Raw genomic sequence first — 72089 nt, 5'->3', positions numbered from 1 at the left:
AACCCTAATATAGCTACAATATAAATAATAATTATATTGTATCTATCTTAGGATTTATTTTTATTTTACAGGCATCTTTCAATTTATTTTAACTAGGTACAATAGCTATTAAATATTTATTAACTATTTAATAGCTTACCTAGCTAAAATAAAGAGAAATGTACCTGTAAAATAAAACTAACCTAAGTTACAATTACACCTAACACTACAGTATCATTAAATAAATTATTCCTATTTAAAACTAAATACTGACCTGTAAAATAAACCCTAAGATAGCTACATTGTAATTAATAATTACATTGTAGCTATTTTAGGAATTATATTTATTTTACAGGTAACTTTGTATTTATTTTAGCTAGTTAGAATAGTTATTAAATAGTTATTAACTATTTAATAACTACCTAGCTAAAAGAAATACAAAATTACCTGTAAAATAAATCCTAACCTAAGTTACAATTAAACCTAACACTACACTATCATTAAATAAATTAAATAAATTAACTACAAATAACTACAATTAAATACAATTACATAAACTAACTAAAGTACACACAAAAAAAAGCTAAGTTACAAAAAATAAAAAAAATAGGTTACAAACATTTTAAAAATATTACACCAATTTTAAGCTACTTACACCTAATCTAAGCCCCCTAATAAAATAACAAACCCCCCAAAATAAAAAAAAGCCCTACCCTATCCAACACCTTTTTAATCTAATATGTTAATTATGTTAGTAATTCCTTCAAAAATTAATTAAAAAACTTTGAGATGATATAGATGTTCTGTGTAAATGTCTATAATATTGAGTATTTAAATCTTTGTTGTTTTTTTGTTTTTTTAAAAAAGTATATATGTGTATCATACATTGTTATCAATGCAGTATAGGAAGGTTACTCAAACTTCTAACAGCATTGTAAAGGGTTAAATTTGAGAGGTTTAAATAATCACAGGGAGAGCAGCTGTTTTTCCCTGATGAAGTGCTTGTTCTAAAGCAGGAAACGCGTCGGATGCAGCACCTGTGTGATGAGGTTGTATGAATATAACAATGTGTGCCTTCTAAGATTGGAGTTTTAACCAAGTTACAATAAATTAAACCCTAAAAGTATATTTCATTAGTTCTGTAGAACATACAATATTAAAAAACTTTCCAATTTACTTCTATTATCAAATGTGCTTCGTTCTCTTGGTATAATGTGTTGAAGGAGCATCAATACACTGCTGGTTTCTAAATAAATCAGTCCAAAAGAAGAAAAGGAAAGAAATTGCAGGCTGTACCAATATTAGATATAGTAAAATTAGAAAAAATTATTGTAACTTGGTTAAAACTCCAATCTTAGAAGGCACACATTGTTATATTCATACAACCTCATCACACAGGTGCTGCATCCGACGCGTTTCCTGCTTTAGAACAAGCACTTCATCAGGGATAAACAGCTGCTCTCCCTGTGATTATTTAAACCTCTCAAATTTAACCCTTTACAATGCTGTTAGAAGTTTGAGTAACCTTCCTATACTGCATTGATAACAATGTATGATACACATATATACTTTTTTAAAAAAACAAAAAAACAACAAAGATTTAAATACTCAATATTATAGACATTTACACAGAACATCTATATCATCTCAAAGTTTTTTAATTAATTTTTGAAGGAATTACTAACATAATTAACATATTAGATTAAAAAGGTGTTGGATCATAAATGTTTATTTTTCTCACTATTGTGGTTATGTTAGGTATTTATAAGTAGCTGCATGAAGGAAAATTGTATGGGATATTGGATAAACTTCATGGATAAAGTAAGAAGGCTAAGTATGTCACCAATTTATATGACTTCTAGTTATTATAATGGATACATAATTTTATACTGGCTTTTAACCTATTAATTTGATTTATGTTATTTAATTTTTAGTTGTTTAATTATGTTTAATTTTTATTTATTTGTTTGTTATTATTTTTTGTATTCCTTAGTTTCAAACTAGATGTTATGATTCATGTTTAATACTTTACATTATAATTTGGTTTACCCTATGAATAACTTCAAATCCCATATTTTGTTCATACCCTTTGGAAAGCCTGTTTGGAGTTTATGTATCCAAAAGGCTTCCTTTTTATTTAGATATGCTAGTCTATCACCTCCTGTGATTTGTTTTGTGACACAATCATTTGCTTGAAATTCAAATAATGACAGGACATATTTCAATGAGTCTTCATCAAATGTGTGGCCTGGTCTATGTCTTGAGAAATGCTCAGCAACTGGTGTCTTCGGTTCAAAAGACTGTAAAGAAAGCAAATGCTCTCGAATACGGTCTTTTAGGGGTCTGATAGTTCTGCCTGTATATTGACATCCACACAATTTGCAAGAGATAAGATATACTACATACTTCGATGTGCATGTTAAATGCTGAAATATTCTAAATTCATTTTTTAATTGTATTGGAGTGAAAGATGTCTCCCATTTTGACATGGTTACAACTTTTGCAAGGTCTTACACCGCATTTAAAGGTCCCATTCTTTTTAGTTAACCAATTACGTGTAGATTCTTGTTTACTTTTTGAAAAATTTCTTTTTACATAGTTGCCTATGGTCTTGGCTCGTCTTGACACAAATCTTACACCTTCTGCTGTTATGTTGGTAAGTGATGGTTCCTTGCTTAGCATAGGAAGATATCTCTCTACAATTTTACAGATTTTTTGGTACTGGTTACCGTATTTCGTCGAGAAGAGTAGTTGTTTATTATCACCTACTCTTTCCCTTGGTTTATCAGTCAATAATTCAGCCCTGTCCATTGATCTTACTAGTTCAATAGTTTCTGTGAGGGCTTTGTCTTTGTAGCCTCTCTTCATTAGCCTGTTCTTCAGATCCTCTGCATGGGTATTATAATCACTGAGGTTGCTGCAATTTCTGCGCAGCCTCATAAATTGGCCCTTTGGGATAGCTCTTTTTAAATGTGTGGGATGGTGCGAATCTGATCGCAGGATGGTGTTACCTGAAATGTCTTTTCTATATGTTTCTGTGTATAAGACATTGTTAATAGTGTCTATTCTGATCTTTAGATCAAGAAAAGTGATGCTATCTCTATGCCAAGTGTATGTAAATTTCAGGTTCATGCTGTTGTCATTGAGGATTTTGACAAAGTTTTCGAGCTGTTTGATGTCACTTTGCCATACTACAAGGACATCATCGATAAATCTCGTATAAAATACAATATTGTCCCTGTAGTCATTTAGTTCTCCAAATATTTTGAAAATTTCAAAATATCCAAGATATATATTCGCATAGGAGGGGGCAAATTTCGCCCCCATTGCGGTTCCTCTATTTTGCAAGTAAATATTATTTTCAAATACAAAATAATTGTGTGTCAATAAGAATTTAACTGTATCAATCAGATAACTAATAAAGACTACATCATACTCTGTGTACAGCTTAAGGATTTCTTCCAGCGCCAGGAGGCCTTGTTGGTGGGGTATGCAAGAATAGAGGGACACCACATCTATAGTGAGTAATAGATAAGAATCTTTCCAAGAAAAATCCTCTAATTTTCTAAGTAGTTGCTTGGTGTCCCTCAAATATCCAGGCATATTCCTCACAATTGGCTGGAGAAATCCATCAATCCATTCCCCCAAACGCTCTCCCGGTGTACCTATAGTTGAAATTATAGGTCTCCCTGGGGGGTTGAGGGGGTCCTTGTGCATTTTAAGTATGTGTTTAAATGTTGAGACTAATGGGAATCTTGTTAACAAATGTTCTGCTGTCTTATCATTAAGGATTCCCAATTTTTTACCTTCAACCAGTAGTTTTTCCAACTCACTGATAAACTTTAGGGTCGGATTAAATGTCAGTCTTTTATAAGTGTTTTTATCACTGAGCTGTTTATATGCTTCATTGGTATAGGCCGTTCTGTCAACTACTACTATCATACCCCCTTTGTCAGAGTTGGAAATTACTATGTTGTCATTTCTTTGTAATTCTCTCAGAGCTTTCCATTCTTTATTAGTTTAATTGTCTGACCTCCTTAGTTTCTGAGTTTCTATGTTGTTTAATCTAGTTATTTCTTGTTCTACTATACTATGAAAGAGGTCTATAGTATCTCCCCTAGATTGTGAAGGATAAAATGTTTTATCAGTTATATTTAACCTACTCCTAGGGATGATATGACTTTCTTCATTAAATCTCACACTGTCACTATTTAAAGTGGCTAAATTAGTTATATCACATAGTTCTTTAAAACTAAGTCTTTCAAGGTCTGTAGGTACAACATTATTTGCATTTGATATATCAACAACATCATCATCATCAACAACAGCATTTACTTCATTAAAGAAATGTTTTCTTAATGTGATCTTTCTTATAAATTTATTAAGGTCTAGCAGAGTGTCAAAGAGATCAAAGTCATTTGAGGGGGCATAACTGAGTCCTTTAGAAAGTATCCTTTGCTGGTCTTTACTGAGGACTGTGCTAGATAGATTTATTACATTTTGCCCCTCTGACTCCTTCTGTTTTTTGGTCCCCTATTGGCTCTGCTGGGGTATCTTGGTACTTCATCTTTTGAATCCAATCCTGATTTTTTTGTTCTTAGCTCCTGTATTGGTTTTATTGTCTCTTATCACCAGCTCAGATAGGGATTTTCGATTTGGTTTCTCCTTTGGTCTGGTACCTGTTTCTTTACTTGCTGCAGCTCCCCCTTCTGGTTCTCTCTCTGCATGGTCATATTCCTCTATGCTTGCCTCAGTTGTTAATTCAATGTCCGAATTACTTGTTGTATTGTCTGTATCATCAGTTGAATATTCTGTACTGTTCCCACTTTCATTAAATGTGACTTTTTTTCTGCCCTGATTTTTTATTTCTTCTGGGTTTTCTCTTCTTTTTATTAATATTGGCATTCCAATTATATACTATGTTTAATTCATAGTCTTTACAGTCACGATGGTATTTGCTTATTTTTCTTTCCATAATGTCCTTATCCAATTTTTCCAGTGTTTCATTATACTGTTTGACATATGCTTCATATCTAGTGTCTTCCAAATGTACTTCTAATTCCTCTTGAATTTGAGCCAATTCAGCTAATATTATTTCTCTTTCTTTCCTCTTTTTAATCAAAAGTTTGTTCATCAGGATCAAGGAGCATTTAGTTAAGGTGTTATTCCAATCTTCCATAAATTCTATATCTTCTCTGTCATTTGCAGGGTATTTCTTCATCCTGAGGCCTCTTGGCACTTTACTTTCATCAATATACAGTTGTAAAAATTCAATCTCCCACCATAGCCTTAACTCCTTTATGCTACTTTTTTCTTTCTTTGAGAATAGATTTCCTATATCACCCTGTGTGCTGTCTTGGGTTGTAGTGCCTTTTATTAAGCTTTCTAATTTGGTACGCCTTTGCTCAATATTACCATAAGCCATAATGTATTCCTATTTAGGAAGGATTTATTTCCAATGCTGTAAATCCTATTATTATAATAAATGCAGTACTACTTTGAGGAACAAAACGGGAAAGGATAGGATTTTTATCCAAAAATACAACAGACACACATATGTTCCAAAGTAGTGCAATATGGCAAACGGTATTGTTAATATGTACTTCAAAGTCTTGTACAACTGTGATATGTCTTAGTAATTTCAACACAGTGTTACATCTACATGGGTTTCTTTTATGTTAGATTCGTATAAGAGACAATGCCTTTATCTTGTCAAAAGAAACAAACCTCTTCAGTAATCACTTGCGCTGCATATACATTAGTATCCACGGATAACATGCAAGCAATATGTTAAAACTTTTATTGTTGTTGTGAGTTTCCTGTGGCCCTGGTCAAATCTTTCTTCTCTCAATCTCCGGATCAATCAATTTCAGACCCCGGTCCCATATCCAGCGGGAGGGAGCAGTACTGTTATTCGCCCAAGCAAACTCTCCTTGATTGTTTGTAGGTCTGTAGAGATTCAACACTCCCACTCACCGGATCTCAACGCTGACGTTGCCGGTCCCACACACCGCGGGAGGGAGTTATACGTCACTCAATGTCGAGTGACGTTTCTAAATAAACACATGGGTGAGACAATAATAATCTGTAGATACATGCAGCCACCAATCAGCAGATAGAACCTAGGTTCTTTACTGCTCCTGAGCTTTCCTAGATAAACCTTTCAGCAAAGGATAACAAGAAAATGAAGCAAATTAAATAATATGAGTAAACGTGAATGTTGTTTAAAATGTTATGCTCTGTCAAAATCATGAAAGAGAATTTTCTGCTTTCATGCACCTTTTAAATGAAGTAGATTTCCAAAATAAGTAAAACACTTTACGCTCACTTTCCAAAAATACACTTTATTTTACGTATTCAATGTTGTGAACACATCGAGAGGAATATGCTAGGGACGCAGCGTGACCTGTATGCTCATTGCCTAGGAGGGAGTAGGCTCCTTTCTGCATGTGGCGGTGACGTCATCACCGCACGCTTTCTCCCTCAGAAGCCGGTTAGGATCTCCTGTGGCGCGAATCCTGCGCCTATGTAAGTAACTGCAGTCATACCTATCACTGCCCAGGTATAGGTGTTACTTACTGTTCTCCTGGGTTGTGCTTATTTAACCCTTAACTGCTAGATTGATATACTGTTGCTGAACCTTGCCTGTCTGACCACTCTGCCTGTTTAACCCTTAACTGCTAGATTGATATACTGTTGCTGAACCTTGCCTGTCTGACCACTCTGCCTGTTTAACCCTTAACTGCTAGATTGATATACTGTTGCTGAACCTTGCCTGTCTGACCACTCTGCCTGTTTAACCCTTAACTGCTAGATTGATATACTGTTGCTGAACCTTGCCTGTCTGACCACTCTGCCTGTTTAACCCTTAACTGCTGGATTGATATACTGTTGCTGAACCTTGCCTGTCTGACCACTCTGCCTGTTTAACCCTTAACTGCTAGATTGATATACTGTTGCTGAACCTTGCCTGTCTGACCACTCTGCCTGTTTAACCCTTAACTGCTAGATTGATATACTGTTGCTGAACCTTGCCTGTCTGACCACTCTGCCTGTTTAACCCTTAACTGCTAGATTGATATACTGTTGCTGAACCTTGCCTGTCTGACCACTCTGCCTGTTTAACCCTTAACTGCTGGATAGATATACTGTTGCTGAACCTTGCCTGTCTGACCACTCTGCCTGTTTAACCCTTAACTGCTAGATTGATATACTGTTGCTGAACCTTGCCTGTCTGACCACTCTGCCTGTTTAACCCTTAACTGCTGGATTGATATACTGTTGCTGAACCTTGCCTGTCTGACCACTCTGCCTGTTTAACCCTTAACTGCTAGATTGATATACTGTTGCTGAACCTTGCCTGTCTGACCACTCTGCCTGTTTAACCCTTAACTGCTAGATTGATATACTGTTGCTGAACCTTGCCTGTCTGACCACTCTGCCTGTTTAACCCTTAACTGCTAGATTGATATACTGTTGCTGAACCTTGCCTGTCTGACCACTCTGCCTGTTTAACCCTTAACTGCTGGATAGATATACTGTTGCTGAACCTTGCCTGTCTGACCACTCTGCCTGTTTAACCCTTAACTGCTGTATTGATTTTCTGCTGCCAACCCCTGCCTGCCTGACCATCCTAGTGCTTTACCTCTGGACTGCCTTACTGTTGCCGATCCCTGACTGCCTGAATACCCTAGTGGTTTCCTGCCTGTTGCCGCCAAGGACTGTCCTGCCTGTGGTAAGTGCCACTTATCTCATATTACAAACCTTCTCTGCTACTAACGGCTAGATTTAGAGTTTTGTCTGTAAAAACCCACGTAGCTAACGCTGCTTTTTCCCAACGCACCCTTAAGACAACGCTGGTATTTAGAGTTGTCTGAGTGGCTGCGTTAGGCTCCTAAAAGGGTGCGTTGAGCCTAATGTACCGTCACTTCAACCCTCAATACCAGCGTTGCTTACGGTAGCGGTAAGCTGGCAAAATGTGCTCGTGCACGATTCCCCCATAGGAAACAATGGGGCAGTTTGGGATACAAAAAAACTAACACCTGCAAAAAAGCAGCGTTAAGCTCCCAACGCAGCTCCATTGTTTCCTATGGGGAAACAGTTTCTAAGTCTGCACCTAACACCCTAACATGAACCCCGAGTCTAAACACCCCTAACCTTACATTTATTAACCCCTAATCTGCTGCCCCCACTATCGCTGACACCTGCATTATATTATTAACCCCTAATCTGCCGCTCCGTACACCGTCGCAACCTACATTATACCTATGTACCCCTAATCTGCTGCCCCTAACATCGCCGACCCCTATATTATATTTATTAACCCCTAATCTGCCCCCCCCCCAATGTCGCCGCTACCTTACCTACACTTATTAACCCTTAATCTGCCGACCGGACCTCGCCGCCACTCTAATAAAGTTATTAACCCCTAAGCCGCACTCCGCCTCGCAAACCCTATAATAAATAGTATTAACCCCTAATCTGCCCTCCCTAACATCGCCGCCACCTAACTTCAAGTATTAACCCCTAATCTGCCGACCGGACCTCGCCGCTACTATAATAAATGTATTAACCCAAAGCTAAGTCTAAACCTAACACCCCCCTAAATTAAATATAATTTTAATCTAACGAAATAAATTAAATATTATTAACTAAAGTATTCCTATTTAAAACTAAATACTTACCTGTAAAATAAACCCTAATATAGCTACAATATAACAAATAATTACATTGTAGCTATTTTAGGATTTATATTTATTTTACAGGCAACTTAGTATTTATTTTAACCAGGTACAATAGCTATTAAATAGTTAATAACTATGTAATAGCTACCTAGCTAAAATAATTACAAAATTACCTGTAAAATAAATCCTAACCTAAGTTACAATTAAACCTAACACTATACTCCAATTAAAATTTTTTAATAAATTAACTACAAGTACCTACAATTAAATAAACTAAACTAAATTACCAAAAAAACAAACACTAAATTACAAAAATAAAAAAAGATTACAAGAATTTTAAGCTAATTACACCTACTCTAAGCCTCCTAATAAAATAACAAAGCCCCCCAAAATAAAAAAAATTCCCTAACCTAATCTAAATTACAAAAGTTAACAGCTCTATTACCAGCCCTTAAAAGGGCTTTTTGCGGGGCATGCCCCAAAGAAATCAGCTCTTTTGCCTGTAAAAGAAAACACAATACCACCCCCCAACATTACAACCCACCACCCACATACCCCTACTCTAACCCAAACCCCCCTTTTAATAAACCTAACACTACCCCCCTGAAGATCTCCCTACCTTGAGTCATCTTCACCCAACCGGGCACCGATGGACCAAAAGAGGGCATCCGGAGCGGCAGAAGTCTTCATCCTATCGGAGCAGAAGAGGACATCCGCACCAGCAGACATCTTCATCCAAGCGGCATCTTCTATCTTCATCCATCTGACGAGGAGCGGCTCCATCTTCAAGACCTCCGGCGCGGAACATCCTTCTTCAACGAAGACTACCCGACGAATGAAGGTTCCTTTAAGTGACGTCATCCAAGATGGCGTCCCTCGAATTCCGATTGGCTGATAGGATTCTATCAGCCAATCGGAATTAAGGTAGGAAAAATCTGACTGGCTGATTGAATCAGCCAATCAGATTCAAGTTCAATCCGATTGGCTGATCCAATCAGCCAATCAGATTGAGCTCACATTCTATTGGCTGATCCAATCAGCCAATCCGATTGAACTTGAATCTGATTGGCTGATTCAATCAGCCAATCAGATTTTTCCTACCTTAATTCCGCCTTAAATCAGCCAATCGGAATTCGAGGGACGCTATCTTGGATGACGTCACTTAAAGGAACCTTCATTCGTCGTCTAGTCGTCATTGAAGAAGGATGTTCCGTGCCGGAGGTCTTGAAGATGGAGCCGTTCCTCGTCGGATGGATGAAGATAGAAGATGCCGCTTGGATGAAGATGTCTGCTGGTGCGGATGTCCTCTTCTGCCCGGATAGGATGAAGACTTCTGCCGCTCCGGATACCCTCTTTTGGTCCATCGGTGCCCGGTTGGGTGAAGACGACTCAAGGTAGGGAGATCATCAGGGGGGTAGTGTTAGGTTTATTTAAGGGGGGTTTGGGTTAGGGGTATGTGGGTGGTGGGTTGTAATGTTGGGGGGTGGTATTGTGTTTTTTTTTACAGGCAAAAGAGCTGATTTCTTTGGGGCATGCCCCGCAAAAAGCCCTTTTAAGGGCTGGTAATAGAGCTGTTAACTTTTTTAAGTTAGATTAGGGTAGGGAATTTTTTTTATTTTGGGTTCTTTGTTATTTTATTAGGGGGCTTAGAGTAGGTGTAATTAGCTTAAAATTCTTGTAATCTTTTTTTATTTTTTGTAATTTAGTGTTTGTTTTTTTGTAATTTAGTTTAGTTTATTTAATTGTATGTAATTGTAGGTAATTTATTTAATTAATTTATTGATAGTGTAGTGTTAGGTTTAATTGTAACTTAGGTTAGGATTTATTTTACAGGTAATTTTGTAATTATTTTAACTAGGTAGCTATTAAATAGTAAATAACTATTTAATAGCTATTGTACCTAGTTAAAATAAATACAAAGTTGCCTGTAAAATAAATATAAATCCTAAAATAGCTACAATATAATTATTCGTTATATTGTAGCTATATTAGGGTTTATTTTACAGGTAAGTATTTAGTTTTAAATAGGAATACTTTATTTAATAAGAGTTAATTTATTTAGTTAGAATAAAATTATATTTAACTTAGGGGGGTGTTAGGGTTAGGGTTAGACTTAGCTTTAGGGGTTAATACATTTATTATAGTAGCGGCGAGGTCCAGTCGGCAGATTAGTGGTTAATACTTGAAGTTAGGTGGCAGCGACGTTAGGGAGGGCAGATTAGGGGGTTAATACTATTTATTATAAGGTTTGCGAGGCGGGAGTGTGGCGGTTTAGGGGTTAATACATTTATTAGAGTGGCGGTGAGGTCCGGTCGGAAGATTAGGCGTTAATAAGTGTAGGTAAGGTAGCGGCAACATTGGGGGGCCAGATTAGGGGTTAATAAATATTATGTAGGTGTCGGCGATGTTAGGGGCAGCATATTAGGGGTTCATAGGGATAATGTAGGTGGCGGCGATGTGCGGTTGGCAGATTAGGGGTTAAAAAAATTATTATAGTGGCGGCGATGTGGGGGGGCCTCGGTTTAGGGGTACATAGGTAGTTTATGGGTGTTAGTGTACTTTAGAGCACAGTAGTTAAGAGCTTTATAAACCGGTGTTAGCCCAGAAAGCTCTTAACTACTGACTTTTTTCTGCGGCTGGAGTCTTGTCGGTAGAGGATGTACCGCTCACTTCAGCCAAGACTCTAAATTCCGGCGTTAGGAAGATCCCATTGAAAAGATAGGATACACAATTGGCGTAAGGGGATCTGCGGTATGGAAAAGTCGCGGCTTGAAAGTGAGCGTTAGACCTTTTCCTGTCTGACTCTAAATACCAGCGGCCGGCCAAAAGCAGCGTTAGGACCCCTTAACGCTGCTTTTGACGGCTAACGCAGAACTCTAAATCTAGCCGAGAGTGTGCTCCACAAGTGTAAGAATACAACATCATCACATAATTATCCTTTACACATTAACTTTAAATTAAAAGCAATAATATGTAAAAATAATTACTTCTTCCTCCTTTACTTCTTCCCACAACAGTGAGATGTTTGGGGAAGAGGGGGCGAAAGAGTACTGTGAGTGATTGGGGATTGACCAGGCAGAGTAGGAGATGGAGGAGGCACAGGAGCTGATGGTTCAGGCTCTTGTGGTCTTCCCATTTCTGGATATGGTCTGCTTGCCACCTCCCGGAGGACCTGAAATTTGTTATTTAGAACATTTATAATATTTGTTTGTCCTTCTATCAGGGTGTTCACTGCGTTGGTCATAAACTGTGTGTATGCCTGCTGTGCCCTCCGGGAGTCCAGCATTTCCTGTAGGAAGAGCCTCATCAGCTCCACCTCGGGCATTGTGGGGGGATGTTCTTGTCAGGGGGAGCTGCTGCATGGGGGGCTGCTGCATGGGTATCTTCTGCAGGGGTATCATCCTGTTCTCTCCAAGGTGGCCTATCACCTTCTGCACCGGTCATGTCTGGGTGAAGGAGAAGCATGTTCCTGCTGTGTTTCCTCCTCACCGGCCTCAGACTCTGTATATTTTAAAATAAATAAATAAGAGATATTAGCGCAGTTCCAAATAAAGATGTAAATGTTATATTTGAAAGTGTATTAATGAGTCTGCCTTAGTAATTCCATTTTATCCAGAAGAAATCAATATAATTTATTTATTTGAAAACCCGTCTTTCGGATATCTAGATGGTCAATATTAACGTATTTTTGTGTGCGTCTTAAATATGTTTAAATGCACACCTAATCTGGAGACTATATACTAATGTGATAGCTTTTCTTCAAATCCAACTTTCTCATGGTAATTCTGAATGTGTTTTCGCAATAATGTTTAAAAATAGATAGTCATATCCCTAATTTATTTTGAGTGTAAATGAGTTATGAGGTATATGAAAAGAGATTAGTAAATGTGCTTACCAGCAGATGAGAAATTCCATGTATCGATCCCTCCTTCGATCCCGACTAGGGCCACCTCAGATGTTGGGATGCAGCATTTCCTCCCAGCGGCTGTAGACGAATGTCTGCTCCGGCCCACCACCAGTCCCGGTATTGGCTTGTTTCTCCCTCAACATTTTTTTCTTGAGCTCGCTTTTGCAGTCCCGTCAGCAGTGCTGTATAGATTTTATGTCACTCCTAAACGCCCCCACTGCGTTAACAGCATCCCTGATCTCCAGCCACAATGCTTTCTTCACTGAAGGGGTGGCCTTCGGTGCCTGCAGCCTCCTAGCCCTCTCCATATAGGCCATTATAAGGGCCTCCTTCTCCTCCCTGGTATGCCTCTCCTTCCTCTGCCTGGGCTTCCTCTGTGATGTGAGCCTCTGTTCTCTGGACTGTATTGCACCCTCTCTGCGCTCCTGCCTTGTCCCACTGGTCCCAGCCACTTGTTTTTCTTCAACAATGTGGCTGTGCCCATCCACCCTAAACTCTCCCCTTTCCTCCCCCCCCAACTCTCCCCCATCCTCTCTAGTTCCTCTCCCCTCTCCTCTTTCCTCTCCCCTCTTACCTCCTGCCTCATCTCATCCCTAATCTGCTGCCTAATCTCTTCCCTAATCTTGTCACTAATTTCTTCCCTACTCCTCCTTCCTGCCATACCTTTTCAGAAGGTGAAAGCGCACAAATGAAAGGGGGTCAAGTAAAACGTGCTCAAAGTGTAAATTGGTTTTAGAAAATAGGGCAAGTGTTACTGTTATGTGCATGTATGTATTGAATGTGTTTGCATGTAAATGAAAGTAAATATGTTAAACTATCTGTAAGGAATGAAAAACAAAGCAGCACTCGCACACTCACCCAGACAGATTTGTACACAAACTCTCTCACCATCACTCTCTCACCATCTCTCTCCCTCTCTCCCCATCTCTCTCTCACCATCTCTCTCTCTCTCTCACCATCTCTCTCTCTCAACATCTCTCTCTCTCTCACCATCTCTCTCTCTCTCTCTCACCATCTCTCTCTCTCTCTCACCATATCTCTCTCTCTCTCACCATCTCTCACTATCACTATATCTCTCTTACAATCTGTCTTTCTCACTATCTCTCACTATCTCTCTCTATCTCTCTCTCACCATCTCTCTCTCTCTCACCATCTCTCTCTCTCTCACCATCTCTCTCTCTCGCCATCTCTCACTATCACTATATCTCTCTTACAATCTGTCTCTCTCACTATCTCTCACTATCTCTCTCTAGCTCTCTCTCTCTATCTCTCTCTATCTCTAACCTCCAATGCCTAGACCTGTACCTGTTTAGAAAAAGCAATACAGTCAAGGTAGCCATGTTTAGAGTGTGCTTATATACCCTATGTAAATACTTAATTATGTACCGGTTTGCATGGTAAATGAGGTCCAGGTGTGCTTTTGTGAAGATTTGTATGTGTGCAATGTGGAGTAGTTGTTTGAATTTGCGCATGCTCAGATTGAGTTTCTAAATCCGCATATGTTTTTAGGGAATGTGCATAATGTTATGATGTCATAGGGGTCTATTAATCAAGCTCCATAACTTGTCCGGCTGCTCTGAGGCTGGGACATCAATCCACCTGATTCTATACGATTGGGCTGGTTGACACCCCTGCTAGCAGCCAATCTGCCGGGGGAGGCATTGTACAAGCAGTTCACCAGAACTGCTTGTGCAATGATAAATGCCAACAGCATTTATCGATGTGCGGCGGACATGATCCGCTATAGCGGATCATGTTCGCTCGCACATACATAAATCTGCCCCTATGTCCATACTTTTGCCATTATTCTTATTATTATATATAAATATTATTTTATTTTTTTCTTCTTTGATTCTATGTTGATATATAGGGGCATATTTATCAAGCTCCGTATGGAACTTAATTCCCCATTTTTCTGGCGAGCCTACAGGGTCGCCGGAAACACAAGTTATGAAGCAGCGTTCTAAAGATCCATATCCGCCTGCTATGAGGCGGCGGACAGACATCGTCGAAAATCAACCCGATCCAATACGATCGGGTTGATTGACACCCCCTGATGGCAGGCCGATTGGCCACGAATCTACAGGGGGCGGCTTTGCACCAGCAGTTCACAAGAACTGGTGGTGCAATGATAAATGCAATGATAAATGCCGACAGCGTATGTGGTTGGCATTTATCGATGTGCAGCGGACATGATTCGCTACAGCGGATCATGTCCATCCGCACAATGATAAATGTACCCCATAGTGATAGTTTGCATAACATTATCATAATTTAGTATTGCAAAATCCAAATTATGATCGTATTTCTTGACTGTTCTAAATCTTTATTTTTAAAAATCTTTCCTTATCGCCAATGCGAATGTTTGGTTTGTGTATAAGTGTGTAATTAGTTTTTCTTGTTCTTTTGTTCCGTGATGCAGATACAAACTTATTTTTTGAATCCTCGTTTTGTGTAAATGTTATGTAGTATTTGTTGTAAATAATTGTGAATGTTGAATGTGAAACTGCTATGTTGTGTGAGCAATTGTTGTTTGTACATTATTATTATCGGTTATTTGTAGAGCGCCAACAGATTCCGCAGCGCTATAAACAAAGGGGAGTACAACAAAATAATTATAGGGATCAAATGGGTAGAGGGCCCTGCCTAGAGTCGCACTGTTGTAGTCAGCTCTTAAGAAGGTGATCTACAAACAGCTGGACTCTTAGGCTTACATGCTAAGGGGGTTCAGGGGATAGCAATGGAGGAGAGGAACTGGTATAAAGTAAGGTTAGCGTAGGTTGTATGCATCCCTGTACAGTAGAGTCTTTAGGGAGCACTTGAAGCTTTTAAAACTAGAAGAGAGTCTTGTGGAGCGAGGCAGAGAGTTCCACAAGATTTGACATGATTATAATTTGTGTCCATTAAGTTGTATGCAGGGATAGGCAAGGTGTCCGTGACTGGCCCTTGCAGTGTCCACCACCCGTTTTGTGGAGGGGAGGGAGGAGTAGGATAGATAAATGCTGGTCTTCACTCCTCCTTGACCCAAGCGGCGCCATGCTTAGTAGCGGGAAAGTGAAGGAAGAAGCAAGCTGTCTGCAGTCAACTAACCGTGAGTCATGACCCATCCCAATTCCTTGATCTGTGCGGCAGCGTGGTGCTGGTGTCTGCGTGTAGAAGACCGCTGCCTACACTGACAAACCTTATGTAAACAAGTAAGTAACCAACCATGATGATCATGCAATTAACATCAAGGTGGGTGTGTTTGGTCAGGAGTTGCAGACTCTAAATATAACCACAAAAAATAAAAGGTAATACCACAAGCAGTCTTTATATGAATGTTATTTTAAACTTGTTTGATTAGATGACTAATTTGTACTAGACCAGGGGTGTCCAACGTGCAGCACATTTGTCGCTCTCCTTACTTATAGAAACATAGAATATGTCGGCAGATAGGAACCATTCTGCCTATCTAGTCTGCCCAATTTTCTGAATACTTTCATTAGTTCCTGGCCTTATCTTATATCTAGCATAACCTTATGCCTATCCCATGCATGTTTAAACTACTTCACTTTCTCTACCACTTCTGCTGGATGGCTATTCCACCATGTTTCCACTTCCCTCTCTGTAAAGAGAGTGTTTTTTGAGGTTTTTAATTTGAAATGTGCTTTGGTGTCCTTCACTAACGTCTGTACTTTGGAAAATGTCCGCCAAAGCCTTGGTCCGTGCCTATCCCTGGTTGTATGTGTAATGTGACAGAGCATTGTGTAGTTCTTCCGATATCGAGTGTTAGATGAAAAATCTGTTTATTTTTCTGTTTCCATTGATCTCTATGGGGGGGATCCATTACACGGCTGTGATTCTGCAAAGGAAATAAACACGGTATTCATGATAACACGATGCGTAATGACGCTCTTTTCAGACTTGTAATACCTACATTACAAAGAGTGTGCAATAAACATTACTCATGCGCTATTTGCGCACAGCCATTACGCTAATCTAGGTGATAATGAATTGTAATGGTTGACATTTCGGTCCGTACTTGGCTCCATGAGATGATTATATGAAAAATAACAACCGGCTGCTTTCCCCCAAAGGGGCCGGGTACAAGTTGGTGAGTAAAACCTCTTGAGGTTCAGCTGTAGTTTTTTTTTTTGGGGGGGGGGAGTGGTTAGGTTTAGTGTAGGGCTTGCCAAAGAGCTAAATCACGTATGCCCTTTTCAGGGTATTTTTTAAGATGATTTATTTTTTTAGGATAAGGTTTTTAGGTTAGGATTCCTTAAAGATAGTTTTTTTTTTTTTTTGGGGGGGGGGGGTTGGTGGCAAAAATAGCTAAATCACTTCAGAGATCTGCCCAATAAATGCCCTTCTCAGGGCATTTTTTTTGAAGATAGGTTTTTAAGATTAGGTGTTTTTAAAGATAATTTTTTATTTTAGTTTTAGTATGTTTTTTTAGGGGGGCTTTCGTTTAGGGTACTTTAGGGGTCTTGGGGGTAGCTGTTAGGGGGTTATTGCAGTGGGAGTAGTGGCGATTTAGGGGTTAATAGTGAAACGGGGTAGTTTGCAGTAGGGGATGTGGTGGTTTATGGGTTAATAGTGTAGCTAGGTAGTTTGTGGTGGGGATGTGGTGGTCTATGGGTTTATAGTGCAGTAGGTAGTTTGTGGTGGGGATGTGGTGGTCTATGGGTTTATAGTGCAGTGGGTAGTTTGTGATGGGGATGGGGTGGTCTATGGGTTTATAGTGCAGTAGGTAGTTTGTGGTGGGGATGTGGTGGTCTATGGGTTTATAGTGCAGTAGGTAGTTTGTGGTGGGGATGTGGTGGTCTATGGGTTTATAGTGCAGTGGGTAGTTTGTGGTGGGGATGTGGTGGTCTATGGGTTTATAGTGCAGTAGGTAGTTTGTGGTGGGGATGTGGTGGTCTATGGGTTTATAGTGCAGTAGGTAGTTTGTGGTGGGGATGTGGTGATCTATGGGTTTATAGTGCAGTGGGTAGTTTGTGGTGGGGATGTGGTGGTCTATGGGTTTATAGTGCAGTAGGTAGTTTGTGGTGGGGATGTGGTGGTCTATGGGTTTATAGTGCAGTGGGTAGTTTGCGATGGGGTGTGTGGCATTTTAGGGATTAATAGTGTATCAGGGTTAAAAAGTAGGAGGATGTGGAAGTTTAGGCATTTTTATAGTAGGAGGCTTATTGCGATGGGGGCTAATGCACGAGTGACATGTTAGATCTTTTAAACATTACTGCTCCATTGATTTCAGGGAAGTGAGTGTGATGTTGCAAATGCAATATCCTCTGCTTAAGTTTTTGTGTGGGAAAAAGTTACTTTCTAGTAGTTCTATGGCACGACTCTTTCCTATGCTCTGCAAATATTTTATTGGTTCATTTATTACCAAACAATGAGCTCTGGTTGTCTAGTGAGGAGTATTACACCCACTGGTCTCAGATTGTGCGGTGTATGAGTCGGTATTGCGTACCACCACCTGGGTCCTCACATGGAAACAGGGCTGGCTCCAGGGCTGCACTACGGTCGGTGCTGTGGGTTCAGAACACCTAGGCACATCAAGGTGACAGACGCATTAATACAATGCTGATCCTACAGGCAGCAGCGATGAACGAAACCTTCAGCAATAGTCTCACAGGCAAGGGCATTTTACTTGCCAAGCTGCTGCTGTTTTGCCATCACTGAGTTCCAAGAGACCGCCTGACTCCCACAGTGGGATGTCATGTGGGACATCACTAACCATCAATGGAACTGCAGCCTCCGCTCCTCTACCCTACTTCATCCCCATTCACTCAGTGGCGGTTCTAGTAGGGCTAATTGGGGGGAGCTAACAAAGGTGGTGAAAAAGTTGAAATTCACTACACACATAATATATGGAGCCTTTTGCAGCTGAATGAGGGTGCTACAAGTGCCTAAGGAGTTGCGTAGCACCCCCCAGCTCCTCCATAGAACTGCCACTGCATGCTCGGATTCTTGGGAAGAAAATGGACTAATGGTGGCAACTGGCAGGTGTGTGAGGACACTTGGGAGAAACACTGCTGCTGACACCATTTTTTTTAAAACAAAAAAGCACTGGTGAAAAATATATGAGACAAATATGAGATAAAATTGTTGGGGTTGGCACTGGGATTTTTGGGAAACCGTAGACTGTGCCACACTGAATACACCTAACAAACATTGCACTTGGCAGGGGTGCGCTAACTTATGGACCAGTAGTCAGTTGCACGTGGCTAGGTATTTTATCCTCACATGACAACTTTAACAATTCTGTCAGCCACTGAGTTAGTTGGTGACTACAATAATCCCCCTGACAGTCTGATATTTGCCAGCCTGTTCCTGACACAGGAAACTAATAGGGGTCTATTTATGAAGCAGCGGATGTTGCCTCCGACCCACTCCGCTTCAGTTCTATGCAGCTGGGGTTTCATTAGACTGTTCTGATTGCTCTGTAAAGTGTCAAATTAGCCTCTATTGTCTATAAAAATAAATGTTTAATTCAAGTCCAGAAGTAATAATATCTTTTCATATAAACACATCCCTTAAACAACCTGTTTTGTTCTAAGAGACTGACTGGTTAAAGTAACTATCTGCACACATAGCTGTCAGATGCATTTACTCATTTTATGAAAAGGGTTAGCGGACTGACCATAAATATCTCATGGTTGGATCAAAATGAGTCGTTCTCAACCTCCTGCTACTTCGTGTTGGTGATTCTCCTTCAGAAAAGATAACCGCTAACATTGTTTCACATTAATCTGTCTACTACAAAACATTAGATCATAGATTGATTTAATTTTATTTATGATATTAGTGAGTTGATTACGAGCATATCATATATGTCCTTGGCAACAATTTCAGAATACACTGGGTGAACATTTACTATGTGTGTGTGTGCATAAATACCCTTATAAACATAAATACACATGTATACACATCTATATGTACATGCATACACATATTTAGACATGCATATATACGTGTGTGTGTATATGTATATATATATATATATATATATATATATATATATAGCCCTTTTCATTCAAATACCTTGTCATATACCATATACCTATTATAGGGATAGTAAACCCCAACATTTTCTTTTATGATTCAGATAGAACATACAATTTTAAACAACTTTCCAATTTAATTCTATTATCCAATTTTTCTTCATTCTCGTGTTATCCACTGCTGAAGGGACAGCATTGCACTACTGACAGGAAGCTGAAAATATTTAGCCAATCACAAGAGACAAATGTGTGCAGGCACCAATCAGCAGCAGCTCCCACTAGTGTCTGATATGTGCGTGTTCATTTTTTAACAAGGGATACTAAGAGAACGAAGCACATTTGAAAATAGAAGTGAATTTAAAAGTGTCTTAAAATGACCGGCTCTATCTGAATCATGCAAGTTTAATTTTGACTTTCCTATCCCTTTAACCCTCAAAAAATGTAGTTTGTACTCGTATGGTCACGTTTACTTTCAACTTTTGATATGAGCACAAGTTGGCACCAGCATGGCATTTAAAGTTAGCACGCCACTTGTAGCCCACTATCATTTTACCCCTGCCAAACTTTGCCCAAAATGTATGTCTCACAAATGGAGGCGATAAGGCCCAAAGTTGGGGTAATGTGGTATGAAAAGATGTTAGAAACAAGTATTAAAAACAGTGTGGTGTTTAGATTTGTCCCATTGTACAGTGTGTAAGGAAAATAAAAAAAATAACCATCCTTATAGGTGTTAAACAATCTGAATGCCCTTTGTATATGGACGTGATTGCTATACTAGGCATGCACAATTAGTTTACTTTTAATATTTCTCATTCCTCGAGTAAACACAATTTTCCACCATTTTCAAATTTGCAGTCAGGAAGAACAGTAAAGAAATTATTTTCTGTAACAACTAGCGGCCACTTATATCACCTTCTATAAAAGGATTTGAACCATTCTCATACTGAAAATCGCAAAAACTGCTTAGTTACGAGGTTTAAAATATTGCCAAAAGTTCCACCACCTCTGTCTACTGATCACAACAAGGCAATGTCTGATGAAAGTACTGTAAATTACAATCATGAAATGATAGTATGAAATGGGAAAGCCAAGCTCCCATTGTAGACGTTGCGGTCATTATTTCTGGTATCTCGAATTTCATTAGCAGTAGAAGATGTCACTTAAATGGCTATGAAATGCATATACAATACATATGGGCATTTCTCTCTATATAAAACTAGCTATTTTCATAGTTGTAACATGCTACATAAAATGTGAAGCAAAGCAGAGCATTGCCCTCTAGTGTTTAAAACAAAATTTGGAAGCTTAAATTGAATGAAGGTGACAACCAAAATTATTTTGTCCTGTAATTAAAGTATTACAAAAAAAAAGCAAAACATTATGGGCCAAGTGGCAAGCTAATGATTTCGCAGGATGCAATACTTAATATCGCTAAAACATTACCGTGCAACTTAATATTACAAGTCCATGTGTGTATATATATATATATATATATATATAATCTATCTATCTATCTAACTATATATATATATATATATATATATATATATATATATATATATATATATATATTCCTGAAGCAATGGTTATAAAACAAAAAATGGTGTAAATTGAACCCCAGTATATAAAACAATTCAATGTGAAGTTAAGAAATTATGTTCAAGGCTCTCTCAAAATTGACATCATTTACATAATACATTATATTTAAAGCTTTGAAATGAATCCCATTTTGGTATATTTCATGCCACCATTTCACTGCATAATGCGATCATATGAAAAAAATCCTTAACTTTTTCACAAACTTTGAATTTCTCACTGAAATTATTTACATACTGCTTGTGCAATCATAGCACAAATGGTTGTAAAAGCTTCTCCTGGACCCCTTTTTTCAGAAACAGCAATCATGCATGGCTTTGCCATTGCTTTTTGGTAATTAGAATGCCACTAATTGTAGCTGCGCACCACTCTATTATTCCCGGCAGTGTAGGGGTTAATCAGGTAGCTTGTAAAAATAAGTTTAGCTGTAGTGTAGAGATTACGTTCCCACTATAACAATCTGTAGAGGTTTTTTAGGACAAGTACTGGAACTCAAGTGTAGAAAAGCAACAGGAAGCACAGAAAAGTCCAAAAGCAGGGTATCAGAAAAGGGAAAGGCAGAATCAGCGTCAGACAGGCCAAAGGTCAGGGCAGGCGGCAATCAGAGAAGTCAATAATAAGAAAAAGTCACAAGTTCAACAAACAGGATACACAGGAAATAAACGCCAGGAGTTCAGAAGCAGGATGAAAAACAACCAAGCACTGTCTGACAGGCGTTCTCTGCTTATAAAGGGGTTGCTGAATCACATGACCTGGTCTCACTTGTAGGCAGGAGTATATTGAAGTCAATATAAGTGGGTAAAGGACTCAGCGCCATCTTGGTTCCCTCAACTCTTCTTGCCCCTCCCTCCTGCCATGCTCCCGAGCTCCGCCATGGCGACTGGCTTTCCCGCCTGGTGGCTGCCATCTTGGATAGACAAAACTACCGGCAGTGGGTTGAGTTAAAGAGGCTAATGACCAGGGAGCAGGGGCTTCGGGTATCATGATAACCGCAAAATGATTTTGTGAACGCTGCAGAACAGGTGAGTACTGGCATATGTGACACCCACTTAACAACTTCCACGCCTACCATATCCCTCCCAAACAGCTCTTCCCTCCCTCACCCACCAGTGGTCACCTCCATTTAGGTATTGGCAAACAGTCTGCCAATATGAAGTTTTATGGAAAAATTATTTTCTGCAGTGTAGGATTAAACTCCAACCTCCCTGATCCCTCCCAAACAGCTCTCTAACCTTCCTCCCTCTGTCTGTCAGTAACCAGTTTTTATATATTTTGAACTAATTTTATTTTTATTTATAAAAAACTAAAATTGTAAAGTAGCGGCCCCCCTCACCCTTTACACCTCCCCCTTCCAAGTGACCATTTATTAGGGCCCCCCTCTCATAACATATATTTTCTGTGGTGTAACGGATCCCTCCATTAAACCCTTTTCTGCAGTGTAGCTATCTTGCCCACTCTCTCCCATTTCCGCCACCCTCCAGCTATGGACTGTTAAATCGCCTCCCTTCTTACCCTCCCACACCATAAACAGTGATCTACGGCACTACTATTTATGCACTGTTTCACTGTCAGCAAAATGGCAACAGAAAGAGCTTAGGACATCAAAGCCATACAGGGTACTTAAGGGCTAAACGACCAACTCTATATGGCGCAGGTCACATTCCTCATCTCTTATTCTCTTTTCCTCATATTGATCACTCACATTTCTCATCTCTTTTCCTCATATTATTGACTCACATTCCTCACCTCTTTTCCTCATATTAATCACTCACATTCCCCACCTCGTTTCCTCTTATTAATCACTCACATTCCTCATTGTTTTTCCTCATATTATTAATTCACATTCCTCATCTCTTTTCCTCATATTAATCACTCACATTCCTCATCTCTTTTCCTCATATTAATCACTCACATTCCTCACCTCTTTTCCTCATATTGAGCACTCACATTCCTCACCTCTTTTCCTCATATTAATCACTCACATTCCTCATCTCTTTCCTCATATTAATCATTCACATTCCTCACCTGTTTTACTTATATTAATCCCTCATATTTCTCACCTTTATTCCTCATATTAATCACTCACATTCCTCACCTCTTTCCTCATATTAATCACTCACATTCCTCATCTCTTTTCCTCCTATTAATCACTCACATTCCACACCTCTTTTCCTCATATTAATCACTCACATTACTGACCTCTTTTCCTCATATTATTTATTCACATTCCTCTGCTCTTTCCTCATATTAATCACTCACATTCCTCATCTCTTTTGCTCATATTGATCACTCACATTCCTCACCTCTTTTCCTCATATTGATCATTAACATTCCTCATCTATTTTCCTCATATTAATCACTCACATTCCTCACCTCTTTTCCACTTATTGATCATTCACATTCCTCATCTCTTTTCCTCATATTAATCAATCACATTCCTCACCTATTTTCCTCATATTGATCAATCACATTCCTCACCGCTTTTCCTCATATTAATCACTCACTTTCCTCACCTCTTTCCTCATATTGATCTTTCACATTCCTCACCTCTTTTCCTCATATTAATCACTCACATTCCTCACCTCTTTTCCTCATATTAATTACTTACATTCCTCACCTCTTTTACTCATATTATTCATTCACATTTCTCATCTCTTTTCCTCATATTATTCATTCACATTCATCATCTCTTTTCCTCATATTATTCATTCACATTCCTCACCTCTTTTCCTCATATTGATCATTCACATTCCTCACCTCTTTTCCTCATATTAATAACTCACATTTCTCACCTCTTTTCCTCATATTAATCATTCACATTCCTCACCTCTTTCCTCATATTGATCATTCACATTCCTCACCTCTTTTCCTCATATTAATCATTCATATTCCCCACCTTGTTTCCTCTTATTAATCACTCACATTCCTCATCGTTTTTCCTCATATTATTAATTCACATTCCTCATCTCTTTTCCTCATATTAATCATTCACATTCCTCACCGCTTTTCCTCATATTAATCACTCACATTCCTTATCTCTTTTCCTCATATAAATCACTCACAATCCTCACCTCTTTTCCTCATATTGAGCACTCACATTCCTCACTTCTTTTCCTCATATTAATCACTCACATTCCTCATCTCTTTCCTCATATTAATCATTCAAATTCCTCACCTGTTTTACTTATATTAATCCCTCACATTTCTCACCTTTATTCCTCATATTAATCACTCACATTCCTCACCTCTTTCCTCATATTAATCACTCACATTCCATCCTCATCTCTTTTCCTCATATTAATCACTCACATTCCTCACCTCATTTCCTCATATTAATTACTCACATTCCACACCTCTTTTCCTCATATTAATCACTCACATTCCTGACCTCTTTTCCTCATATTATTTATTCACATTCCTCAACTCTTTCCTCATATTAATCACTCACATTCCTCATCTCTTTTCCTCATATTGATCACTCACATTCCTCACCTCTTTTCCTCATATTGATCATTCACATTCCTCATCTATTTTCCTCATATTAATCACTCACATTCCTCACCTCATTTCCTCATATTAATTTCTCACATTCCACACCTCTTTTCCTCATATTAATCACTCACATTCCTGACCTCTTTTCCTCATATTATTTATTCACATTCCTCAACTCTTTCCTCATATTAATCACTCACATTCCTCATCTCTTTTCCTCATATTGATCATTAACATTCCTCACCTCATTTCCTCATATTAATTACTCACATTCCACACCTCTTTTCCTCATATTAATCACTCACATTTCTGACCTCTTTTCCTCATATTATTTATTCACATTCCTCACCTCTTTCCTCATATAAATCACTCACAATCCTCACCTCTTTTCCTCATATTGAGCACTCACATTCCTCACTTCTTTTCCTCATATTAATCACTCACATTCCTCATCTCTTTCCTCATATTAATCATTCAAATTCCTCACCTGTTTTACTTATATTAATCCCTCACATTTCTCACCTTTATTCCTCATATTAATCACTCACATTCCTCACCTCTTTCCTCATATTAATCACTCACATTCCATCCTCATCTCTTTTCCTCATATTAATCACTCACATTCCTCACCTCATTTCCTCATATTAATTACTCACATTCCACACCTCTTTTCCTCATATTAATCACTCACATTCCTGACCTCTTTTCCTCATATTATTTATTCACATTCCTCAACTCTTTCCTCATATTAATCACTCACATTCCTCATCTCTTTTCCTCATATTGATCACTCACATTCCTCACCTCTTTTCCTCATATTGATCATTCACATTCCTCATCTATTTTCCTCATATTAATCACTCACATTCCTCACCTCATTTCCTCATATTAATTTCTCACATTCCACACCTCTTTTCCTCATATTAATCACTCACATTCCTGACCTCTTTTCCTCATATTATTAATTCACATTCCTCAACTCTTTCCTCATATTAATCACTCACATTCCTCATCTCTTTTCCTCATATTGATCATTAACATTCCTCACCTCTTTTCCTCATATTGATCATTCACATTCCTCACCTCTCTTCCTCATATTAATCACTCACATTCCTCACCTCTTTTCCTCATATTGATCATTCACATTCCTCATCTCTTTTCCTCATATTAATCAATCACATTCCTCACCTATTTTCCTCAAATTGAGCCCTCACGTTCCTCACCTCTTTTCCTCATATTAAACACTCACATTCATCACCTCATTTCCTCATATTAATTACTCACATTCCACACCTCTTTTCCTCATATTAATCACTCACATTTCTGACCTCTTTTCCTCATATTATTTATTCACATTCCTCACCTCTTTCCTCATATTAATCACTCACATTCCTCATCTCTTTTCCTCATATTGATCATTCACATTCCTCACCTCTTTTCCTCATATTGATCATTCACATTCCTCATCTATTTTCCTCATATTAATCACTCACATTCCTCACCTCTTTTCCACTTATTGATCATTCACATTCCTCATCTCTTTTCCTCATATTAATCAATCACATTCCTCACCTATTTTCCTCAAATTGAGCCCTCACGTTCCTCACCTCTTTTCCTCATATTAATCACTCACATTCCTTACCTCTATTCCTCATATTGAACACTCACATTCCACATCTCTTTTCCTCATATTAATCACTCACATTCCTCACCTCTTTTCCTCATATTATTCATTCATATTCCTCATCTCTTTTCCTCATATTAATCACTCACATTCCTCATCTCTTTTCCTCATGTTAATCACTGACGTTCATCACCTCTTTTCCTCATATTAATCATTCACATTCCTCACCTCTTTTCCTCATATTGATCACTCACATTCCTCACCGCTTTTCCTCATATTAATCACTCACTTTCCTCACCTCTTTCCTCATATTGATCTTTCACATTCCTCACCTCTTTTCCTCATATTAATCACTCACATTCCTCACCTCTTTTCCTCATATTAATTACTTACATTCCTCACCTCTTTTCCTCATATTATTCATTCACATTCCTCATCTCTTTTCCTCATATTATTAATTTACATTCATCATCTCTTTTCCTCATATTATTCATTCACATTCCTCACCTCTTTTCCTCGTATTAATCATTCACATTCCTCACCGCTTTTCCTCATAATAATCACTCACATTCCTTATCTCTTTTCCTCATATTAATCACTCACAATCCTCACCTCTTTTCCTCATATTGAGCACTCACATTCCTCACTTCTTTTCCTCCAATTAATCACTCACATTCCTCATCTCTTTCCTCATATTAATCATTCAAATTCCTCACCTCTTTCCTCATATTAATCACTCACATTCCATCCTCATCTCTTTTCCTCATATGAATCACTCACATTCCTCACCTCATTTCCTCGTATTAATTACTCACATTCCACACCTCTTTTCCTCATATTAATCACTCACATTCCTGATCTCTTTTCCTCATATTATTTATTCACATTCCTCACCTCTTTCCTCATATTAATCACTCACATTCCTCATCTCTTTTCCTCATATTGATCACTCACATTCCTCACCTCTTTTCCTCATATTGATCATTCACATTCCTCATCTATTTTCCTCATATTAATCACTCACATTCCTCACCTCATTTCCTCATATTAATTACTCACATTCCACACCTCTTTTCCTCATAGTAATCACTCACATTCCTGACCTCTTTTCCTCATATTATTTATTCACATTCCTCAACTCTTTCCTCATATTAATCACTCACATTCCTCATCTCTTTTCCTCATATTGATCATTCACATTCCTCACCTCTTTTCCTCATATGGATCATTCACATTCCTCATCTATTTTCCTCATATTAATCACTCACATTCCTCACCTCTTTTCCTCATATTGATCATTCACATTCCTCATCTCTTTTCCTCATATTAATCAATCACATTCCTCACCTATTTTCCTCAAATTGAGCCCTCACGTTCCTCACCTCTTTTCCTCATATTAATCACTCACATTCCTCACCTCATTTCCTCATATTAATTACTCACATTCCACACCTCTTTTCCTCATAATAATCACTCACATTCCTGACCTCTTTTCCTCATATTATTTATTCACATTCCTCACCTCTTTCCTCATATTAATCACTCACATTCCTTATCTCTTTTCCTCATATTGATCATTCACATTCCTCACCTCTTTTCCTCATATTGATCATTCACATTCCTCATCTATTTTCCTCATATTAATCACTCACATTCCTCACCTCTTTTCCACTTATTGATCATTCACATTCCTCATCCCTTTTCCTCATATTAATAAATCACATTCCTCACTTATTTTCCTCAAATTGAGCCCTCACGTTCCTCACCTCTTTTCCTCATATTAATCACTCACATTCCTTACCTCTATTCCTCATATTGAACACTCACATTCCACACCTCTTTTCCTCATATTAATCACTCACATTCCTCACCTCTTTTCCTCATATTATTCATTCACATTTCTCATCTCTTTTCCTCATATGAATCACTCACATTCCTCATCTCTTTTCCTCATGTTAATCACTGGCGTTCATCACCTCTTTTTCTCATATTGATCATTCACATTCCTCATCTCTTTTCCTCATATTAATCATTCACATTCCTCACCTCTTTTCCTCATATTAATCACTCACAATCCTCACCTCTTTTCCTCATATTGAGCACTCACATTCCTCACTTCTTTTCCTCATATTAATCACTCACATTCCTCATCTCTTTCCTCATATTAATCATTCAAATTCCTCACCTGTTTTACTTATATTAATCCCTCACATTTCTCACCTTTATTCCTCATATTAATCCCTCACATTCCTCACCTCTTTCCTCATATTAATCACTCACATTCCATCCTCATCTCTTTTCCTCATATTAATTACTCACATTCCTCACCTCATTTCCTCATATTAATTACTCACATTCCACACCTCTCTTCCTCATATTAATCACTCACATTCCTGACCTCTTTTCCTCATATTATTTATTCACATTCCTCACCTCTTTCCTTATATTAATCACTCACATTCCTCATCTCTTTTCCTCATATTGATCACTCACATTCCTCACCTCTTTTCCTCATATTGATCATTCACATTCCTCATCTATTTTCCTCATATTAATCACTCAGATTCCTCACCTCGTTTCCTCATATTAATTACTCACATTCCACACCTCTTTTCCTCATATTAATCACTCACATTCCTGACCTCTTTTCCTCATATTATTTATTCACATTCCTCAACTCTTTCCTCATATTAATCACTCACATTCCTCATCTCTTTTCCTCATATTGATCATTAACATTCCTCACCTCTTTTCCTCATATTGATCATTCACATTCCTCATCTATTTTCCTCATATTAATCACTCACATTCCTCACCTCTTTTCCTCATATTGATCATTCACATTCCTCATCTCTTTTCCTCATATTAATCAATCACATTCCTCACCTATTTTCCTCAAATTGAGCCCTCACGTTCCTCACCTCTTTTCCTCATATTAATCACTCACATTCCTCACCTCATTTCCTCATATTAATTACTCACATTCCACACCTCTTTTCCTCATATTAATCACTCACATTCCTCACCTCTTTTCCTACTATTATTCATTAACATTCCTCATCTCTTTTCCTCATATTAATCACTCACATTCCTCATCTCTTTTCCTCATGTTAATCACTGACGTTCCTCACCTCTTTTTCTCATATTGATCATTCACATTCCTCATCTCTTTCCCACATATTAATCATTCACATTCCTCACCTCTTTTCCTCATATTGATCACTCACATTCCTCACCGCTTTTCCTCATATTAATCACTCACTTTCCTCACCTCTTTCCTCATATTGATCTTTCACATTCCTCACCTCTTTTCCTCATATTAATTACTTACATTCCTCACCTCTTTTCCTCATATTATTCATTCACATTCCTCATCTCTTTTCCTCATATTATTCATTTACATTCATGATCTCTTTTCCTCATATTATTTATTCACATTCCTTACCTCTTTTCCTCGTATTAATAACTCACATTTCTCACCTCCATTTCTCATATTGATCATTCACATTCCTCACCTCTTTCCTCATATTGATCATTCACATTCCTCACCTCTTTTCCTCATATTAATTACTTACATTCCTCACCTCTTTTCTTCATATTATTCATTTACATTCATCATCTCTTTTCCTCATATTATTCATTCCTCACCTATTTTCCTCAAATTGAGCCCTCACGTTCCTCACCTCTTTTCCTCATATTAATCACTCACATTCCTTACCTCTATTCCTCATATTGAACACTCAAATTCCACACCTCTTTTCCTCATATTAATCACTCACATTTCTCACCTCTTTTCCTCATATTATTCATTGACATTCCTCATCTCTTTTCCTCATATTAATCACTCACATTCCTCATCTCTTTTCCTCATGTTAATCACTGACGTTCATCACCTCTTTTTCTCATATTGATCATTCACATTCCTCATCTCTTTTCCTCATATTAATCATTCACATTCCTCACCTCTTTTCCTCATATTGATCACTCACATTCCTCACCGCTTTTCCTCATATTAATCACTCACTTTCCTAACCTCTTTCCTAATATTGATCTTTCACATTCCTCACCTCTTTTCCTCATATTAATTACTTACATTCCTCACCTCTTTTCCTCATATTATTCATTCACATTCCTCATCTCTTTTCCTCATATTATTCATTTACATTCATCATCTCTTTTCCTCATATTATTCATTCACATTCCTCACCTCTTTTCCTCGTATTAATAACTCACATTTCTCACCTCCTTTCCTCATATTGATCATTCACATTCCTCACCTCTTTCCTCATATTGATCATTCACATTCCTCACCTCTTTTCCTCATATTAATTACTTACATTCCTCACCTCTTTTCCTCATATTATTCATTCACATTCCTCATCTCTTTTCCTCATATTATTCATTTACATTCATCATCTCTTTTCCTCATATTATTCATTCACATTCCTCACCTCTTTTCCTCGTATTAATGACTCACATTCCTCACCTCTTTTCCTCATATTGATCATTCACATTCCTCACCTCTTTTCCTCGTATTAATAACTCACATTTCTCACCTCTTTTCCTCATATTAATCACTCACATTCCTCACCTCTTTCCTCATATTGATCATTCACATTCCTCACCTCTTTTCCTCATATTAATCACTCACATTTCTCACTTCTTTTCCTCATATTAATCACTCACTTTCCTCACCTCTTTCCTCATATTGATCTTTCACATTCCTCACCTCTTTTCCTCATATTAATCTCTCACATTCCTCACCTCTTTTCCTCATATTAATTACTTACATTCCTCACCTCTTTTCCTCATATTATTCATTCACATTCCTTGTCTCTTTTCCTCATATTATTCATTTACATTAATCATCTCTTTTCCTCATATTATTCATTCACATCCCTCATCTCTTTTCCTCATATTATTCATTCACATTCCTCACCTCTTTTCCTCATATTAATAACTCACATTCCTCACCTCTTTCCTCATATTGATCATTCACATTCCTCACCTCTTTTCTTCATATTAATCACTCACATTTCTCACCTCTTTTCCTCATATTATTCACTCACTTTCCTCACCTCTTTCCTCATATTGATCTTTCACATTCCTCACCTCTTTTCCTCATATTAATCACTCACATTCCTCACCTCTTTTCCTCATATTAATTACTTACATTCCTCACCTCTTTTCCTCATATTATTCATTCACATTCCTCGTCTCTTTTCCTCATATTATTCATTTACATTCATCATCTCTTTTCCCCATATTATTCATTCACATTCCTCACCTCTTTTCCTCATATTAATAACTCACATTCCTCACCTCTTTCCTCATATTGATCATTCACATTCCTCACCTCTTTTCCTCATATTAATCACTCACATTTCTCACCTCTTTTCCTCATATTATTCACTCACATTCCTCACCTCTTTCCTCATATTGATCATTCACATTCCTCACCTCTTTTCCTCATATTAATCACTCACATTCCCCACCTCTTTTCCTCATATTGATCATTCACATTCCTCACCTCTTTTCCTCATATTGATCACTCACATTCCTCACCTCCTTTCCTCATATTAATCACTCACGTTCCTCACCTCTTTTCCTCATATTAATCACTTACATTCCTCACCTCTTTTCCTCATATTAATCACTCACATTTCTCACCTCTTTTCCTCATGTTAAACACTCACGTTCCTCACCTCTTTTTCTCATATTGATCATTCACATTCCTCATCTCTTTTCCTCATATTAATCACTCAGATTCCTCATCTCTTTTCCTCATGTTAATCACTCACATTCCTCATCTCTTTTACTCATATTGATCACATTCCTCACCTATTTTCCTCATATTATTCACTCACATTTCTCACCTCTTTTCCTCATATTAATCATTCACATTCCCCACCTCGTTTCCTCTTATTAATCACTCACATTCCTCATCGTTTTTCCTCATATTAATCACTCACATTCCTCATCTCTTTTCCTCATATTAATCACTCACATTCCTCACCTATTTTCCTCAAATTGAGCCCTCACGTTCCTCACCTCTTTTCCTCATATTAATCACTCACATTCCTTACCTCTATTCCTCATATTGAACACTCACATTCCACATCTCTTTTCCTCATATTAATCACTCACATTCCTCACCTCTTTTCCTCATATTATTCATTCATATTCCTCATCTCTTTTCCTCATATTAATCACTCACATTCCTCATCTCTTTTCCTCATGTTAATCACTGACGTTCATCACCTCTTTTCCTCATATTAATCATTCACATTCCTCACCTCTTTTCCTCATATTGATCACTCACATTCCTCACCGCTTTTCCTCATATTAATCACTCACTTTCCTCACCTCTTTCCTCATATTGATCTTTCACATTCCTCACCTCTTTTCCTCATATTAATCACTCACATTCCTCACCTCTTTTCCTCATATTAATTACTTACATTCCTCACCTCTTTTCCTCATATTATTCATTCACATTCCTCATCTCTTTTCCTCATATTATTAATTTACATTCATCATCTCTTTTCCTCATATTATTCATTCACATTCCTCACCTCTTTTCCTCGTATTAATCATTCACATTCCTCACCGCTTTTCCTCATAATAATCACTCACATTCCTTATCTCTTTTCCTCATATTAATCACTCACAATCCTCACCTCTTTTCCTCATATTGAGCACTCACATTCCTCACTTCTTTTCCTCCAATTAATCACTCACATTCCTCATCTCTTTCCTCATATTAATCATTCAAATTCCTCACCTGTTTTACTTATATTAATCCCTCACATTTCTCACCTTTATTCCTCATATTAATCACTCACATTCCTCACCTCTTTCCTCATATTAATCACTCACATTCCATCCTCATCTCTTTTCCTCATATGAATCACTCACATTCCTCACCTCATTTCCTCATATTAATTACTCACATTCCACACCTCTCTTCCTCATATTAATCACTCACATTCCTGATCTCTTTTCCTCATATTATTTATTCACATTCCTCACCTCTTTCCTCATATTAATCACTCACATTCCTCATCTCTTTTCCTCATATTGATCACTCACATTCCTCACCTCTTTTCCTCATATTGAACATTCACATTCCTCATCTATTTTCCTCATATTAATCACTCACATTCCTCACCTCATTTCCTCATATTAATTACTCACATTCCACACCTCTTTTCCTCATAGTAATCACTCACATTCCTGACCTCTTTTCCTCATATTATTTATTCACATTCCTCAACTCTTTCCTCATATTAATCACTCACATTCCTCATCTCTTTTCCTCATATTGATCATTCACATTCCTCACCTCTTTTCCTCATATGGATCATTCACATTCCTCATCTATTTTCCTCATATTAATCACTCACATTCCTCACCTCTTTTCCTCATATTGATCATTCACATTCCTCATCTCTTTTCCTCATATTAATCAATCACATTCCTCACCTATTTTCCTCAAATTGAGCCCTCACGTTCCTCACCTCTTTTCCTCATATTAATCACTCACATTCCTCACCTCATTTCCTCATATTAATTACTCACATTCCACACCTCTTTTCCTCATAATAATCACTCACATTCCTGACCTCTTTTCCTCATATTATTTATTCACATTCCTCACCTCTTTCCTCATATTAATCACTCACATTCCTTATCTCTTTTCCTCATATTGATCATTCACATTCTTCACCTCTTTTCCTCATATTGATCATTCACATTCCTCATCTATTTTCCTCATATTAATCACTCACATTCCTCACCTCTTTTCCACTTATTGATCATTCACATTCCTCATCCCTTTTCCTCATATTAATAAATCACATTCCTCACTTATTTTCCTCAAATTGAGCCCTCACGTTCCTCACCTCTTTTCCTCATATTAATCACTCACATTCCTTACCTCTATTCCTCATATTGAACACTCACATTCCACACCTCTTTTCCTCATATTAATCACTCACATTCCTCACCTCTTTTCCTCATATTATTCATTCACATTCCTCATCTCTTTTCCTCATATGAATCACTCACATTCCTCATCTCTTTTCCTCATGTTAATCACTGGCGTTCATCACCTCTTTTTCTCATATTGATCATTCACATTCCTCATCTCTTTTCCTCATATTAATCATTCACATTCCTCACCTCTTTTCCTCATATTAATCACTCACAATCCTCACCTCTTTTCCTCATATTGAGCACTCACATTCCTCACTTCTTTTCCTCATATTAATCACTCACATTCCTCATCTCTTTCCTCATATTAATCATTCAAATTCCTCACCTGTTTTACTTATATTAATCCCTCACATTTCTCACCTTTATTCCTCATATTAATCCCTCACATTCCTCACCTCTTTCCTCATATTAATCACTCACATTCCATCCTCATCTCTTTTCCTCATATTAATTACTCACATTCCTCACCTCATTTCCTCATATTAATTACTCACATTCCACACCTCTTTTCCTCATATTAATCACTCACATTCCTGACCTCTTTTCCTCATATTATTTATTCACATTCCTCACCTCTTTCCTTATATTAATCACTCACATTCCTCATCTCTTTTCCTCATATTGATCACTCACATTCCTCACCTCTTTTCCTCATATTGATCATTCACATTCCTCATCTATTTTCCTCATATTAATCACTCACATTCCTCACCTCGTTTCCTCATATTAATTACTCACATTCCACACCTCTTTTCCTCATATTAATCACTCACATTCCTGACCTCTTTTCCTCATATTATTTATTCACATTCCTCAACTCTTTCCTCATATTAATCACTCACATTCCTCATCTCTTTTCCTCATATTGATCATTAACATTCCTCACCTCTTTTCCTCATATTGATCATTCACATTCCTCATCTATTTTCCTCATATTAATCACTCACATTCCTCGCCTCTTTTCCTCATATTGATCATTCACATTCCTCATCTCTTTTCCTCATATTATTCATTCACATTCCTCACCTCTTTTCCTCATATTAATCACTCACATTCCTCACCTCTTTTCCTCATATTATCATTCACATTCCTCATCTCTTTTGCTCATATGAGCACTTCACTTTACTCACCTCTTTTCCTCATATTAAACCTCACATTCCTCACCTCTTTTCTCATATTAATCACTCACATTCCTCACTCTTTTTCCTCATATTAAATAACTCACATTCCTCACCTCTTTTCCTCATATTAATCCCTCACATTCCTCACCTCTTTTCCTCATATTAATCACTCACATTCCTCATCTCTTTTCCTCATATTGACCACTCACATTCCTCACCTCTTTTCCTCATATTAATCACTCACATTCCTCACCTCTTTTCCTCATATTAATCACTCACATTCCTCACCTCTTTTCCTCATATTAATCACTCACATTCCTCACCTCTTTTTCCTCATATTAATCACTGCACATTCCTCACCTCTTTTCTCATATTTAATCACTCACATTCCTCATCTCTTTCCTCATATTAATCATTCACATTCCTCACCTCTTTTCCTCATATTAATCCCACATTCCTCACCTCTTTTCCTCATATTAATCATTCACATTCCTCACTTCTTTTCCTCATATTGATCATTCACATTCCTCATCTCTTTTCCTCATATTAATCACTCACATTCCTCACCTCTTTTCCTCATATTATTCATTCACATTCCTCATCTCTTTTCCTCATATTAATCACTCACATTCCTCACCTCTTTTCCTCATATTGATCACTCACGTTCCTCACCTCTTTTCCTCATATTGATCATTCACATTCCTCACCTCTTTTCCTCATATTAATCACTCACATTCCTCACCTCTTTTCCTCATATTAATCACTCACATTCCTCACCTCTTTTCCTCATATTGATCACTCACATTCCTCACCTCTTTCCTCATATTAATCACTCACATTCCTCACCTCTTTTCCTCATATTAATCACTCACATTCCTCACCTCTTTTCCTCATATTAATCACTCACATTCCTCACCTCTTTTCCTCATATTAATCACTCACATTCCTCACCTCTTTTCCTCATATTAATCACTCACATTCCTCACCTCTTTTCCTCATATTGATCACTCACATTCCTCACCTCTTTTCCTCATATTATTCACTCACATTCCTCACCTCTTTTCCTCATATTAATCACTCACATTCCTCACCTCTTTTCCTCATATTAATCACTCACATTCCTCACCTCTTTTCCTCATATTAATCACTCACATTCCTCACCTCTTTTCCTCATATTAATCACTCACATTCCTCACCTCTTTTCCTCATATTAATCACTCACATTCCTCACCTCTTTTCCTCATATTAATCACTCACATTCCTCACCTCTTTTCCTCATATTAATCACTCACATTCCTCACCTCTTTTCCTCATATTAATCACTCACATTCCTCACCTCTTTTCCTCATATTAATCACTCACATTCCTCATCTCTTTTCCTCATATTAATCATTCACATTCCTCACCTCTTTTCCTCATATTAATCACTCACATTCCTCACCTCTTTTCCTCATATTAATCATTCACATTCCTCACCTCTTTTCCTCATATTGATCATTCACATTCCTCACCTCTTTTCCTCATATTAATCACTCACATTCCTATCTCTTTTCCTTATATTAATCATTCACATTCCTCATCTCTTTTCCTCATATTATTCATTCACATTCCTCATCTCTTTTCCTCATATTAATCATTCACATTCCTCACCTCTTTTCCTCATATTGAGCACTCACGTTCCTCACCTCTTTTCCTCATATTGATCACTCACATTCCTCACCTCTTTTCCTCATATTAATCACTCACATTCCTCACCTCTTTTCCTCATATTAATCACTCACATTCCTCATCTCTTTTGCTCATATTGAGCACTCACTTTACTCACCTCTTTTCCTCATATTAAACACTCACATTCCTCACCTCTTTTCCTCATATTAATCACTCACATTCCTCACCTCTTTTCCTCATATTAATAACTCACATTCCTCACCTCTTTTCCTCATATTAATCACTCACATTCCTCACCTCTTTTCCTCATATTAATCACTCACATTCCTCATCTCTTTTCCTCATATTGACCACTCACATTCCTCACCTCTTTTCCTCATATTAATCACTCACATTCCTCACCTCTTTTCCTCATATTAATCACTCACATTCCTCACCTCTTTTCCTCATATTAATCACTCACATTCCTCACCTCTTTTCCTCATATTAATCACTCACATTCCTCACCTCTTTTCCTCATATTAATCACTCACATTCCTCATCTCTTTTCCTCATATTAATCATTCACATTCCTCACCTCTTTTCCTCATATTACTCACATTCCTCACCTCTTTTCCTCATATTATTCATTCACATTCCTCACTTCTTTTCCTCATATTGATCATTCACATTCCTCATCTCTTTTCCTCATATTAATCACTCACATTCCTTATCTCTTTTCCTTATATTAATCATTCACATTCCTCATCTCTTTTCCTCATATTATTCATTCACATTCCTCATCTCTTTTCCTCATATTGAGCACTCACATTCCTCACCTCTTTTCCTCATATTGATCACTCACATTCCTCACCTCTTTTCCTCATATTGATCACTCACATTCCAATTCTCACCTCTTTTACTCATATTGATCACTCACATTCCTCACCTCCTTTCCTCATATTGAGCACTCACGTTCCTCACCTATTTTCCTCATATTATTCACTCACATTTCTCACCTCTTTTCCTCATATTAATCATTCACATTCCCCACCTCGTTTCCTCTTATTATTCATTCACATTCCTCACCTCTTTTCCTCATATTAATCACTCACATTCCTCATCTCTTTTGCTCATATTGAGCACTCACTTTACTCACCTCTTTTCCTCATATTAAACACTCACATTCCTCACCTCTTTTCCTCATATTAATCACTCACATTCCTCACCTCTTTTCCTCATATTAATAACTCACATTCCTCACCTCTTTTCCTCATATTAATCACTCACATTCCTCACCTCTTTTCCTCATATTAATCACTCACATTCCTCATCTCTTTTCCTCATATTGACCACTCACATTCCTCGCCTCTTTTCCTCATATTAATCACTCACATTCCTCACCTCTTTTCCTCATATTAATCACTCACATTCCTCACCTCTTTTCCTCATATTAATCACTCACATTCCTCACCTCTTTTCCTCATATTAATCACTCACATTCCTCACCTCTTTTCCTCATATTAATCACTCACATTCCTCATCTCTTTTCCTCATATTAATCATTCACATTCCTCACCTCTTTTCCTCATATTACTCACATTCCTCACCTCTTTTCCTCATATTATTCATTCACATTCCTCACTTCTTTTCCTCATATTGATCATTCACATTCCTCATCTCTTTTCCTCATATTAATCACTCACATTCCTCATCTCTTTTCCTCATATTAATCATTCACATTCCTCACCTCTTTTCCTCATATTACTCACATTCCTCACCTCTTTTCCTCATATTATTCATTCACATTCCTCACCTCTTTTCCTCATATTGATCATTCACATTCCTCATCTCTTTTCCTCATATTAATCACTCACATTCCTTATCTCTTTTCCTTATATTAATCATTCACATTCCTCATCTCTTTTCCTCATATTATTCATTCACATTCCTCATCTCTTTTCCTCATATTAATCATTCACATTCCTCACCTCTTTTCCTCATATTGAGCACTCACGTTCCTCACCTCTTTTCCTCATATTGATCACTCACATTCCAATTCTCACCTCTTTTACTCATATTGATCACTCACATTCCTAAACTCCTTTCCTCATATTGAGCACTCACGTTCCTCACCTATTTTCCTCATATTATTCACTCACATTCTTCACTTCTTTTCCTCATATTGATCATTCACATTCCTCATCTCTTTTCCTCATATTAATCACTCACATTCCTTATCTCTTTTCCTTATATTAATCATTCACATTCCTCATCTCTTTTCCTCATATTATTCATTCACATTCCTCATCTCTTTTCCTCATATTAATCATTCACATTCCTCACCTCTTTTCCTCATATTGAGCACTCACGTTCCTCACCTCTTTTCCTCATATTGATCACTCACATTCCAATTCTCACCTCTTTTACTCATATTGATCACTCACATTCCTCACCTCCTTTCCTCATATTGAGCACTCACGTTCCTCACCTCTTTTCCTCATATTATTCACTCACATTTCTCATCTCTTTTCCTCATATTAATCACTCACATTCCTCCCCTCTTTTCCTCATATTAATTACTCACATTCCTCACCTCTTTTCCTCATATTATTCATTCACATTCCTCATCTCTTTTCCTCATATTAATCACTCACATTCCTCATCTCTTTTCCTCATGTTAATCACTCACATTCCTCACCTCTTTTCCTCATATTGATCATTCACATTCCTCACCACTTTTCCTCATATTGAGCACTCACGTTCCTCACCTCTTTTCCTCATATTGATCACTCACATTCCAATCCTCACCTCTTTTCCTCATATAAATCACTCACATTCCTCACCTCTTTTCCTCATATTAATCATTCACATTCCCTATCTCTTTTCCTCTTATTAATCACTCACATTCCTCATCTCTTTTCCTCATATTAATCACTCAGATTCCTCATCTCTTTTCCTCATATTATTCACTCACACCTTTCCTCATATTGATCATTCACATTCCTCATCTCTTTTCCTCATATTGATCACTCACATTCCTCACCTCTTTTCCTCATATTAATCACTCACATTCCTCATCTCTTTTCCTCATATTAATCACTCACATTCCTCACCTCTTTTCCTCATATTAATCACTCACATTCCTCATCTCTTTTGCTCATATTGAGCACTCACTTTACTCACCTCTTTTCCTCATATTAAACACTCACATTCCTCACCTCTTTTCCTCATATTAATCACTCACATTCCTCACCTCTTTTCCTCATATTAATAACTCACATTCCTCACCTCTTTTCCTCATATTAATCACTCACATTCCTCACCTCTTTTCCTCATATTAATCACTCACATTCCTCATCTCTTTTCCTCATATTGACCACTCACATTCCTCACCTCTTTTCCTCATATTAATCACTCACATTCCTCACCTCTTTTCCTCATATTAATCACTCACATTCCTCACCTCTTTTCCTCATATTAATCACTCACATTCCTCACCTCTTTTCCTCATATTAATCACTCACATTCCTCACCTCTTTTCCTCATATTAATCACTCACATTCCTCATCTCTTTTCCTCATATTAATCATTCACATTCCTCACCTCTTTTCCTCATATTACTCACATTCCTCACCTCTTTTCCTCATATTATTCATTCACATTCCTCACTTCTTTTCCTCATATTGATCATTCACATTCCTCATCTCTTTTCCTCATATTAATCACTCACATTCCTCACCTCTTTTCCTCATATTAATCACTCACATTCCTCACCTCTTTTCCTCATATTAATCACTCACATTCCTCATCTCTTTTCCTCATATTAATCATTCACATTCCTCACCTCTTTTCCTCATATTACTCACATTCCTCACCTCTTTTCCTCATATTATTCATTCACATTCCTCACTTCTTTTCCTCATATTGATCATTCACATTCCTCATCTCTTTTCCTCATATTAATCACTCACATTCCTTATCTCTTTTCCTTATATTAATCATTCACATTCCTCATCTCTTTTCCTCATATTATTCATTCACATTCCTCATCTCTTTTCCTCATATTAATCATTCACATTCCTCACCTCTTTTCCTCATATTGAGCACTCACGTTCCTCACCTCTTTTCCTCATATTGATCACTCACATTCCAATTCTCACCTCTTTTACTCATATTGATCACTCACATTCTTGACCTCCTTTCCTCATATTGAGCACTCACGTTCCTCACCTATTTTCCTCATATTATTCACTCACATTTCTCACCTCTTTTCCTCATATTAATCATTCACATTCCCCACCTCGTTTCCTCTTATTATTCATTCACATTCCTCACCTCTTTTCTTCATATTAATCACTCACATTCCTGATTTATTTTCCTCATATTATTCACTCACATTTCTCACCTCTTTTCCTCATATTAATCACTCACATTCCTCCCCTCTTTTCCTCATATTAATTACTCACATTCCTCACCTCTTTTCCTCATATTATTCATTCACATTCCTCATCTATTTTCCTCATATTAATCACTCACATTCCTCATCTCTTTTCCTCATGTTAATCACTCACATTCCTCACCTCTTTTCCTCATATTGATGATACACATTCCTCACCTCTTTTCCTCATATTGAGCACTCACGTTCCTCACCTCTTTTCCTCATATTGATCACTCACATTCCAATCCTCACCTCTTTTCCTCATATAAATCTCTCACATTCCTCACCTCTTTTCCTCATATTAATCATTCACATTCCTCATCTCTTTTCCTCATATTAATCACTCAGATTCCTCATCTCTTTACCTCATATTATTCACTCACACCTTTCCTCATATTGATCATTCACATTCCTCATCTCTTTTCCTCATATTGATCACTCGCATTCCTCACCTCTTTTCCTCATATTAATCACTCACATTCCTCATCTCTTTTCCTCATATTATTCATTCACATTCCTCACCTCTTTTCCTCATATTAATCATTCACATTCCTCACCTCTTTTCCTCATATTACTCACATTCCTCACCTCTTTTCCTCATATTAATCACTCACATTCTTCACCTCTTTTCCTCATATTAATCACTCACATTCCTCATCTCTTTTCCTCATATTAATCATTCACATTCCTCACCTCTTTTCCTAATATTACTCACATTCCTCACCTCTTTTCCTCATATTAATCACTCACATTCCTCACCTCTTTTCCTCATATTAATCACTCACATTCCTCACCTCTTTTCCTCATATTAATCACTCACATTCCTCATCTCTTTTCCTCATATTAATCATTCACATTCCTCACCTCTTTTCCTCATATTACTCACATTCCTCACCTCTTTTCCTCATATTATTCATTCACATTCCTTACTTCTTTTCCTCATATTGATCATTCACATTCCTCATCTCTTTTCCTCATATTAATCACTCACATTCCTTATCTCTTTTCCTTATATTAATCATTCACATTCCTCATCTCTTTTCCTCATATTAATCATTCACATTCCTCACCTCTTTTCCTCATATTGAGCACTCACGTTCCTCACCTCTTTTCCTCATATTGATCACTCACATTCCAATTCTCACCTCTTTTCCTCATATTAATCACTCACATTCCTCACCTCTTTTCCTCATATTAATCACTCACATTCCTCATCTCTTTTGCTCATATTGAGCACTCACTTTACTCACCTCTTTTCCTCATATTAAACACTCACATTCCTCACCTCTTTTCCTCATATTAATCACTCACATTCCTCACCTCTTTTCCTCATATTAATAACTCACATTCCTCACCTCTTTTCCTCATATTAATCACTCACATTCCTCACCTCTTTTCCTCATATTAATCACTCACATTCCTAATCTCTTTTCCTCATATTGACCACTCACATTCCTCGCCTCTTTTCCTCATATTAATCACTCACATTCCTCACCTCTTTTCCTCATATTAATCACTCACATTCCTCACCTATTTTCCTCATATTAATCACTCACATTCCTCACCTCTTTTCCTCATATTAATCACTCACATTCCTCATCTCTTTTCCTCATATTGACCACTCACATTCCTCGCCTCTTTTCCTCATATTAATCACTCACATTCCTCACCTCTTTTCCTCATATTAATCACTCACATTCCTCACCTCTTTTCCTCATATTAATCACTCACATTCCTCACCTCTTTTCCTCATATTAATCACTCACATTCCTCACCTCTTTTCCTCATATTAATCACTCACATTCCTCATCTCTTTTCCTCATATTAATCATTCACATTCCTCACCTCTTTTCCTCATATTACTCACATTCCTCACCTCTTTTCCTCATATTATTCATTCACATTCCTCACTTCTTTTCCTCATATTGATCATTCACATTCCTCATCTCTTTTCCTCATATTAATCACTCACATTCCTTATCTCTTTTCCTTATATTAATCATTCACATTCCTCATCTCTTTTCCTCATATTATTCATTCACATTCCTCATCTCTTTTCCTCATATTAATCATTCACATTCCTCACCTCTTTTCCTCATATTGAGCACTCACGTTCCTCACCTCTTTTCCTCATATTGATCACTCACATTCCAATTCTCACCTCTTTTCCTCATATTAATCACTCACATTCCTCACCTCTTTTCCTCATATTAATCACTCACATTCCTCATCTCTTTTGCTCATATTGAGCACTCACTTTACTCACCTCTTTTCCTCATATTAAACACTCACATTCCTCACCTCTTTTCCTCATATTAATCACTCACATTCCTCACCTCTTTTCCTCATATTAATAACTCACATTCCTCACCTCTTTTCCTCATATTAATCACTCACATTCCTCACCTCTTTTCCTCATATTAATCACTCACATTCCTCATCTCTTTTCCTCATATTGACCACTCACATTCCTCGCCTCTTTTCCTCATATTAATCACTCACATTCCTCACCTCTTTTCCTCATATTAATCACTCACATTCCTCACCTCTTTTCCTCATATTAATCACTCACATTCCTCACCTCTTTTCCTCATATTAATCACTCACATTCCTCACCTCTTTTCCTCATATTAATCACTCACATTCCTCATCTCTTTTCCTCATATTAATCATTCACATTCCTCACCTCTTTTCCTCATATTACTCACATTCCTTACCTCTTTTCCTCATATTATTCATTCACATTCCTCACTTCTTTTCCTCATATTGATCATTCACATTCCTCATCTCTTTTCCTCATATTAATCACTCACATTCCTTATCTCTTTTCCTTATATTAATCATTCACATTCCTCATCTCTTTTCCTCATATTAATCATTCACATTCCTCACCTCTTTTCCTCATATTGAGCACTCACGTTCCTCACCTCTTTTCCTCATATTGATCACTCACATTCCTCACCTCTTTTCCTCATATTGATCACTCACATTCCAATTCTCACCTCTTTTACTCATATTGATCACTCACATTCCTCACCTCCTTTCCTCATATTGAGCACTCACGTTCCTCACCTATTTTCCTCATATTATTCACTCACATTTCTCACCTCTTATCCTCATATTAATCATTCACATTCCCCACCTCGTTTCCTCTTATTATTCATTCACATTCCTCACCTCTTTTCCTCATATTAATCACTCACATTCCTCATCTCTTTTGCTCATATTGAGCACTCACTTTACTCACCTCTTTTCCTCATATTAAACACTCACATTCCTCACCTCTTTTCCTCATATTAATCACTCACATTCCTCACCTCTTTTCCTCATATTAATAACTCACATTCCTCACCTCTTTTCCTCATATTAATCACTCACATTCCTCACCTCTTTTCCTCATATTAATCACTCACATTCCTCATCTCTTTTCCTCATATTGACCACTCACATTCCTCGCCTCTTTTCCTCATATTAATCACTCACATTCCTCACCTCTTTTCCTCATATTAATCACTCACATTCCTCACCTCTTTTCCTCATATTAATCACTCACATTCCTCACCTCTTTTCCTCATATTAATCACTCACATTCTTCACCTCTTTTCCTCATATTAATCACTCACATTCCTCATCTCTTTTCCTCATATTAATCATTCACATTCCTCACCTCTTTTCCTCATATTACTCACATTCCTCACCTCTTTTCCTCATATTATTCATTCACATTCCTCACTTCTTTTCCTCATATTGATCATTCACATTCCTCATCTCTTTTCCTCATATTAATCACTCACATTCCTCATCTCTTTTCCTCATATTAATCATTCACATTCCTCACCTCTTTTCCTCATATTACTCACATTCCTCACCTCTTTTCCTCATATTATTCATTCACATTCCTCACTTCTTTTCCTCATATTGATCATTCACATTCCTCATCTCTTTTCCTCATATTAATCACTCACATTCCTTATCTCTTTTCCTTATATTAATCATTCACATTCCTCATCTCTTTTCCTCATATTATTCATTCACATTCCTCATCTCTTTTCCTCATATTAATCATTCACATTCCTCACCTCTTTTCCTCATATTGAGCACTCACGTTCCTCACCTCTTTTCCTCATATTGATCACTCACATTCCAATTCTCACCTCTTTTACTCATATTGATCACTCACATTCCTAAACTCCTTTCCTCATATTGAGCACTCACGTTCCTCACCTATTTTCCTCATATTATTCACTCACATTCTTCACTTCTTTTCCTCATATTGATCATTCACATTCCTCATCTCTTTTCCTCATATTAATCACTCACATTCCTTATCTCTTTTCCTTATATTAATCATTCACATTCCTCATCTCTTTTCCTCATATTATTCATTCACATTCCTCATCTCTTTTCCTCATATTAATCATTCACATTCCTCACCTCTTTTCCTCATATTGAGCACTCACGTTCCTCACCTCTTTTCCTCATATTGATCACTCACATTCCAATTCTCACCTCTTTTACTCATATTGATCACTCACATTCCTCACCTCCTTTCCTCATATTGAGCACTCACGTTCCTCACCTATTTTCCTCATATTATTCACTCACATTTCTCATCTCTTTTCCTCATATTAATCACTCACATTCCTCCCCTCTTTTCCTCATATTAATTACTCACATTCCTCACCTCTTTTCCTCATATTATTCATTCACATTCCTCATCTCTTTTCCTCATATTAATCACTCACATTCCTCATCTCTTTTCCTCATGTTAATCACTCACATTCCTCACCTCTTTTCCTCATATTGATCATTCACATTCCTCACCACTTTTCCTCATATTGAGCACTCACGTTCCTCACCTCTTTTCCTCATATTGATCACTCACATTCCAATCCTCACCTCTTTTCCTCATATAAATCACTCACATTCCTCACCTCTTTTCCTCATATTAATCATTCACATTCCCTATCTCTTTTCCTCTTATTAATCACTCACATTCCTCATCTCTTTTCCTCATATTAATCACTCAGATTCCTCATCTCTTTTCCTCATATTATTCACTCACACCTTTCCTCATATTGATCATTCACATTCCTCATCTCTTTTCCTCATATTGATCACTCACATTCCTCACCTCTTTTCCTCATATTAATCACTCACATTCCTCATCTCTTTTCCTCATATTAATCACTCACATTCCTCACCTCTTTTCCTCATATTAATCACTCACATTCCTCATCTCTTTTGCTCATATTGAGCACTCACTTTACTCACCTCTTTTCCTCATATTAAACACTCACATTCCTCACCTCTTTTCCTCATATTAATCACTCACATTCCTCACCTCTTTTCCTCATATTAATAACTCACATTCCTCACCTCTTTTCCTCATATTAATCACTCACATTCCTCACCTCTTTTCCTCATATTAATCACTCACATTCCTCATCTCTTTTCCTCATATTGACCACTCACATTCCTCGCCTCTTTTCCTCATATTAATCACTCACATTCCTCACCTCTTTTCCTCATATTAATCACTCACATTCCTCACCTCTTTTCCTCATATTAATCACTCACATTCCTCACCTCTTTTCCTCATATTAATCACTCACATTCCTCACCTCTTTTCCTCATATTAATCACTCACATTCCTCATCTCTTTTCCTCATATTAATCATTCACATTCCTCACCTCTTTTCCTCATATTACTCACATTCCTCACCTCTTTTCCTCATATTATTCATTCACATTCCTCACTTCTTTTCCTCATATTGATCATTCACATTCCTCATCTCTTTTCCTCATATTAATCACTCACATTCCTCACCTCTTTTCCTCATATTAATCACTCACATTCCTCACCTCTTTTCCTCATATTAATCACTCACATTCCTCATCTCTTTTCCTCATATTAATCATTCACATTCCTCACCTCTTTTCCTCATATTACTCACATTCCTCACCTCTTTTCCTCATATTATTCATTCACATTCCTCACTTCTTTTCCTCATATTGATCATTCACATTCCTCATCTCTTTTCCTCATATTAATCACTCACATTCCTTATCTCTTTTCCTTATATTAATCATTCACATTCCTCATCTCTTTTCCTCATATTATTCATTCACATTCCTCATCTCTTTTCCTCATATTAATCATTCACATTCCTCACCTCTTTTCCTCATATTGAGCACTCACGTTCCTCACCTCTTTTCCTCATATTGATCACTCACATTCCAATTCTCACCTCTTTTACTCATATTGATCACTCACATTCTTGACCTCCTTTCCTCATATTGAGCACTCACGTTCCTCACCTATTTTCCTCATATTATTCACTCACATTTCTCACCTCTTTTCCTCATATTAATCATTCACATTCCCCACCTCGTTTCCTCTTATTATTCATTCACATTCCTCACCTCTTTTCTTCATATTAATCACTCACATTCCTGATTTATTTTCCTCATATTATTCACTCACATTTCTCACCTCTTTTCCTCATATTAATCACTCACATTCCTCCCCTCTTTTCCTCATATTAATTACTCACATTCCTCACCTCTTTTCCTCATATTATTCATTCACATTCCTCATCTATTTTCCTCATATTAATCACTCACATTCCTCATCTCTTTTCCTCATGTTAATCACTCACATTCCTCACCTCTTTTCCTCATATTGATGATACACATTCCTCACCTCTTTTCCTCATATTGAGCACTCACGTTCCTCACCTCTTTTCCTCATATTGATCACTCACATTCCAATCCTCACCTCTTTTCCTCATATAAATCTCTCACATTCCTCACCTCTTTTCCTCATATTAATCATTCACATTCCTCATCTCTTTTCCTCATATTAATCACTCAGATTCCTCATCTCTTTACCTCATATTATTCACTCACACCTTTCCTCATATTGATCATTCACATTCCTCATCTCTTTTCCTCATATTGATCACTCGCATTCCTCACCTCTTTTCCTCATATTAATCACTCACATTCCTCATCTCTTTTCCTCATATTATTCATTCACATTCCTCACCTCTTTTCCTCATATTAATCACTCACATTCCTCACCTCTTTTCCTCATATTAATCACTCACATTCCTCACCTCTCTTCCTCATATTAATCACTCACATTCCTCATCTCTTTTGCTCATATTGAGCACTCACTTTACTCACCTCTTTTCCTCATATTAAACACTCACATTCCTCACCTCTTTTCCTCATATTAATCACTCACATTCCTCACCTCTTTTCCTCATATTAATAACTCACATTCCTCACCTCTTTTCCTCATATTAATCACTCACATTCCTCACCTCTTTTCCTCATATTGATCATACACATTCCTCACCTCTTTTCCTCATATTGAGCACTCACGTTCCTCACCTCTTTTCCTCATATTGATCACTCACATTCCAATCCTCACCTCTTTTCCTCATATAAATCACTCACATTCCTCACCTCTTTTCCTCATATTAATCATTCACATTCCTCATCTCTTTTCCTCATATTAATCACTCAGATTCCTCATCTCTTTTCCTCATATTATTCACTCACACCTTTCCTCATATTGATCATTCACATTCCTCATCTCTTTTCCTCATATTGATCACTCGCATTCCTCACCTCTTTTCCTCATATTAATCACTCACATTCCTCATCTCTTTTCCTCATATTATTCATTCACATTCCTCACCTCTTTTCCTCATATTAATCACTCACATTCCTCACCTCTTTTCCTCATATTAATCACTCACATTCCTCACCTCTCTTCCTCATATTAATCACTCACATTCCTCATCTCTTTTGCTCATATTGAGCACTCACTTTACTCACCTCTTTTCCTCATATTAAACACTCACATTCCTCACCTCTTTTCCTCATATTAATCACTCACATTCCTCACCTCTTTTCCTCATATTAATAACTCACATTCCTCACCTCTTTTCCTCATATTAATCACTCACATTCCTCACCTCTTTTCCTCATATTAATCACTCACATTCCTCATCTATTTTCCTCATATTGACCACTCACATTGCTCACCTCTTTTCCTCATATTAATCACTCACATTCCTCACCTCTTTTCCTCATATTAATCACTCACATTCCTCACCTCTTTTCCTCATATTAATCACTCACATTCCTCACCTCTTTTCCTCATATTAATCACTCACATTCCTCACCTCTTTTCCTCATATTAATCACTCACATTCCTCATCTCTTTTCCTCATATTAATCATTCACATTCCTCACCTCTTTTCCTCATATTACTCACATTCCTCACCTCTTTTCCTCATATTATTCATTCACATTCCTCACTTCTTTTCCTCATATTGATCATTCACATTCCTCATCTCTTTTCCTCATATTAATCACTCACATTCCTTATCTCTTTTCCTTATATTAATCATTCACATTCCTCATCTCTTTTCCTCATATTATTCATTCACATTCCTCATCTCTTTTCCTCATATTAATCATTCACATTCCTCACCTCTTTTCCTTATATTGAGCACTCACGTTCCTCACCTCTTTTCCTCATATTGATCACTCACATTCCAATTCTCACCTCTTTTACTCATATTGATCACTCACATTTCTCACCTCTTTTCCTCATATTAATCATTCACATTCCCCACCTCGTTTCCTCTTATTAATCACTCACATTCCTCATCGTTTTTCCTCATATTAATCACTCACATTCCTCATCGTTTTTCCTCATATTAATCACTCACATTACTCATCTCTTTTCCTCATATTAATCACTCACATTCCTCACCTCTTTTCCTCATATTAATCACTGACATTCATTACCTCTTTTCCTCATATTAATCACTCACATTCCTCACCTCTTTTCCTCATATTAATCACTCACATTCCTCATCTCTTTTCCTCATATTATTCATTCACATTCCTCACCTCTTTTCTTCATATTAATCACTCACATTCCTGATTTATTTTCCTCATATTATTCATTCACATTCTTCACCTCTTTTCCTCATATTAATCACTCACATTTCTCACCTCTTTTCCTCATATTAATCACTCACATTCCTCCCCTCTTTTCCTCATATTAATTACTCACATTCCTCACCTCTTTTCCTCATATTATTCATTCACATTCCTCATCTCTTTTCCTCATATTAATCACTCACATTCCTCATCTCTTTTTCTCATGTTAATCACTCACATTCCTCACCTCTTTTCCTCATATTGATCATTCACATTCCTCACCTCTTTTCCTCATATTGAGCACTCACGTTCCTCACCTCTTTTCCTCATATTGATCACTCACATTCCAATCCTCACCTATTTTCCTCATATAAATCACTCACATTCCTCACCTCTTTTCCTCATATTAATCATTCACATTCCCTATCTCTTTTCCTCTTATTAATCACTCACATTCCTCATCTCTTTTCCTCATATTAATCACTCACACCTTTCCTCATATTGATCATTCACATTCCTCATCTCTTTTCCTCATATTAATCACTCACATTCCTCACCTCTTTTCCTCATATTAATCACTCACATTCCTCACCTCTTTTCCTCATATTAATCACTCACATTCCTCATCTCTTTTCCTCATATTAATCATTCACATTCCTCACCTCTTTTCCTCATATTACTCACATTCCTCACCTCTTTTCCTCATATTATTCATTCACATTCCTCACCTCTTTTCCTCATATTGATCATTCACATTCCTCATCTCTTTTCCTCATATTAATCACTCACATTCCTTATCTCTTTTCCTTATATTAATCATTCACATTCCTCATCTCTTTTCCTCATATTATTCATTCACATTCCTTATCTCTTTTCCTCAAATTAATCATTCACATTCCTCATATCTTTTCCTCATATTAATCATTCACATTCCTCATCTCTTTTCCTCATATTGATCACTCACATTCCTCACCTCTAGAACCAATGCTCTTGAAAGGAAGCAGGAAGACCTAGTGGTAGACCAGACTAATATTGTCTCCTACTTGGAAAACCTTGCAGCTCAAAATTGAATCACTTGAGGCAAAACTAGCAGACCTAGAAGATAGGTCCAGGAGAAAAAAATCTTAGGATATGAGATACCCCGGAAACTATCCTACAGCAAGATCTGGACCTTTACCTCAAAAAACTGTTCAAGGAGATCCTAGAGGATGCCACAGACTCAAAAACCATGATTAACAGGGTCAATAGGGGGTGGGGTTTTGTAATGTTAGTGGTATTTGTTAAATTTTTTTGGGCAAAAGAGCTGTTAACTTTAGGGCAATGGTCTACAAAAGGCCCTTTTAAGGGCTATTGGTAGTTTATTATAGATTAGGTTTTTTTTTTATTTTGGGGTGGGGTTTTTTTTTATACGAGGTATTAAAAAGGAATAATGTTTATTATTTTGGATAATTTTGTTTGTTATTTTTTGTAATGGTAGTTTTTTTATTTTTTGTAATTTTAGTGTTTATTATTTTTTTAATAGTAGTTTTCATTTTTTTGTAATGTTAGGTTTTATTATTTTTAGTAACTTTACGTTATTTTTGATATTATTAGATTTTTTAAACAAGTAATGTAAGGGTTTTTTTTAGTTTAAGCTTAGGTTTTATTTTTATTTCACAGTTAAGTTTGTATTTATTTTTAAATAGGTTAGTTAATAATTGTAACTTACTTTAGGTGTATTTTAATTATGTTAAAGTTAGGGGATGTTAGGTTTAGGGGTTAATAATTTAGCTAGTTGCGATGTGGGGGAATGGTGGTTTGGAGGTTAATAATTTTATTCAGTGTTAGCTATGTGGGGGGACGGTGGTTTAGAGGTAAATATATTTATTTAGTGTTTGCGATGTGGGGGGACGGCGGTTTAGGGGTTATTAGGCTTAGTTAGTTTTGGCGATGTGGGGGGACGGTGGTTTAAAGGTTAATAGGTTTAGTTAGCATTGGCAATGTGGGGGGTGGTGGCGGTTTAGAGGTTAATATATTTAGTTAGTGTTTGCGATGTGGGGGCACAGCGGTTTAGGGGTTAATAGTTTTAGTTAATGTTGACGATGTTGGGGAACGGCGGTTTAGAGGTTAATAGGTTTAGTTATTGTCAGCGATGCCGGAAAAAAAGGCAGTTTAGGGGTTAATAGGTTTAGTCAGTGTCAGCGATGTCGGGGGAACGGCAGTTTAGATGTAAATAGGTTTAGTTAGTGTCGGCGATGCCGGGGAACGGTGGTTTAGAGGTTAATAGGTCTAGTTAGTGTCGACGATGTTGGGGAATGGCGGTTTCGAGGTTAATAGGTTTAGTTAGTGGTGGCGAGGTCGGGGGACAGCAGTTTAGGGGTTAATAGCTTTATTTAGTGTTTTAGTTTGTGTTTGGGAACTGCGGTTTAGATTGGAACAATGAAAAATTCCGAATATGAATAAAGAATGGATCCAAAAATTCAGAAACTGATTTATTCTGAGTTTTTGAGATGGTGCCGATCCGGAAATTCAGATTCATCCGAATCTACGAATCGGCCAAAATTCAGCCGAAAACTAAATTTGGCCAAAATGAATTGCACATGTCTACTTCTCAACCTCCTCCAAAACACTCCAAACTCTTATTATACACTATAACTTATTCAACGCCTGGAGATGCCTACACCCTAACAGCCGTGATTACTCTTTCTACTCCAGGGTCCACGCTTCAAATTATTATTATCAGTTATTTGTAGAGCGCTAACAGATCCCTGTATCAACATTATATTTAGCGACTCGTGGATTTTAAATAGAGTGGTAGATGCAGAAAGAGTCTGTTCCTGGTCTGACCATGACATGGTTCTCTCATCGCTAAACCTCACATACATCTCGAGAGGTCTCCGTCTGACAACCTGATTGCTAATCCCTGGACATACAAGAATTTTTCCTACTTAATGATACTGGTCACGTTCCAGATGAAACCCTATGGGGCTTAATGAAGGCTTACATCAGGGAAACTCTGTTGAAAAGGTCTGCTTGCCTCAAAAAAGATATAGGGGCCACATTGGCCCAATTTTTTGGGACACTTAGAACTCTTGAAGATGAGAATATAAGACTATGGAGGCCTTTGGCCTGCCAGAAGGCTTTTGTAAAGCTGTCGGATCCCTCAACTCCAGCCCCTCTGCTAGGGTCAGAGGGGTAGGATTCTGCTCCCATCCATTCATTATCAGCAATTGAACCCATCAGGGCTGTCCTCTCTCTGCCTTATTGTTCGACCAATCCATTAAAACCTTAGCTGCTGCAATTCAAAATAAACCCAAAATCAGAGGAATATATATACTTGGCTCATATAAAAAATGATGCCTCTTTGCGGACGATCTCACAGTCTTCCTTACTGACCCAGATAAATCTCTCCCTGCCCTGTAAGACTTATTTCAAAATTTTGGCTCCCTTTCACATTATAAATTAAACATAGAAAAAACAGAGGTCTACCCCATTAATTTTACTGAACCCCAAATTCAGCAATTATGTACTCTATATCCATTTAAATGGAGCAGTGACAGTATAAAGCATTTAGGCGTCAAACAAGACGCTACTCTCGGAAATTAAAGGACCAGTCAATAAAGAAGATTTGCATAATCAACAAATGCATGATACAAAGACAATGCACTAGCACTTAGTCTGAACTTCAAATGAGTAGTAGATTTTTGTTAAATAGATTGCAACGTTATGTCCATTTCCACTCCCCCTGTATCATGTGACAGCCATCAGCCAATCACAAATGCATATACGTATATGCTGGGAATTATTGCACATGCTCAGTAGGAGCTAGTGACTCAAAAAGTGTAAATATAAAAAGACTGTGCACGTTTTGTTAAAGGAAGTAAATTAGAAAGTTGTTTTAAATTGCATGCTCTATCTGAATCATGAAGTTTAATTTTGACTTGACTGTCCCTTTAAGCATAACCTTTCACTCCCTGTGTATAGGGAGGTCTCATGGATGGGTAGAATATCAGCCTTCAAAATGATGCTGCTACCTAAAATCACTTATCTTTTTAGGTTTATACCACTTAAACTTCCCACATACCTACTAGATTCTTACCAATCCATGCTTAACAACTAAGTTTGGGTGGACCGCAAACCCAGAATATCTAGGTCCATACTACAAAAGCCGATTAGCAAAGGTGGTTTAGGCCTACTGAAAAGGGTGAGAGCATGTAATACCCCTAGAAATGAACTTTTGTATAGCAAAAGAGATACATCAAGTGATAGTAACCATGCAAGATTTATCACAAAGTATAACTCACACTGGAAAAAGCTGCAAAGTATCCTAAACATAGACTGGCACATACTGTCAAATGATGTATCCCTTATGGATGTATATCGGAGTATCCCTTATTGACAGCCAAAAGGGCTCCGAGCATAAAAGATAGATTGGTGCATAGTGAGTTCAAAAGAGAACAGGGATCAAATTGGTTAACAGTTGTACACAATCAAGGAGGCAGTGTCCCTTGTGGACATTGTGTATACTGTACCTATATGATAAAATCTTCCACCTTATGTACACCAACTAAAACCAGACCACACTACGTCAAAGATAGAATTACATGTACTACGAAAAATGTGATCTATCTATTGAATTGTCCTTGTCCCAAATTCTACGTCGGTAAAACGACATGAGAACTGAAAAGTAGGATAAGAGAGCACAGGGACGATATAAAAAATGAGGACAAAGATAGTCCTGTAGTGAGGAATTTTAAAGCTTGCCATAATTCAGATTTTACAAAACTAAAGGTTATGGGTATAGATCACCTTACACCTAGCAGAAGAGGTGGCAACCTAGACAGGTTTTTTTTACAGCATGATTCTAGGTGGATGTATAAGCTCAATACCCTTAACCCCTCTGGTCTCAAAGAGAAAATTGAGTACTCCTGTTTTCTATGATGGGCTGTTGTCACTTTTTACTGTCGTAATAAAAATGCATAAAAACTGTATATAATAGGCTGCTCTTGATGATACAGTTTTTTAGTCTAATAGAGAGCCTGTATATAATAAATATGCTTAATGTTTACAAGTATTGTGAATTGGTATGCACCGTGTGAGAATATATCTATTACCTGTCTTGTACGTCTAATGATAACATAATGTAACTACAGTAAAATAAGATAACCCTGGCAATGCAATGACTAGTCTCCAATAAAGTGCCTGGGATCCATATTCACAAAAATATAATGTACTATAATATGAAGATTGAAGCAACTACGCATGCTTCAGTTGCTATGTAAATAGGGGCATTTTTAACTGTGAATGAAAGGTATAAATAGCGATGGTACTATACATCTTCACATCTGACGAAGCCCCAGATCCAACCTTCTGTGGGAGGGGCAGAACGCATCATGCTTTGGAGTTGAATTACGTAGTCGCTAAGTCTGACACAGCTGAGAGCTGCTACTCTGCAAGAAAGAGGCAGGCCTTTCAAAACAGGCAAGTGAAGACACTGCCTGACCCATCACCTTATCACCGTATATAGGAGAAGGTGTTTTACTCTACCACCTACACAGCAGACGATTCAACTAGAGGTCAGTAACGGCTAAGACTAGGTCTTGCACCCCCTCCCCTCAGTTGCATCAGTAAGACTGCATATTTGTTCCGGAGTCCAGACACATAGAGGATTACTATCCCTGCACTCAAGGAGTTCCCTGTGACACCGGTGCATCTATGGACGCTTGAGTACCCGGTTTAGCTATATTTCACGGCTCTTTATGAACTCTGAACATTCTTGCTACACTAACATTGCTTTCGTTGTGCACAGTAATTTGAGCTTACCTGGTTATGAGGCCGGCCAGCTTTAGTCTTGCAAGCTTGCGGGGGGTTCTTTCTTCTTTGTTAAGTTCCTGGTAGTAACTCTTAAGTATGTGCTGGGCATAGCATGTGTCTGATTTTATTATTTTTTGAGTGTGTCTCTTTTTTAGGCTCTTGAGTGGGAGATGATCTTCCACTCCTGCTCCTATATTCTATTTGTAATAAAGTGCAGGTTTTTCTATGAGTGCAGCCCTGGTCCTTCTTTGACAGTTTTACTTTTCATGGTAACTGTTCTTTCTTTTTACTTTGTAATTATTTATCTATGGGACTGCTTGCACCGTTAGAAGTGCACTAGTTGTATTCAGCTGCACCTTATTTTTATTATCTTTTTTGTACTATACCAAATATTAGACTATATTATGAAACAGCTATGTTGACCCCCAAACCTCTTGCCTGGGGATTCTCGAGGGAGAAACCTAGGTGGTATGACATAGAGCAGGGGTGGGCAAGAGGTAGATCGTGGTCTACCAGTGGACCGCAAGTGAATTTTAAAGTGACCGCTTGGAAGATTTCAAAAGACTGCATAAGAAGAGAAACATTTCTCACACATCGCCACCGTAGATGTATGAGAAATGTTTCTCTTATGCAGACTTTTGAAAACGGCAATAAGTCTATGACGGCGGTATGTGTGCTTCAGCATGCACAATGAGGCTGTAGCTGAACTCTCTGCCCCAGCTTTGGTTACTGTTTAAATTACTCTGTACCTGGCTTTGATGCTGCTCTCTGATACTTTCTCTGACACACTAATAGTAGCTATACTTTGTGCTAGTTTCTGCAGATTTCTGTCCCCAGAATTTATTGTCACCAAAGTGTGCAGGTCAGTGCTGTTGATGCAATACCAGTCTCTGGTTGCTGTGTAAGGTGGTACAGAGCCTGCAGGTCCTGCTGCTGTCACTGTCCCAACTATTTGCAGTAGTCTTCAGCTAGTAGCAGTTGGGTGGAGAGCAGCCAACAGGACCTGCCCCCAAATCAACCTGACATAGCATCCAGCCAATAAAATTACTTTGCAGAATGAGTCTGTCTATGTTTGGCTGAGAATAGTTCATTGTCATTGTTGTACCTGAACTGTGGGTTTCCCATGTGTTCCAGGCTTGACTACTCCGCTAGCCCTAGACTCAAGCCGTCTTGATTGTGAGACTTATTCATACACAGGCGCAGTACACTGATAAGGTTGCTTGATGTTCTCACTGTGACGTAAACAGAGTGCTCTCGCAGTAAGTAAAGAGCGTGGCTGTATTTATTATTAAATTGAATGCGGCTGATTTTTAAAGCTGTATTATTTGTGGCAAAAATACAATTTTCAGCCAGCAGGTCCTATTTGTGGCAAAAATAAAATTTTCAGCCAGCGACTGGTGTTTTTTTTTTTTTAAGTTAGGTAGCCCTTGCCTTACAAAAGTCTGCCCACCCCTGACATAGAGCAAGCCTCTCTTTCTCACAATGTCCTACTTTAAGATCTGATCTGGATCCCAAAACATTGCGTCCCCTCATTGTTTATCTCCAACACAATGATACATGAATGTTTATACCTCTGGCATAAGGTGTGCCACTCCCAAATGGTGGCACCCCACCCCTCACCAGTATATAGCCTTAGAGGCCTTCTAAAAAGTCTCCCGGAATCTAACCTAAGTGCCTGGGGTGATATAGATGACACTTTAGTCTCAGATCTATACAGTGGCTTGGAGTGGCTCTCTTACCCTGAAATGCTGCAAACCTGTAATATCCAACCTAGACTTAGGTTCAAAGCTCTTCGCCTTCAGGCGCTCCTAAACAGTTGGGTTTTTTTAAATATAATTCAAGGCAACTCTCTATTTGGGAAGCCCGCTGGAAAGCTGGTGCGCAGGGATGGAGACCTCTCTCAACACATTACCATGGAGCATAGTCATTAACACTACTAGGAAAGCGATACATTGTATAATGATATATGAACTGTACTTCAAACTACTAACACGCTAGCACTGGATATCCACCAGCATACATAGGGTTTCTAGGACTTATTTTTTTTACATGTTGGAGGGACTGTGGGACGATAGGCACAGACCTCCATATATGGTTGGAATGCCCTAAAATAAAGAGCCTTTGGCTACAAGCAGCGACCCTTTGCACGAGATTAGGCATCCCTATCGGTTCTAGTCCAGACTAATCCCTCCTCCATTTACTCTTACCAAAGATGTCTAAACCAAAGATAAATCTATTTATATATATCATGATGGCAGTTAAACTGTCCCTAGCTAGATATTGGAAACAACAGTCTGCCCCCACACTTCTCAAAGTACGAGAACTTATTGAATATTTTAAATCCATGGAAGAAAGTGTTTTCCTAAACAGAGGAACCCCATATCTACACTTTGAAATTTGCGAACCATGGAACACCCTACCAAATGCTCCCAATAAGATCAAATTATATATTAATTGACTAATCAAGACTAATAATTTGGACTACAGAAACATTTTAGAAGGCTGCGTTTTCTCTACCCCTTTCTTCCCCTCCTCTCTCTCTTTCACTCCTCTCTCCTTTTCCCCAGAGGGCCTCCAAACAAGACGCTACATAACCCCACTGCACACAAAATTTATGAGACTTCTTTCCAGACTTACGTTCCGGGAAGCGTTATAAACCGTACTTTTCAGATGCTTCTACTAAAGCTTATAAGATGTGAAGGACAGTTCGTATAGGTACTTTTGGCCTAAGGCACCTGTCATGAATTTGGTTTTACAGAGTGATAGCTAGGGGTGGTTAATACAGTCTCTTGTTTTCCACAACATATCAGTTTATCTCTGTAGTAGAATACTTTACTCAATGTTTCTTATAATGTTCTTAAAACAAGTTCCCCAATAACAGAAACCAATGCACTTGTTTACAATGTTATGCATTTCCGTGTGCTGTGTATCCCACCTTTTTTGAACATCCTGTATTGTAGTTATGATATTGACTCATTAATGGTTTACTGTGACAAAACCTCCATAACGAAAATTATTAAAAAAAAAAAAAAATGGGACTTCTGATCACCCGAATATATAAACATACTGTCTGCATCTTAAGCATTCAAGATGAATTTCTAAATAAAGAGGAGGGACACATGTATTTTCAAGTAATTTTGTCAATTACAAGAAATAAGAAATCTGAAGACATCTAGTGAAAGAAAGATTGACTTAAGAGTGCAACAGAAATATAAATAAAACACTTTCTAATGGCAGCTACAGGGATGTTGTATCTACTGATACTTTAAGACTACCACAATGGGGCAAGTACAAAACTCAATAAGCAAAAGGACTACAACACTGAAGTCTGACACATCTTCTATAAAGGTGCCACCTGCGTTATGAGCTATTTTAAGAATATGATAATGTTGTTTGCAAAGGCAGCAGACAATTTATTTCTGACCTTGGCTGAGCATGCTGCCTTCACTTTCAATATAAAAAAAGACGACAGAGCTATTAATTGAAAAGAAACTTCATTGTGAGGTTAAGGAAATATAAAAGGCTGAGATCATAGAAAAACAAAGCGCGTTACTCATTTCCACACCTAAGAAAGCTGCTGCTGAGCACAAGTATTTACTTTAGTTTAGATTGTTTATCTTAGCACAAAAAAGATGCAGCCACAATAGAGTACTCAAAAGGCTAGTAGTTTACTCTCAGACTTCTTACATTTTCATAGGAAGACAAAGGACGATCATGTGACACCTGCACATTTTTGTGACAAGGACGCTACAAAGCAACAGCCCTGTCAATACAATTTGCGAAACAAGTGTGAACAAAATTCAGCCAAGCAGAAATGTATTAGCATCTGTGTGGCACGCCCATTACTCTCTATGGGAGCCACAACACCATCATTCCTTCATACTGAGGAAATTCGCCACTGAGCACATGCAAAGTTTTTTTCAATTATATTTTGAATTGTTTATATCAGCACAAAATAAATACAACGCATGCCACAAAACACCTTTCACATTAAAAATAACTTTCTGATACCAATACTGTCATCAGCGAGCTAAATGGCATACTAGTTGAACATTGTATGACACGTAAAAAAGCCTGGGCTTTTAGATAATTTTAGTAGGTTTTCATTGGTTAATTAGATTGACCAATTGGAATGGAGGTAGGAGGAGCTTACTGTTAAAATGAGCCCTTCCCATAGGAACTATCCATAAACATCCACTACAATTTGATGACCTGCACATTGTGCGCTGTTGAACTAATGATTAGCAGGTTTACTGTGATACTTATGAAGATGCTACATGAAATTGTTGTGACGTGTAAACTAAGATCTTGGTAGAATCTAAAAGCAGGAACATAGAACACAATACCTCAATGCATAAAGCACAAACCTTTGTATAATCTGGGTTATAGATAACAACCTAGTTATGTAACCTCTTTGCCACCAAAAGTTTGGCGGATTTCAATCATCCTGATCAGATATGATCAGTATGATTGACAGTCCCCTCTTTTGCGTGATTGGCTGTGGGCGAGCGGGAGGCAACAGCGACTTGTGCAATGTTAAATGCAGGCAGCACATTGCTACCCACTCATTGCGAGGCTGGGTGGGCGAGGTTAATGACAAGGTTTTTTGATGGGTTGGAATACCACTGCTAATGTGTCCATATACAAGGTATAAAAACATTTGAAAATCTAGAGGTAAATGAGTTTTCATTATTGTGGGTTTTTCAAAAGGACCAGAATGGTTTTGAATTTGACAATCATGCAAAAAAAAAACTCATGTGAAACTCGTCATGGAAAGTCTAATGTGTAACTTTCTCTCCAACACTGTGCGATCTCACAAGATTTTACAAAGGCAGATTTTGCTGCACTCCCTGCATTTTTGTGTGAAAGAGAGAAAATGTACACAGTTATACAGGCTTAACACTCACTACTTTACATTGTAGCAAAGTGTCATTTCTTCAGTGTTGTCACATGAAAAGATATAATAAATATTTACACTGTTATACAGACTGTACACTCACTACTTTACATTGTAGCAAAGTGTCATTTCTTCAGTGTTGTCACATGAAAAGATATAATAAATATTTACACTGTTATACAGACTGTACACTCACTACTTTACATTGTAGCAAAGTGTCATTTCTTCAGTGTTGTCACATGAAAAGATATAATAAAATATTTACACTGTTATACAGGCTGTATACTCACTACTTTACATTGTAGCAAAGTGTCATTTCTTCAGTGTTGTCACATGAAAATATATAATAAATATTTACACTGTTATACAGACTGTACACTCACTACTTTACATTGTAGTAAAGTGTCATTTCTTCAGTGTTGTCACATGAAAAGATATAATAAAATATTTACATTGTTATACAGGCTGTACACTCACTACTTTACATTGTAGTGTCATTTCTTCAGTGTTGTCACATGAAATGATATAATAAAATATTTACACTGTTATACAGGCTGAACACTCACTACTTTACATTGTAGCAAAGTGACATTTCTTCAGTGTTGTCACATGAAAAGATATAATAAAATATTTACACTGTTATACAGGCTGTACACTCACTACTTTACATTGTAACAAAGTGTCATTTCTTCAGTGTTGTCACATGAAAAGATATAATAAATATTTACACTGTTATACAGGCTGTACACTCACTACTTTACATTGTAACAAAGTGTCATTTCTTCAGTGTTGTCACATGAAAAGATGTAATACAATATTTACAGTAAGGGGTGTACTACTCACTTTTGTGTGATACTGTATTATAAAAATAGAACAAATGGGTCAAGCATTAGGCTGTGCATTACAAAATGTCCTTGTACCAAAGTCACATCCAGCTATAAAATTAAATCTATTAAGTGATCACCAAAAGTCAAAAAACATTTCCAGGCAATAATCTTTAAGAGCTAAATCTACATTGTACAAACATAATATGTGACACTTCCCTGAACAGATTTAAAGGTAACATTAAATATAAAACAATTCTGTGAAGATCCCTAAATTCAGTGTTGTTGTTTTTTTCATAAAGATAATTAAGTCTGAATTTGTGTACTTGTGAATTTAATAATAAACAATCATTTTAAATTGTACCTACCTGTCCTTTTCCACCCGAGTCACAGCTATCCTTGGGAGAGGATTTAAGGGTAATGTTGTTGGCCTGTGTATGAAGTCTGGTGTCTTAGCACTTCTCATTTGTCTTTGATGCAGAGGAGGTAACTGCAGAGTCCCAGAACAAATCCGTTTCCCTTTCCAAAGGTCTATTCCCGTATAGCCACTATATGAGCTGTAGGACTTGCTCAGACAATATTCCGACAAGCCCTTTGCATTCTGACAAATAAACAAGAGAGAAAAGCACTGATTTATATGGGTCTATTTACAGTGGTTTACTGATTACTCATCTCCTTAAAGGGATGTAAAAGAGAATGTTCTAATTATGGGGTGATCAAAATCAATTAGAAAACTATGTGTTTAACCCCATGCAAACACACTGTAAAAGTCAGCTCCAGTGGAGCCAAATACTAATCGGTCCTAGCTATGTACACCTGGTGAGCCAATGACAAGAGATATATGTGCGCAACAACCACCAATCAGCTAGTTCCCAGTAGTGCATTAATGTTCCTGAGACTATCTAGGTATGCTATACATATTCACAAAAATGAATGTCAATAAAATTAATTCAATTGGAGAACACAAAGATGCTCCTTTAACCATCCAGGCAAACTACACTTCAAAGTGCTATTGTTTATGCTTCTAGCCAGTGTCCAAAAAGTAATGGTAATTGTAACCTAGGTTTCCTTTTCTGCTGAGCCAATTAAGGACAGTTACAAATGGTATTAAGTAGTGCAAAGTCTAGGGTCTTCCCTTCCACTTCTAAAAGAAATTGGAAAGCCAACAATTTTTAGAGTTAAATTACAAGAAAAGGGTAAAAATTATACAAATACTTAGCAAAGTTTTTTTACTACTAAATATTAAAGGGACGTGAAACTCAAAATTATCTATTTAGATAGATAACACAATTTTTTAAAAGTTCCCAATTTAATAATATTATCAAATTTACATTGTTCTCATGTTATATTTTGCTGAAGAGATTTCTAGGTAGGTAACATGCACGTGGCTGCAGCACTACATGACAGGAAATGGTGCTGCCATCTAGTGCTCTTGCTTATGTATAACATTGTTATAAAACTGCTGCCATCTAGTGCTCTTGCTAATGTATAACATTGTTATAAAACTGCTGCAATCTAGTGCTCTTGCTAATATATAACATTGTTATAAAACTGCTGCCATCTAGTGCTCTTACTAATGTATAACATTGTTAAAAAAAACTGCTGCCATCTAGTGCTCTTGCTAATGTATAACATTGTTATAAAAACTGCTGCCATCTAGTGCTCTTGTTACTGTATAGCATTATTCTAAAACTTTTGCCATCTTGTGCTGTTGCTAATGTATAACATTGTTATAAAACTCTTGCAATCTAGTGCTCCTGCTAATGTATAAAATTATTATAAAACTGCTGCCATCTAGTGCCCTTGCTCATGTATAACATTATTATAAAACTGCTGCCATCTAGTGCTCCTGCTAATGTATAACATTATTATAAAACTGCAGCCATCTAGTGCTCTTGCTAATGTATAACATTATTATAAAACTGCAGCCATCTAGTGCTCTTGCTAATGTATAACATTATTATAAAACTGCTGCCATCTAGTGCTCTTGCTAATGTATAACATTATTATAAAACTGCGGCCATCTAGTGCTCTTGCTAATGTATAACATTGTTATAAACTGCTGCCATCTAGTGCTCTTGCTAATGTATAACATTGTTATAAATCTGCTGCCATCTAGTGCTCTTGCTAATGTATACCATTATTATAAACTGCTGCCATCTAGTGCTCTTGCTAATGTATAACATTGTTATAAAACTGCTGCCATCTATTGCTCTTGCTAATGTATAACATTGTTATAAAACTGCTGCCATCTAGTGCTCTTGCTAATGTATAACACTATTATAAAACTGCTGCATCTAGTGCTCTTGCTAATGTATAACATTATTATAAATCTGATGCCATCTAGCGCTCTTGCTAATGTATAACATTGTTATGAAACTGCTGCCATCTAGTGCTCTTGTTAATGTATAACATTATTAACAAACTGCTGCCATCTAGTGCTCTTGCTAATGTATAACATTATTATAAAACTGCTGCCATCCAGTGCTTTATAGCTAATGTATAACATTGTTATAAAATTGCTGCCATCTAGTGCTCTTGCTAATGTATAATATTATTATAAAAATGTTGCTATCTAGTGCTCTTGCTAATGTATAACACTATAATAAAACTGCTGCCATCTAGTGTTCTTGATAATGTATAACATTATTATAAAACTTCTGCCATCTAGTGCTCTTGCTAATGTATAAAACTATTATAAAACTGCTGCCATCTAGTGCTCTTGCTAATGTATAACATTATTATAAAACTGCTGCCATCTAGTGCTCTTGCTAATGTATAACATTGTTATAAAACTGCTGCCATCTAGTGCTCTTGCTAATGTATAACATTATTATAAAACTGTTGCTATCTAGTGCTCTTGCTAATGTATAACACTATAATAAAACTGCTGCCATCTAGTGTTCTTGATAATGTATAACATTATTATAAAACTTCTGCCATCTAGTGCTCTTGCTAATGTATAACACTATTATAAAACTGCTGCCATCTAGTGCTCTTGCTAATGTATAACATTATTATAAAACTGCTGCCATCTAGTGCTCTTGCTAATCTATAACATTATTATAAAACTGCTGCCATCTAGTGCTCTTGCTAATGTATAACATTATTATAAAACTGCTGCCATCTAGTGCTCTTGCTAATGTATAACACTATTATAAAACTCCTGCATCTAGTGCTCTTGCTAATGTATAACATTATTATAAATCTGATGCCATCTAGCGCTCTTGCTAATGTATAACATTATTATAAATCTGATGCCATCTAGCGCTCTTGCTAATATATAACATTATTATAAATCTGATGCCATCTAGCGCTCTTGCTAATGTATAACACTGTTATAAAACTCCTGCAATCTAGCGCTCTTGCTAATGAATAAAATTGTTATAAAACTGCTGCCATCTAGTGCTCTTGCTAATGTATAACATTGTTATGAAACTGCTGCCATCTAGTGCTCTTGTTAATGTATAACATTATTAACAAACTGCTGCCATCTAGTGCTCTTGCTAATGTATAACATTATTATAAAACTGCTGCATCTAGTGCTCTTGCTAATGTATAACATTATTATAAAACTGCTGCATCTAGCGCTCTTGCTAATGTATAACACTATTATAAAACTGCTGCATCTAGCGCTCTTGCTAATGTATAACATTATTATAAATCTGATGCCATCTATCGCTCTTGCTAATGTATAACATTATTATAAATCTGATGCCATCTAGCGCTCTTGCTAATGTATAACACTGTTATAAAACTCCTGCAATCTAGCGCTCTTGCTAATGAATAACATTGTTATAAAACTGCTGCCATCTAGTGCTCTTGCTAATGTATAACATTGTTATGAAACTGCTGCCATCTAGTGCTCTTGTTAATGTATAACATTATTAACAAACTGCTGCCATCTAGTGCTCTTGCTAATGTATAACATTATTATAAAACTGCTGCCATCCAGTGCTTTATAGCTAATGTATAACATTGTTATAAAACTGCTGCCATCTAGTGCTCTTGCTAATGTATAACATTGTTTTAAAACTGCTGCCATCTAGTGCTCTTGCTCATGTATAACATTATTATAAAACTGTTGCTATCTAGTGCTCTTGCTAATGTATAACACTATAATAAAACTGCTGCCATCTAGTGTTCTTGATAATGTATAACATTATTATAAAACTTCTGCCATCTAGTGCTCTTGCTAATGTATAACACTATTATAAAACTGCTGCCATCTAGTGCTCTTGCTAATGTATAACATTATTATAAAACTGATGCCATCTAGTGCTCTTGCTAATGTATAACATTATTATAAAACTGCTGCCATCTAGTGCTCTTGCTAATGTATAACATTATTATAAAACTGCTGCCAACTAGTGCTCTTGCTAATGTATAACACTTTTATAAAACTGCTGCATCTAGTGCTCTTGCTAAAGTATAACACTATTATAAAACTGCTGCCATCTAGTGCTCTTGCTAATGTATAACATTATTATAAAACTGATGCCATCTAGTGCTCTTGCTAATGTATAACATTATTATAAAACTGCTGCCATCTAGTGCTCTTGCTAATGTATAACATTATTATAAATCTGATGCCATCTAGCGCTCTTGCTAATGTATAACATTATTATAAATCTGATGCCATCTAGCGCTCTTGCTAATGTATAACATTATTATAAATCTAATGCTATCTAGCGCTCTTGCTAATGTATAACACTGTTATAAAACTCCTGCAATCTAGCGCTCTTGCTAATGAATAACATTGTTATAAAACTGCTGCCATCTAGTGCTCTTGCTAATGTATAACATTGTTATGAAACTGCTGCCATCTAGTGCTCTTGATAATGTATAACATTATTAACAAACTGCTGCAATCTAGTGCTCTTGCTAATGTATAACATTATTATAAAACTGCTGCCATCCAGTGCTTTATAGCTAATGTATAACATTGTTATAAAACTGCTGCCATCTAGTGCTCTTGCTAATGTATAACATTATTATAAAACTGTTGCTATCTAGTGCTCTTGCTAATGTATAACACTATAATAAAACTGCTGCCATCTAGTGTTCTTGATAATGTATAACATTATTATAAAACTTCTGCCATCTAGTGCTCTTGCTAATGTATAACATTATTATAAAACTGCTGCCATCTAGTGCTCTTGCTAATGTATAACATTATTATAAAACTGATGCCATCTAGTGCTCTTTGCTATTTTATAACATTGTTATAAAACTGCTGCCATCTAGTGCTCTTGCTAATGTATAACATTATTATAAAACTGTTGCTATCTAGTGCTCTTGCTAATGTATAACACTATAATAAAACTGCTGCCATCTAGTGTTCTTGATAATGTATAACATTATTATAAAACTTCTGCCATCTAGTGCTCTTGCTAATGTATAACACTATTATAAAACTGCTGCCATCTAGTGCTCTTGCTAATGTATAACATTATTATAAAACTGATGCCATCTAGTGCTCTTTGCTATTTTATAACATTGTTATAAAACTGCTGCCATCTAGTGCTCTTGCTAATGTATAACATTATTATAAAACTGTTGCTATCTAGTGCTCTTGCTAATGTATAACACTATAATAAAACTGCTGCCATCTAGTGTTCTTGATAATGTATAACATTATTATAAAACTTCTGCCATCTAGTGCTCTTGCTAATGTATAACACTATTATAAAACTGCTGCCATCTAGTGCTCTTGCTAATGTATAACATTATTATAAAACTGATGCCATCTAGTGCTCTTGCTAATGTATAACATTATTATAAAACTGCTGCCATCTAGTGCTCTTGCTAATGTATAACATTATTATAAAACTGCTGCCATCTAGTGCTCTTGCTAATGTATAACACTATTATAAAACTGCTGCATCTAGTGCTCTTGCTAATGTATAACACTATTATAAAACTGCTGCCATCTAGTGCTCTTGCTAATGTATAACATTATTATAAAACTGATCCCATCTAGTGCTCTTGCTAATGTATAACATTATTATAAAACTGCTGCCATCTAGTGCTCTTGCTAATGTATAACATTATTATAAATCTGATGCCATCTAGCGCTCTTGCTAATGTATAACATTATTATAAATCTGATGCCATCTAGCGCTCTTGCTAATGTATAACATTATTATAAATCTGATGCCATCTAGCGCTCTTGCTAATGTATAACACTGTTATAAAACTCCTGCAATCTAGCGCTCTTGCTAATGAATAACATTGTTATAAAACTGCTGCCATCTAGTGCTCTTGCTAATGTATAACATTGTTATGAAACTGCTGCCATCTAGTGCTCTTGTTAATGTATAACATTATTAACAAACTGCTGCAATCTAGTGCTCTTGCTAATGTATAACATTATTATAAAACTGCTGCCATCCAGTGCTTTATAGCTAATGTATAACATTGTTATAAAACTGCTGCCATCTAGTGCTCTTGCTAATGTATAACATTATTATAAAACTGTTGCTATCTAGTGCTCTTGCTAATGTATAACACTATAATAAAACTGCTGCCATCTAGTGTTCTTGATAATGTATAACATTATTATAAAACTTCTGCCATCTAGTGCTCTTGCTAATGTATAACATTATTATAAAACTGCTGCCATCTAGTGCTCTTGCTAATGTATAACATTATTATAAAACTGATGCCATCTAGTGCTTTTTGCTATTTTATAACATTGTTATAAAACTGTTGCCATCTAGTGCTCTTGCTAATGTATAACATTATTATAAAACTGTTGCTATCTAGTGCTCTTGCTAATGTATAACACTATAATAAAACTGCTGCCATCTAGTGTTCTTGATAATGTATAACATTATTATAAAATGTCTGCCATCTAGTGCTCTTGCTAATGTATAACACTATTATAAAACTGCTGCCATCTAGTGCTCTTGCTAATGTATAACATTATTATAAAACTGCTGCCATCTAGTTCTCTTGCTAATGTATAACATTATTATAAAACTGCTGCAATCTAGTGCTCTTGCTAATGTATAACATTATTATAAAACTGCTGCCATCTAGTGCTCTTGCTAATGTATAACATTATTATAAAACTGCTGCCATCTAGTGCTCTTGCTAATGTGTAACATTATTATAAAACTGCTGCCCTCTAGTGCTCTTGCTAATGTATAACATTATTATAAAACTGCTGCCATCTAGTGCTCTTGTAATGTATAAGATTGTTGCAAAATGGATGCCATATAGTGCTGCAGACACGTGCACACTCCTGAGCTTATCTTTCTGCTTTTAAAAAAAGGATAACAAGAAAACAAAGAAAATTCGATAATATAATTAAATTGGAAATTTTGTATGCTCTATCTGAAATGTTGGGGGTTTATGTCCCGTTAAACCTTGTTTGGTAAAATTTCAAAGGGCTAGATTACAACTGCAGCGCTATTTAACACTTGGGCGGGTTAGCGAGTATATTTCAAGTTGAAAGTAAAATGTTTGCGCACAACCGAAACTCAATGTGCAATAATTTAAGGACTACAGATATCACAACCGCTCTAACTTCTTCTCCCTACAGACTTCAATGGAGCGCGTTATTATATATAGAAAAAAACTAACTTAACCACCTAAGTCCAAGTACGCTCAAACCAAAGTGAGTTATTCATAGCTTACATTACAATGTTCTTCACATGGAATATTTTTATATATTTCTATATACATCAGATTATTTTTTTGTAAAATATCTACAGTATATATCAATACATACAGGCAAGTATATATATATATATATATATAAATAAAAAGAACATTTTCTTCTATGCGAAGAACATTGTAAAACAATACATTATTACAATTAAATTATGTTTTAAAAATGTAAAGTATTTGAGTGGAAAGGACACAAATACACATGGATATATCTATAGATATATACACATATTTAGACACATACTTATGTACAGTATATGTGTATATATATATAACCCTTATAAAGTATTTTCTATATGAATAGTTTTTATCATATAGTGTAAATATGAGTTTAACACTTTATTTGAATGTATTTATGTGGTGTTTGGTGCAACTTAAGTCACTCTTTATGCGAGGACTTCAATCACGCTAACCCAACGAGCACAAATTTAGTTTGCGCTCAAGCGAAAGTATTTACTTTCCAACTTGAATTATACATGCAAGTTATTGTGTGCACCATATTGCTTATTGCGACCGCTACTTTTGATCTAGCCCATTGTGTTTATTGTCCCTTTAATTAAGGTAGGAAACTAGCTAATTGGCTACATGGCATAAACCTCTGACAACATTTAAATGTAAGGTTACTAACATATAGGGGCCAATTTATCAAGCTCCTGATAGAGGTTGAGGGCCCGTGTTTCTGGCGAGCCTGCAGGCTTGCCAGAAACAGCAGTTGTGAAGCAGCGGTTATAAAGCAGTTATAAAGACCGCTGCTCCATAACCTGCCCGCCTGCTCTGAGGAGGCGGACAGACGTCGCTGAAATTCAACACGATCAAGTACGATCGGGTTGATTGACACCCCCCTTGCTTGTGGCCGATTGGCCGCAAATCTACAGGGGGCGGCGTTGCACCAGCAGTTTACAAGAGCTGCTGGTGCAATGCTGAATACAGAGAGCGTATTGCTCTCCGCATTCAGCGAGGTCTGACGGACCTGATCCCCACTGTCGGATCAGGTCCACCAGACCTTTGAGAAATATCCCCCATAGTATCAGATCAAACATTATGGTAATTGCAGTACTGAAGGTGTAGTCGATCTCTTAGAGTGTTCTATTTGCTAGGACCAATATGTAGAACAGGCTACACGGAACTTGACATCCAGAACTGGAGAACACAAAAGTGATATAGAAAACTACAATAAGGAATCTAGTGTAGCCAGACACTTTAACATTTCACCACTGAACCTAAGCTTGGAGCTAAGATCATATTTATTGCTATCCTTCCACCTAGGGGCAGTAATAAGAATAACATCCTAATGAAACAGGAGTTATATTAAAAACCAAAACACCAGATGGTTTAAACAGAGAGTGGGATCTGAGCTATTATCTTCAGATACATACTTGGATGTAAATTTGTAGTTATACACACTTTTAGATTATTAATGGGTATAGATCAGTGAATATGGATGCATATATACATATTTAATGTGTTACTATATAGGGTTCCAAAATATTGTACAATATAAGTACAGTGTAGAATTTGATCTCTATGTATTTGCACGTTATTAACCTGTTTGGTTTTTACTGTACCTAACTACTAGTACTGAACTTAAAGGGACACTGTACCTAACTACTAGTACTGAACTTAAAGGGACACTGTACCTAACTACTAGTACTGAACTTAAAGGGACACTGTACCTAACTACTAGTACTGAACTTAAAGGGACACTGTACCTAACTACTAGTACTGAACTTAAAGGGACACTGTACCTAACTACTAGTACTGAACTTAAGGGGACACTGTACCTAACTACTAGTGCTGAACTTAAAGGGACACTGTACCTAACTACTAGTACTGAACTTAAAGGGACACTGTACCTAACTACTAGTACTGAACTTAAAGGGACACTGTACCTAACTACTAGTACTGAACTTAAGGGGACACTGTACCTAACTACTAGTGCTGAACTTAAAGGGACACTGTACCTAACTACTAGTACTGAACTTAAGGGGACACTGTACCTAACTACTAGTACTGAACTTAAGGGGACACTGTACCTAACTACTAGTACTGAACTTAAAGGGACACTGTACCTAACTACTAGTACTGAACTTAAGGGGACACTGTACCTAACTACTAGTGCTGAACTTAAAGGAAAACTGTACCTAACTACTAGTACTGAACTTAAAGGGACACTGTACCTAACTACTAGTACTGAACTTAAAGGGACACTGTACCTAACTACTAGTACTGAACTTAAAGGGACACTGTACCTAACTACTAGTACTGAACTTAAGGGGACACTGTACCTAACTACTAGTGCTGAACTTAAAGGGACACTGTACCTAACTACTAGTACTGAACTTAAAGGGACAATGTACCTAACTACTAGTACTGAACTTAAGGGGACACTGTACCTAACTACTAGTACTGAACTTAAGGGGACACTGTACCTAACTACTAGTACTGAACTTAAA

At 37.0% G+C, this 72089-nt stretch overlaps 1 long non-coding RNA gene across 1 annotated transcript; it reads right to left on the bottom strand.

The window, feature by feature from the left end:
• Positions 1–30652: 30652 nt before the first annotated feature.
• Positions 30653–35222, bottom strand: LOC128641115 (uncharacterized). The gene is made up of 2 exons (XR_008399435.1): positions 33123–35222; positions 30653–33052 (listed from the first exon to the last, which is right to left on the bottom strand). It is a non-coding gene; the product is annotated as an uncharacterized LOC128641115 (long non-coding RNA).
• Positions 35223–72089: the final 36867 nt, after the last annotated feature.

This window comes from Bombina bombina, chromosome 10, assembly GCF_027579735.1.
Source record: "Bombina bombina isolate aBomBom1 chromosome 10, aBomBom1.pri, whole genome shotgun sequence".
NCBI classification, from domain to species: Eukaryota; Metazoa; Chordata; class Amphibia; order Anura; family Bombinatoridae; genus Bombina; species Bombina bombina.
Note: the sequence above shows the minus strand (reverse complement) of the source record. Positions and strands in the feature narration are given on the sequence as shown.